The sequence below is a fragment of the Saccostrea cucullata genome, unplaced genomic scaffold (assembly GCF_032062105.1).
Source record: "Saccostrea cucullata isolate Sc308-1 unplaced genomic scaffold, CSIRO_AGI_Scuc_v1 ctg1195, whole genome shotgun sequence".
Classification (NCBI taxonomy): domain Eukaryota; kingdom Metazoa; phylum Mollusca; class Bivalvia; order Ostreida; family Ostreidae; genus Saccostrea; species Saccostrea cuccullata.
The window spans coordinates 85,455-157,543 of NW_026921563.1; the positions used below are offsets into that span (position 1 = coordinate 85,455).

The window sequence follows — 72,089 nt, forward strand, 5'->3', positions numbered from 1 at the left end:
TAAGATCAATGTTCGGAGTCTTGTAAATCCCAATATTAGAGCTTTTTCAGCTGTTTCAAGTAATTTTGTGATGACGCTCAGTCATTAGGGACTATGAGCCCACGCTGAGTGCTGGCGAAAGAAAGAAATTGATATCTTAGATATTTTACCCATGGGGCTAAGATTTCTTTATAAATGGTTATGTGTGAATTCCTGAAACAAAAGCTCTCATTTACAATCAAATCCATAGTAATTAGGCTACAATAAGACGTGCAAAGCGCTGTTGTGAAATTGAGATCATTAAATTAAAGAATAAACGTAAATATATGAACGCAGATCATTCCGTGTAGTTAATGTACTTTGCTGCTTTTGAAAAACATGATTTTAGATTTTAAGGTCAAATTCAATATTGTAGAAATTGAAAGCAAAAAAAAAATAATAATAAAAAAAAAATAATAATAACAATGATAATAAAAATATCATTGTATGCTTTTCAAGCGTTATATTACATCAATTAGTTACATATTTGTGACTTGCCTACCCTACCTTCAAAACACTAAAATACAATTTGCAAATGAAGAAAATGAGTCTCTGATATTTCCATTTTGAAATTGATTATTTAGATATTCACTGACTCTAACCTTACTGCCCAAATACAACTGAATTATGCGGCAATCGGCCCGAATTCTACTCTTCCATTATCACCTAAAGTTATGTCCAATTTCAAACTCTAATATGTTGTTTGGGTCTCAATGGCTGATTTGGTACACAAGAGCATGTTCTGAATATAATCAATTACATTTGACCAAAACAGGCTATTGACAAACTGATGGACATACAGGGCTTACACCTTTCTTGTTTTTGTCATATTCTGTGATAGCTTTTAAGACCTCGGTTGCAAATACTTTAAGTTGAGTTATATTTTGACTGTCATGTTTTGTACCAAATGCTAGGTCAATGTTTTGTGTTTATTTGATAACGGATTTCTCCTTTTATCTGATCATTATAGCAATCTTACGGCAGGTTCGACTATTCGACAGGGAATGCTTTATTACTCAAACTAAGCGCCTGATTCCACATCTGGTGTACTATGGGTCTGTTTTTTGTTTTTTGTCCACTTCACAAATTACATTTTTAAGAGGATCTATGTAATCATTATATATGAAGTCGACCGCTGGTTAAAAAGTCTACCATTTTCTTTGTACTTTTATAAAACTATATATTCTTCAAAGTCAAAAAAATTACAGTTGGTGAAACAGTTACCTTCAAAGAAATTATAACTCAATAAAATTGTTATATTAAATAATGTTGTTATCATATTTTGTTGATGCGTTTGGCTTTCATTAAATGTTGTGCTCATTAGTCAATATTCTGGAAGTCCGAGTTTGCTCTGCTCCAATTTTGCATTGCTCAATGAACTTTTTAGCTTGAATACTGTTCGTTATCTACATATTATCTCGTTTATTGTTTTCTAAAAATGTTTTTATTCTAAACAGAAGATAAAAATAAAAGTGTGAGAAAAGTTTAAATAGGATTACTTTGAATTCAAGAAATTATGGATACAAAATGCAGTGGAATCATTTTACTTGAAGTTAAGTATCTATATACAAATTACTATGCATAGAAACTCCGTGATGACTAAGGGAGACTGAACATAGTTCAACTCCAAAAAAGGTTTTCAATACTGATTGAGTAGTTCGGAAGTAAATTATCTTTTCGCAACGGACTTGGAAGGATAAAATTAAGCTCTTTTGTATGTCGGGGGAGGGGGGTAGTTTGTCCTTTGTGTGAAATGGAAGTAACGTAATTTGCATCAGGCTTAAGGCCATAAAAATAGTTGAGCTCACTTTTGATCTCGGTCTCACTTTTTTACTATTAATTCCTTTGGTAAAAGTGAGACGGAGACCAAAAGTGAGCTCATCTCAGTTTTATGGCCCTGTGCCAAGGATTGAAGCAATGTTGCCTTGTTTTCATAAATATTGTTTGCGAGGGGAGGGGGTCCTCCGCATCGCGGCATCTTTGTTGTAATTAATCATTTAGTGAGACAGCAATAAGGTTTTCATTTTCATAAAGAAAATATTGTGACAGCGGATTATATATATAATGCAAGATATTCCTGACTTTTCAAGAGGAAATTAACGAATTTAAGGCAGATTTACTGAAGAAAACATTCACTAAAAAGAAACTGGGAACATATTTTGAAAGGTGAAAAATTTTACTGCATCTTTAAATTGTTTATCATTCAGGATTACAAGATTGAAATGAAATCATTCTTTAAAAAGGTGTAAAAAGTCATAATTTGTCGTTAAACCAACATAAATAGTCACCAGGGAACAAACTTTTAGAGTGGTTTCATGATTCACATGTATCAGTGTTACAAACTGATACCAAATAAAGAATAGATGGCTTTATATGGTGTGAGGTCTGTGTGATAGAAAATATTATATCATCATCGACATTGTGTTAAATGTTATATACGAGAACCTAGTATTATTACACATATACGAAGAAATATTGAATTTATTAACGGTATTGTACACGTATATTCAAACATATCGTGACGTATATTTGATGTGATTCGTTGTTATTTAAAAAGCTTCTTTTCCTTCTAGATACAGATACATTGTGATGGAACGTTAGCTTGAATGCAGTTATGAATTACAGTCAACATTCAAACATTAGCAACAGAACTGCTATTTTTGGAGGCGGTATGGATGTAGTCTCCCCGGACCTCCCAGAAGAATTACGATTTGCTGCCTACGTTCTCAATGAGTATAGCATCCCCGTGCTTTTTTCGGTGGGAGTGTGCATGAACATAGTTATTATTATCAGCTTTCTGTCCACGGAGTTAAACAGAGTGTCGCCTTGCTTGTACTTTGTGGCTCTGGCATTTGTTGATATCACCTATCTACTGCAAATGATGGTCCCATGGGCCTCAAGGAAGGTCTATAACATATACGCAGTGGCAGGAATTTGTCAGCTGACCTACTATTTCCATTATCTGAGTACCTTTATGGAGTGGTGGTTAATGGTATTAATGATCACAGAAAGGTCGTTGGTACTTCTGAACCGTAAAAAAGCAAAGATGTTATGTAGTCCATTTCGGACAAAGTGTACCATTATTTCTATGTGTGTCTTTTCCGTTGTGTCTCATTTGTATTTAACATGGACCAGTGCCGTGATAAAAATAAAAAATGTTGATTACTGCATCATCATTCCGGAAAACCTGGAGAACATATTCTTACTGAGAAAAATTGATGTTTTCTTTTCATTTATCCTCCCTTCTCTGTGTGTATTTGCTCTATTGACAACATGCATCATCAAACTCTGTGACAATCGAAGAAATGGACACAGACGTCCAACACCTAGTCAGAGTAGCCGACGATCCAACTCTAATCGGCGTCCGAGCAATCTAGAACCGGAAGACAGAGGGATAATTTACCTTAAAAAGTTTTATCCTGGAGTGTTCACGGGAAGTGAGAGATTGACAGTCACGTGCTGTATTTTGGCGGCCATTTTTCTTTTCTTATGTGTGCCTTGTGACTCCCTGAGGACACGACAGACGTTCGAGGAACAGCCGGACTACTTAGACCAGAAGTGGTTAGAGGTTCTCAGTGTCTTCTCCGCCTTTAACTACACCTATAAAGCCTTTCTGTATTTTATCGCCATTAAGGAGTTTCGGCAAACTATTTGGATTCTGTTGAAAAAGATTATTTCACCATGCAGCAATGCAAAATTTTCTCTTAAATTTCAGCTCATGTAAAATCATTGCACAATCAAATCTGGATCTAGACGACTTAGTGTATTTAGCAAGATAATCGCAATCATCACCCATGATATCTCTTACCGTCGGTATTTCTGTGCAACAGACAATTATGTATGAAGCAACCAGAAACTATAACGATTTTGTGTTTTTGTAGTCATTATTTAGCTTCATCATAATCTAGTAAAGAAATAAAAAAATTCAAATGTAAAATTATTCTCCAATAAAGATAAGTCTAGTAATAAAATAAGATATAAAAATTTTCCTTGATATGATAGTGGTGAATGTTTCTTTGCATTTGCGTTAAATAAAATTATAAAGAAGTGTTCTTTAGTTACTTTGATATCAATTTGGAAGACTGAGTCTCTAGTACATTACTACACATAATATCTCATACTAGAAAGCTAAACACATTAAATCGTACCCAAGACATACTTATGTGTAATAATGTCTTATGCATGACTCAGTAAATTCGACATATCAGAGACATACGTGCGACTAAATAGTGAATATATTACCTGAGAGGCTGAGACATATGAAGTGTGTTGTGCATACGTCCTATTTTGTCGTCGTTCTGTGTTTCAAAATGTAAATATGAAAACAAATACAGAATTATCAGTAAAAGATGCGATGATATCATGTTTCAATAGAGATATAAACGGTTTTATTTATTATTCATTTTATTTTATTTACTTGCTCGTAAGTGATAATTTTTAAAGTATACCATTCTTATTTTGGAATATTATTGGGATGTTCTGTAATGTGCAATAAAGTTTTTGAATTTTCTATCGCTCCCTAGATGCGATTTTGGGTAAAAATAAAACTCCTTAATTATGCAAAAGCCTGATTTTGTGAACTCCACTCAATAGTATAACAGGAACCAACACATCTCCCTGAATAAAAAAGGTGCTGTCCTGAAGATACAGAAGGCAAGAATTTGGAACTTTGCAATCAGTTTCCATGCTGGGAACAAATTGCATGGATCAAGACACTTTTCGATGGATTTTTCCGTTACTTACTTTATGACAAGGAGCACACGGTGTGTGTAACCCACGCATAGGGATGCTCAATTCTCCATGGCACTTGATCCCACCTCTGATGTTTTGTAGGCCATTGTTTGCTCTGCTCCTATTTTATATTGTTTAATAGAATTTTGAGCTAGAATACTGTACTAAATATATTTAGGAACATGATTGGGAGTGCCGTGTAGATGTGTAATAAGGTTTCGGCAATGGGGATGGGGGTGGCGGTAAAAGGCAATTTTTCTTCAAAAAGCCGCTTCACCGGAACACTTCTGACAGTGTTGAATGGACCAGAGGTTTTGAAAATTTGATTTTCATTTGGGGTAATGTGGGTCGACAACAAGACCTGTGTCTCTGCATTCTTTATATATTTTTTTCTTTCAGTTGCCGACTCCTCAATGGAATGTGATTGGTTTAGCCTATAAATATGCAACAAAGTTCTAGAAATCGTTCATAAAGTAAGGGTGACTTGTGGTCAAAAAGTCATTTATCTACAAAATCTGGCTCCCAATATTCCTGTTTTTGTAAAAGGCAACCCTCAATATTTTGGATTGTGATTGGTAGAGTCCTGTGCAATAAGATTTCGAAATTTGATTTTCACTATTAGGCAAAACGAGGGTAAAATGTTTCCAAATGGTTTCAGTTACTCTTACATTTTCACAGTACTCTAGTTGGTAAATTTAGAGGCAAACACCGTCCGTACAAATCTTTCTCTCTCCTTTTCTATTCAAAATAGGTCCTTTTTTAATTACTCGGATGAATTATATCCTTGCAATTCCGAACAAGTTTTGGGCGACATCTATGGCACGCCAAATTCACAAAAATGAGATAAACATAGTTTCACAGTCGATAAACTAGGTTTATCGGTTGTAAACTATAGTTTACGGACTGTAAACTATAGTTAACAACGTTAATCTATATTTTACATCCGTAAACCATAGTTAACGCGATAATCTATGTTTCACAACCGTAAACTATACTTAACACTGAAAACAATCATTTGCGATTACAAAACATAGATTATCTGATAAATACAGTTTCACGATTTGTAAACTATAGTTTACAAACCGTTAACTATAGTTAACGATCTGATAAATATAGTTTCAATTTGTGAAACTATGATTAACAACTCTTAACTATAGTTTACGATTGTAAACTATAGTTTACAAACGTGAATCTATGTTTATCAACAAAATCTATTGTTAACGCTTATTACAGACAGATAAACTTAGATTAGCATTCGTAAAGTATAGTTAACAACCGTTAAATATAGTTTTACAAATAAAAACTATAGTTAATGATTTGTAAAATATAGTTTACAGTCGATAAACCTAGTTTATCACTTGTGAAAGTAGGTTTATCTCATTTTTGTGAATTTGGCGTGCCATAGACATCCCCATAATTATAAAATAACAAATAACCTGCTGCGTATCATTTTCGCGGAATACAGTCTTTTCACCCTTTGAGAAGACCTCAATTTAAGAAAGAAATAAATCTTATTTTTTCCTTCAATGCATTCTGATTTTGATGAAAACTTTATCCTACAACTCATTTCATTTGTTTCATTATTTACAGAGAGGAGAAATTGCCTATCTTCTAAAACATATCCTGTCTTCATAGAAGAAGTTGATCTGTCAAGAATATCCGCGTTCCTCAATCTCAGGCAGACAGTATCTGCTGAATAGATAAAATTCAGCGCTGTCAACTTTTACCCACCGTTTGGCTAATTGGCAGTAATTGAGATTTAGAAAAAGAATTTCAAGGAAAACGTGCAAAAGTCTAATGGTATGGCTTGTTAAAACGTGTCACTTGTGGCATAAGTTAAATCAAAGTGTATTATAGAAAACTACTCATATACGAGGGCTGTTCAATTAAGAAATAAACAACAATGTTAAAAAGTTCTCTGGGAAATGAACTTTTAGTTGGTCACGTGATCAAATCCTGCGAAGCCCGAAGGGCTTCTCAGTAGATTTGATCACGTACTAACTAAAAGTTCATTTCCCAGTGAACTTTTTAACATTGTTGTTTATTACTTATATTTACATTTGAAACGAATATATTTCGAGTTAAATTGTATTTATTACACGAACGGGCCAACGTATTGCTATGTAGTGACGCGCAATGACCTAGAAGTTGTTTGGTCAAAATATCACATCGCTCTGTGATCCGGTCGCGCTATGACCTCTGACCCCCAAATGAAATTCACACAGAATTGAACGTATTTTCTCTTCAATAGGTTCATCTAAGAAAGATATTTGCAAATGTAAATATTAAAATAATGTCCTCGGCGCTCGGAGAGAAGCAAAAGACGCTTTTCAGTGATTTAGTCTTAATGATTTAACTTAACATTCTCTTTTAATTAAAACCATGTCCATAACATTTTTTATCCAATTACGGATTGTTTTTAGAACTCATTTTTGGGTATGACCCTTAGTATACTGGAAAAATGGCAGATCCTATGATTTCCTGGACTTGTTTCGTCCTTCTGAAAGGTGTTTTTTCAAGTTTGGAAATAGAAACAAGTCAAAAGGTCAAAGATCTGGCGAATATTGCTAAAGTGAATAAACATTAACTTTCTGTTTATCCCCAAAACTCTCTTACTTTTCAGGGCGAGCGGGTTTGGACGCTGTTATGAAAATATTTTATGTAGTGAATTCCAGGTTCTGGTTTCTTCCTCTAATAAAACTTTCAATTTATTTTGCAAAAAATCAGCTTTCTAGACTCCTCCAGATATTCAACTGTCTCCCCGAATACGAATTTGAACAACAATACCACTAATATTTAAGAAAATGGCATATAAATCTGTCTTTGTGCTCTTGCAATTCTTTGCTCTTGTCAGACCTTCGCTATTTTTGTCAACTACATCTTATGGTAAATTTTGTTTTGAGGGTTTTAAGCAATAGATTAAAGTTTCATGATCTGTTTTTTTTAATTTTGAAATTTTAAACAAACGTGGATAACTAAAATTACTGATACTTTAAAATAATTATTAAGACATTCGTGCACGCTGTCGTTTTCACTCATTTTTCAAAATATAGGGTGACCTTTGAGTACTAAGCTTTTTTACCGTCAAACTTTTCTTTGTGTGAACTACTCCCGATATGATGTCTATCAAATTTTCTATGTGTCTTAAAGCAAACCATACATCATCGAATATTATTTGTTGAAATTTAGCAAACAGTACATAAGTTGTTATAATTTTTGTTGGCAAGGACAATACCCATTTTTGATGCCCAATATATAATTTTTTATCATTGAAATCCACCTGCTCATTTGTCAATAAAACAGGCATTGGTTGCTGTTAATTTCACATATTTCATTGAATTTTTCTTTGGGATTTTTAAAAAAGTTTTACAACAGCTTTAACGAAGCTTTTATTTTCACTCTTGTTTACTGATTCTTTATCATTCATTTTTAATGCAGTGTCTCGAATAGTTTCCACCCTCTCACAATGAAACTATGTGATGAATAGTGGTAACATAAACTGTCATAAATTCATTAAAGATTCACTAATGTGAGAGAATCAAGCTTAATGTCATATGATATCTGTATTGTATGTCATACAGTTCAGGGCATTATTTCTTGAACAGCCCTCGTAGCATAACCCAAATGTCAACGGGGAATGAATGTGCCTATAACTAAACAGAGTTACAATTAACTTGCACATTTTGCACGTTTAAGGTTAATCGTTGTAACCTTTAAAATATTTAATCAAATGTAATTACCAGGTAATGACAATGTATACTATGTAATTTAAAGTTCAAGTTCAGTTTACTATCCAAAATAAACCAAAAATTATACTAAATTTGGAACAGTTTACATTTTTATCAAAATATATGGTTTGAAAGCAATGTATTTTTATTTTTTCCTGGTCAATATAATCTTTTTGACACAGTATGTGGAGTAAATATGAAAATTTATTTTAAAATTTATGTGAAGCCTACATATAGCAAATAAAAACAAAAAATATAACTGGGTAAACATTTACAAATATTGTTTTAAGGACATGTTTATATTTGATGGATGTCTTCTAATGAAATTTATGGAGGTAACAAACAGTATTCAAGCTCAAATTTCCCTTAAACAATACAAATTAGGAGCAGAACAAACAAAAACCCCAAAGCCTCAGAGGTGGGATCAGGTGCCATGCTCCTTGTTTGATCGGGAAATAACGTAAATCAACTTTTGTTCGTATCAACTTTTATTTACGATTCGTCTGTTTGAAATCAGTCCGCAACGATTAATTTTCGCGATTGAGGAACCATTCACAGATACAAAGCAAAATAAATGGTTCGCTGCGATTAATATCCGAGAGTTAAACTAGGTCGCGAAACTCGCGAATATTTCTCCCTCGCAAAGAAAAGTTGGTTAACTGTATTTAGATAAAACATTTATTAAATATAAAAACCTGCTGAAGAGAGAGAGAGAGAGAGAGAGAGAGAGAGAGAGAGAGAGAGAGAGAGAGAGAGAGAAGATCCATGATAAAAATAAACCATATATTGTGAATAAATCAAATTCTTAGTTGCTTTTGGTTATTATTTGAATGAATAGAGTCATTATAACATTTTTTTTTCTTTCCTTAATTCTTCCAAATATCCAGAGCTTTTTAAATGCGTTGATGGTGCTAAATGACTCATGCAAAAATATATATGTACTTCTTCCCAAAATGACATTAAATCACATATACCAGCCCATACCATTTATTATGAACAACATTTTGCTGACGTTTTCCCTAGAGGTAGTGTGGAATTACCATTTTCCATTAAAATGTACGTGTCTGAAGACATTGATAAGTCTCAATACATGTGGAATTACTTGGTGCCTAGAGTTATGCGTTTTCTTCTCTTTCAAGTTAAACGTATCTAGAGCAATTTCGCTGTCCAAAAGACATTGTATTTATCCAGACTCAAAATGGAACAGACATAGGTCTGTGTAAATGAGGGCAACATGCTGAAAACCCTGGAAAAAAGTATTTAGCAGCCTTGCATGAATTGTGTTACATTGCTAATATGCCTCGATATTTTCCTGCCTACACAAAATTAAACACAAAAAAATTTTCTCTTATGTGGAGGGTGACAAGTTATAACGTGTTGGAAGCAAGTGTGTCTCTTTAATACGACGAATGGACCTTTTGACGTCTCCCGAATGAGAACTGCATCACTTTGTTTTCAGTTTTCATCTTTTTGGTATCAACAAACGTAATCATAAGAGTAGCCTACTTAAATTGGGGCAGTATAGGAGTATTTACTCCAGAGTCGCGGGGTAAAGAGTTGATTATTCAGTGCCGGGTTCCAACACCACAATGTGGAGATTTATACCTCGTTGCCATGAAAAAGGTCCCAGGATGATGAAACATCTTAAGCTTAATGTTCATGGTGTATTAGAATTTTGATTTAGTCAAGTAGACAAAAATTACAATATTTTTTATTATTATATGATTGAATAATTTCCATCTCTCTGATTGGCTGAGATCCAACTATGTTAGAAAAGTACTACGTTGTATTGACCTGCACGTGACGTTCCAGGTCAATACAAGGATTTATTTCCTGTACATTGACCTAAAAATAGATTGGAAAATTCTAAAATGAAACAAATTGTTTTGGAAAGCTATTTAAACGACTATGATTTTTTTTTCTCTTGTGAACAAAACATAAGCGAATATATATTTTAGGGTGAGGGTGGTAAGAGGGAATGCAGGGACCCCCCTCCAACACTTACTGAACAACATTTTTTTTTACTTTTTGGCAGTCAGTTTTCCCTGATAATACTATACTTCCTTTCAAAATCTATCCAATAAAAAAGACTGACATTATATATTTTTTTCATGGCAACTAAAATTGATTAAAAAAAAACATTTCAAATTGATACGACTGGTAAGGTTTATTCACATTTTAATTCTGCTTTTCTCTTTTATTTGGCTAGGACTTAATTAAATGCAAACAAGTAATGAGCTGTATCATTTTATCAGTGAATCATATGATAGAACAATTATTGCTTTTTTGAGGTCAAACAATGATTTAGCCATCTTCGAAGTACAATATTCACCTCGCCCTTCGGGCTCGGTGAATATTGTACTCCTCAGATAGCTAAATCATTGTATTGCCCTCAAAAAACAGCAATAATTGTATAATATTGCTTTACAAAAGTGTTGTTATCAGCTAAATTATATATTCTTTCAATAATTAATAAACATTTTACAGGCGATTAAAAAGAAGACGGGGGGATAAGGAGGGCAAAGTGCCTATATATAGATCGACAGATAAGAAGTGAAAAATTATATCTCAATTATATCCAAATTTTATTTGATATTTCACTTAATACATAAGTATACTAAATTAAAAATCTCTACAATTTACAAAAATCCAACAAGAACTGAAAATATATGCCTATGGAAAAGCATACACACACTAAAAAGAACAAAAACGATCATTTTCTCATACTTTAACAATTTTTTTTAATATGAAAGGGTCTTCGCTCCATTTTTTTCAAAAAGATAATTCTAAAAGCTTGCAATGAAATATCTTTTGTTGGTATACAAAAACATGGAGCGAAGACCCACTATACCTTAAAAGTACACGTTTATGACAAAACATTCGCATATTTCCGAGGAATACTTCGAGTGTATTAAGTCAAGGGTAATATCACAAACATGATTTAAATACCCACAATCATCTTGAGCCATATAGCATAGTCTAAGTCTGTTTCATGATCCCGTTACCAGGTCTAACATAACAGCTCTTTACCGGTGAGGTGGCATCTCAGTATGAGAAAAAAAAGGTGGGGATAAAGAACAGTGATCGAGCTCAAACAATCTAAAACATCTATAAACAGTACAAAACTGTAATGAGGGCATGAAACACAGACATGTGGAACATCTATAAACAGTATAAAACTGTAATGAGGGCATGAAACACAGACATGTGGATATCCAAAACATCTATAAACAGTACAAAACTGTAATGAGGGCATGAAACACAGACAGGTGAGGTGGCAATCTAAAACATCTATAAACAGTACAAAACTGTAATGAGGGCATGAAACACAGACATGTGGATATCCAAAACATCTATAAACAGTACAAAACTGTAATGAGGGCATGAAACACAGACATGTGGAACATCTATAAACAGTACAAAACTGTAATGAGGGCATGAAACACAGACGTGTTGAAATCTAAAATATCTATAAAAGTATAAAACTGTAATGAGGGCATGAAACACAGACATGTGGAACATCTATAAACAGTACAAAACTGTAATGAGGGCATGAAACACAGACATGTGGAACATCTATAAACAGTACAAAACTGTAATGAGGGCATGAAACACAGACATGTGGAACATCTAAAACATCTATAAACAGTACAAAACTGTAATGAGGGCATGAAACACAGACATGTGGAACATCTATAAACAGTACAAAACTGTAATGAGGGCATGAAACGCAGACATGTGGCAATCTAAAACATCTATAAACAGTACAAAACTGTAATGAGGGCATGAAACACAGACATGTGGCAATCTAAAACATCTATAAACAGTACAAAACTGTAATGAGGGCATGAAACACAGACAGGTGGCAATCTAAAACATCTATAAACAGTACAAAACTGTAATGAGGGCACGAAACACAGACATGTGGAACATCTAAAACATCTATAAACAGTACAAAACTGTAATGAGGGCATGAAACACAGACATGTGGAACATCTATAATCAGTACAAAACTGTAATGAGGGCATGAAACACAGACATGTGGAACATCTATAAACAGTACAAAACTGTAATGAGGGCATGAAACACAGACATGTGGAAATCTAAAACATCTATAAACAGTACAAAACTGTAATGAGTGCATGAAACACAGACATGTGGCAATCTAAAACATCTATAAACAGTACAAAACTGTAATGAGGGCACGAAACACAGACATGTGGAACATCTATAAACAGTACAAAACTGTAATGAGGGCATGAAACACAGACATGTGGAACATCTATAAACAGTACAAAACTGTAATGAGGGCATGAAACACAGACATGTGGAACATCTATAAACAGTACAAAACTGTAATGAGGGCATGAAACACAGACAGGTGGCAATCTAAAACATCTATAAACAGTACAAAACTGTAATGAGGGCACGAAACACAGACATGTGGAACATCTAAAACATCTATAAACAGTACAAAACTGTAATGAGGGCATGAAACACAGACATGTGGAACATCTATAAACAGTACAAAACTGTAATGAGGGCATGAAACACAGACATGTGGAACATCTATAAACAGTACAAAACTGTAATGAGGGCATGAAACGCAGACATGTGGCAATCTAAAACATCTATAAACAGTACAAAACTGTAATGAGGGCATGAAACACAGACAGGTGGCAATCTAAAACATCTATAAACAGTACAAAACTGTAATGAGGGCATGAAACACAGACAGGTGGCAATCTAAAAACATCTATAAACAGTACAAAACTGTAATGAGGGCACGAAACACAGACATGTGGAACATCTAAAACATCTATAAACAGTACAAAACTGTAATGAGGGCATGAAACACAGACATGTGGCAATCTAAAACATCTATAAACAGTACAAAACTGTAATGAGGGCATGAAACACAGACAGGTGGCAATCTAAAACATCTATAAACAGTACAAAACTGTAATGAGGGTATGAAACACAGACATGTGGAACATCTAAAACATCTATAAACAGTACAAAACTGTAATGAGGGCATGAAACACAGACAGGTGGCAATCTAAAACATCTATAAACAGTACAAAACTGTAATGAGGGCACGAAACACAGACATGTGGAACATCTAAAACATCTATAAACAGTACAAAACTGTAATGAGGGCATGAAACACAGACATGTGGAACATCTATAAACAGTACAAAACTGTAATGAGGGCATGAAACACAGACGTGTTGAAATCTAAAATATCTATAAACAGTATAAAACTGTAATGAGGGCATGAAACACAGACAGGTGAGGTCTATAAACAGTACAAAACTGTAATGAGGGCATGAAACACAGACATGTGGCAATCTAAAACATCTATAAACAGTACAAAACTGTAATGAGGGCATGAAACACAGACAGGTGGCAATCTAAAACATCTATAAACAGTACAAAACTGTAATGAGGGCACGAAACACAGACATGTGGAACATCTAAAACATCTATAAACAGTACAAAACTGTAATGAGGGCATGAAACACAGACAGGTGGCAATCTAAAACATCTATAAACAGTACAAAACTGTAATGAGGGCATGAAACACAGAAATGTGGAAATTTCAATGGTATTATCAAGTTCTTGGGCGGAGTGTGCATCTCCTGTTTACCGATCACACCCGCAGCAGTAAATCAGGTCTTTTTTCGAAAAGCAAAACTTATAACCGTCACCTGGTGGCCAATAAAAAAAGTTACATGCTTTAATGTACGTTGCTGACTTTCAAAAATGATGATTTCTAATTTTTTTTTTTTTTGAAGTTTCTAAAAGTTTATAATCAAACATATGTCATGAGCCTTGTACCGAAGCATATTATTTCCTTTCACATTTCACACATTTACACTGAATAGTAGTCAAGTTCATTATATTACTGCATTAAAACCCTTTCAAAGATACAAAGTGGGTTCCAATAAATGTTCTACCAAGCCTCTCTTCTACTCTTTACTAAAATATTAATGTCATGAAAGGAAAGCCTGCAGGAGTGTTGTGCCACAATATATTTGAGAAGTGGTGTAACTTATATTTGGATACTTAACACCCCAGGAACTTTTGAAATATTTGAAATAAAAGAATATTTACCAAAACCAACAATATAAAAACGAAAGACTTTTCAAGTTACATACAACCATTTCCCACGATAAAATAAGATTCACGCTTTTTGATATCATTCACAGCTGGAACTCTTATATTTGTACTAACCTTGTCACTGGTACACGAACGAATACTCTGAGTTGACATTAAAAAGATGTAGGAGTTTCTGATTGACAATATCAATGTGGAATTTGGAGACGAGTTCTTCAACAATCATTCCCATGCGTACCAATTACGCCATTGTAATTAACAGACCTATTTTTGTATTCAAATGAAGCAGATTTTGTTCACAATCTTAAACGTGAAAAGAAGCAAATACTCGCTGTGGCCCAACTCGACATTCAGATATATCGACCGACGATACTGTAAGCTAAAAGCCGCTATTTGCATTACTATGATATTCGATATGACATCCCGGTTAGCTCGAAATAAAAGATACCAAGGAGGTGGTACATATGTTTCATTATTGTATAATTTTACTTAAAAGACGTTAATAGTAATCTTACAACCAAGATAAACGCAATGAGTTTAACTTTTTTTAATCGTCAACTTCCATTATTTATGCAGCAATAAACCGTCATCATCTGCATATGGTTAATATCTCTCAGTTGATTCAATACGCAAAAGCGTCCTCTACTTATGAACAATTTTTTGAAAGAGGTAAGTTATTGACAAACACGTTGATGAAACAAGAGTTCCAACAGTCTCGTTTAAAGTCATCATTTCGTAAGTTCTATGGTCGATACAATGACATTGTCGGGAAATACAAATCTATCAATAAATTAAATATTGACAGACGATTTTAATTTCATATTAATTGTTAGGCCAGTATTTACACACTGAATCGGATATTTCCGTTATTTCCCGATCATGACAAGTGAGTACACGGCGGGTATGACTGGTCATCAGGGAACGCTCACTTCTCCATGGCACATCTGATACTTTTAGAGCTCGGTGTTAATTTGCTTTGCACCAAAAGTGCTGCTTATTGGACTTTTGTGCTTGGAAACAGTTCATCATCTGCATAAATTTCATTTATACGCCTGTATCTTTTAAAGAATGTATCGATAATATCAATAATATAATATATTCAGATGTTTTCGATAAATCAGGATATATCCAAGACTGTGAGCTATGATTTCTGAAAGCGCAGTACATAAAATTAATAACTGTGACATAATCAAAGTCCAATATTTCTGGAGTTCTGTCGATAAAGCTTGATTGAGTGTTACGATGACTGCGGCATAAAACCCCCAATTACATTATTTTCACATGGAGGACGTATTTTAATGAGAGCTTTTCTTTTTCTTCGGCTGGTAATATCCTATTCTCGTTTTCCCTATGTGCTTCACGCTCACAGAGAGCAGGAGTAATCAGCTATATAAATGCCAGAGTGAAAATAAATCACAGAGCTCAATTCCTGCTAATCCTACGGACGGGCATGTAGCTCCTTCAATTTTCACTGTTAAATTGAGCGACGAGGAAAGAGATCACGAAACACATCATGAAACCGAGTTTCTTGTTAACACGAACATTGTCTATGGGAATAAGGTGCATTTAATTTGTTGTTTAATTTTACAAAACTTTTAAACGTCTGCGAAGCAGGTAACCTCATTAATGTAATTGTTCAGTCTTTTCTTGGCGTATAAATGATGTCATTTGGGTCTTACATGTAATGTAGTACAAAGGTAAATCAAGTAGTTCAATTTAATTATAATTGTACTTTTACCAAAGTACCGACTTCTTGAACTCAAAGATTTCCTCTCTAAGTTTAAAAAAAAACGTCCGTAAAGCAACCTTCAAATTTAGTAGCCTACAACACTCTCTAAAGTTAAGTTCAGTTTAGTCATTTATCCAAAATATTGAAACTTTACGAAAGCCCACTAGAATCTGTGTATGGGGGAAAATGTATTTAAGCAAACTGTAAAGCCGTAAAAACGCTTATGAAAGACATATAAACTCTCACAGAATACAAATTAGGTGTTATATAGCTTTCAAAAAAGAGTTATTACAATACTCTATAATGCAAAGTAAAAGGCATTCTTACGCTTTTCAAAATATGTCATATTTACAAATTTTCAAACCAGGCAAAGCATTCTACATGATAGATTTATAGAAGTGAGGAAGATTTTCTTTAAGGATGTATTTTCAACTAAGTTCCAGTCCAAGTGAAGAACTCTTGGTCGAGGGCATGACTGATTTAATATAGAAATTTGGTAATTAGCTAATAATAATAAAATATAAATAAAATTTAAAGAGTTTGCAATTAGAAATCTTATATTATAGTTTGCAGCTAACTGTAAAGTTTCACGTTACGTCACGATCTAGTTGACAGCTGCGCTCAAGGTAAATTGTACACACCTCCTAACCTCAAGCTTTACGACTGGAACTTTCTTCTTATCCCTGATTGGTTGCTCGTGCAACAGACTATTTCCGTGTCAATGTTGATAATTTGAGTTGACCAATCACATGAATTGTTTACGCTGGATGCATCTGACGAAAAAGATCGTAACGTAACGTAAAACTTTACAGTTAGCTGCAAACTATAATAATGTGTATTTCATGTCCACGTTCTCTAATGTAAGAACCCTGAAAAAAGGGTCATGGATTTTAATATTTTTGATATAGTGTTAATTACACGTTTATAAGAAAGATATGTAATAGTTTGCTTGCATTCTTTCCAAGAAGAGAGAATAAAGTTTTTCAAGTGTGAAATAAATCATTCATCTATTTTACTGTGTAAAACTATAAGCACAACCAAAGGCATAAATCCTCAAGGACTTGGGTACCATGATTTTAAAGAGTACAGGTTTGATTTATCATTATACTCATGCAAACACCTGTATCCTAACAGGAGAATTGAATACGAATTCAAGATATAAAAGCTCTGTGCTGTAAATTTTTGAACTCCCAGCATAGATTTTTATCAACCAGAATAGCATATAAGTCAAATTTACTAAAAATGAAGTAAGAAATATTGCTTTCTTTTAAAAAAAAAAATGAATATTACCTTATGTTTAATTATGAAATGAAGAAAATGTCAAAAATGAATTGAAAATGGTTCGTTAGGCTGAAGATTCTGTGTCAAGTGATGAAACGAAAGGAACGGTAAGGCGTTGAAGAAGAAAATAATAAATATCCTCCAATATCATGAATATGAGAATCTTGATTGTAAGGGAATACATTAGCATTGCCATCAAAAATATAGCCAGGACTACTTCGTCGAGTAATTCCGGAACTGCAAAGTATATCGTTTTGGGTTTAAATTTTATGGCGCGAGTAGCTATTCCGGAGAAAATTTTACAGAACGAAGAAAGACTTTGAAGAGAGAAATATTGAGAGATTATGTCGGAAAAGGTGAGATAGAGTTCTTCATTAAATGGGGGATAAAAACATTTAAGATCATACTATTTAAATATCTGTTTATATTTGCTTACACGGCATACAATGTTTTCAATTTCGATCATTTCTGACTGAATATCAGTGATGACGCTTTAGCTCTTCACCATATTTACGTTTTTTCTACGTCTGTTGATCAGAAATTAGGATAGTCTGGGTTGTTTGCTTTTCTTGAATTAATTTATTTTAATAAATATTTACTGAATACTACATCGTGATTTTTACCAAAAACTCTATTTCAAATAAATGAATGGTTTCTTTACCCATTAAACAGGTTGGGACCAATCGCCCAAATGGCACATCTGGTATATAATGTCTCAGATGGGATATAAAAGTACAAAGTAAAAGATGAAAAAATATTTGGGCTACAAATATCATAATTCTGCATAAGGCCTAGATAAATAAATTATGTGTGTTTGGTTCCCCGACTGACCCTTAACTATATGAGGTGACCTTAAAAATTTTATCCATCAATATCTTTCTGAAAGTTAACAAGTCCAGTTTTCCTATTAGAAATCTAAATTTCAATCACCTCTGTGTATGTGAAATTGCATGTCCTATACACATTGAATAGAAATGTTCTGACATGATTTCCACGTTAAAAATGACTGTGTTCTTGCTTATAAAATGTAAATGAAAAATAATAAATGACGTGTTTTACCTACCTACCCTATTTTTTCTCAGGTTGGAATAGGAAACACACTGTTTATTTATCTAGGCTCAGATACACTGTACTTAAGATAAATTGATCTCCAAGAAATTTAGGGACTTCTGAGAAATCAATTCTCCTATACAGTTGACATAAAGATGAAATTGTCAATAATAAATTATTGATATATATATATATAAGTATATTAATGCTGGATTGCAGATTTGTTTTTTATCCCATGTTTACCCCTTTATCCTGTGGATATGACTCATTGGATAAAATTTTTGATATCCCACAGTTAAGTGCAGTTATGACATCACAATGGTTTTTGCGTTAGCATGATGAAGTAAAATAAAGTGCAGTCCTTTATGAAAATAGTGTAAAACATCAGTTGTGAAGTATTAAATGTTGGATAAAAAGAATCTTCCATGAATTGTAGTTGCCACTGTTGGATATGATTTTTATCCAACAAATTGTGTGTTTTTATATCCCCTCGCCAATTAAGGCTCTGGGATAAAAAACACACAACTCATTGGATAAAAATCATATCCAACTACAAATCATGGGAGATCCTATATTTATTTGTTTTTAAAATTTAAGAAAATCATTTTTTGCACTGTAAAATCACCCATTGGGGAAATTATATCCCAAATCGGTTACTATCTGTAATTTGGGTGACTGATCCAAACCTGATTAGAAATTTATAGGAACAATTACATAAAACATAAATAAATGAAAAAAAGAACAAATTAACAATAAAGATTACTAGAGAGAGTAAGAGATTCAAAAGATAGGTACATGTAACAAAGTTTGAGACAGCAATCATGTAAAAGTTGGACTTTTGAAAAGAAAATAATGGCATCAATGTAGTTCTTCCTCTTGTTTTTTAGCTCTACTGGTCAGAGACCAGAAGAGCTTATGCAATGAGTAATGCGTCCGGCGTCCGTCCGTCTGTCTGTCTGTCCGTCTGTCTGTAAACAATTTTTCAAAACGCTACTCCTCCTACAATTTTAGTCTGATTTCAGTATTACTTGGCACACAAGTAGACTACACTAAGTTACACAGAATAGTGCATCGATTTTTAATTTTGATGAACGGTGTTGCCATGGTTACTAAAAATAGAATTTTCTGTTAAATTCCTTGAAAACACTACTCTTTCTACAGTTTTGGTCTAATTTCAATATACCTTGGCACACAAGTAGACTACACTAAGATACATAAAATAGTGCATGGGTTTTTGATTTTGATGAACGGTGTTGCCATGGTTACTAAAAATAGAATTTTCTGTGAAATTCCTTTAAAACACTACTCCTTCTACAGTTTTGGTCTGATTTCAATATAACTTGGCACACAAGTAGACTACACTAAGATACATAGAACAGTGCATCGGTTTTTGATTTTGGTGAACAGTGTTGCCATGGTTACTAAAAATAGAATTTTCTGTGAAATTCCACTCCTTCTACACTTTTTAATATAACTTGGCACACAAGTAGACTACACTAAGATACATAGAATAGTGCATCGGTTTTTGATTTTGATGAACGGTGTTACCATGGTTACTAAAAATAGAATTTTCTGTGAAATTCCTTTAAAACGCTACTCCTTCTACAGTTTTAGTTTGATTTCAAAATAAGTTGGCACACAAGTAGACTACACAAAGATACATAAAATAGTGCAATGGTATTTGATTTTTGGTTATACTTATACTGAAGTTATAGTCTGTCCCATGACCTGAACATCACCACTTTTTGCGAAATATCTAGAAAATACATTTATACCTTGGCCGTCCAATAAGTAGATTGATTTTTGTTCAGACTTCCTGCATACCCTCAAGGTCAGCCAGTGTATACGTGTACATTTATGTAGGTTGAATGCAATAGATTTTGAGGATTTGTGAATATTTTGTGTGGTAAAGTTACATTAAATTCTGTATAAAGTAAACAAATTCTTATCAATCATTGGGATTATTTTCTTACAGAATGGGGATGAACCTGGCCCATCGACAAGCAAGAGCAAATTTAGTCGGCTTCAAAGGTTTAGAGACTTAGAATTAAAGATGGTAAGATCTTTGGTTTGAGACATGAATGTTATATCAATTTTTTATCTCAAAAATGAATAAAAAGTTAAGATGAAAAAAGTGAACTATGAAGGAAAACAGACACATCTGCGATAATTTGAACTTCTGATGGATTTCAGAATGAAGCAAGGAAGTTAAATCACCAAGAAGTAGTGGAAGAGGATCAGAGAAATAAACTGCCGGCCAACTTTGAACAGAAACGGAAGAGGGTCGAGTGGGAGGAAGAGCAAGAGAAAAAGAGAAAGGTAATCATAAAATTTAAATTGTTATTAAAGCTTCAATTTAGATATGCTTTTAAAGAAAGAAAGATCTATGTACATGCTGATCTATTGATAAAGAACAAATATTACATAAGGAAACATTTCAATATCATTTGTAGCAAAAGATATTTTGTAGTTTCCTAAAGATCAGTATTTACTTTGCTTCTTTTTATGCCCCCTTCCATGAAATGCTCAGGGAATATAGTGTTACCACTTTCCTTCAATCATTCTGTCATAGTTATTTTTCTGGACTTTTCTACTGTGTTTGCAGATAATGACCTGCTTCTTTGAAATGTGTCTATATCTTGAAGACTTATTTATAAGCAAGTTCAGGTTTCACTTTTACTGGTTTGTTTTCATCATAAATCATGAAAGGTATTGTCCTTAAACTTCAAAATTTCTAATTATTACCATTATCTGGCCCCTTTATTGCTTGTATATGATGAATTTTACATGCATACATCAATATTTCTTTATAATTGATGATTTACAGAAAAAAAGTCGTAAATTCTTCTAACATTATGTCAGGTTAAAAATTTCAGCAGTGAACATCTTGAGGTTGTCTTCCTTTGCATGGGATTTAGTAAACCATGTGTGTAGGTGTCACAACAGTATTGAATTCTGCTATAAATTCTTACCAAGAACGTGCAAGTTTGAGTAGATGTAATTTATTTAAAACAAACTTCTAAGAAGTTTTCTTTTCAGATCTTGTTAAACCATTCTTTATAAAGATTTTAGTACAAAAAAAAAACATAGCCATCCAGCAAGGTATGCAAGTTTGTTTCAGTCAAAGTCAAGCAGGTGCTTGAAGATCTAGCCCAGGGCTTAATCACTCCCCACTCTTGACAGTATAAAGAAAAATCTCGCCTGCGACGAATGTCGCGAAGCGAGACATAGCGACCATAGATTCCGTCGTCGTCGTCGTCGTCGTCGGCGTCCAACTTTTGGTTAACCCAAATGTCAAAGTTTTATAAACTGCAATAACTTTCTCAAATTTTATTCAGTCTTCTTGAAATTTGGACACAATATTCAGTATGGATAAAAATTTATATCCCAAGTATGATTTTGAAAAAAAAAATTCAAATTTTTCCGTATTTTTTCCTTAAGTTGGACTTAGTTTTTTCATGATAATTTATGGTGAAGACCTATATTCCAGCAACTATAAGTTATAGGGATATGATAATTAGTCAGTGGATACATCATGGGTAACCACAAACGTCAGTACCAGAATTAGGTCATCTTGACCTACATTTTTCTGCATGAGTGACTTTGGTTAAATTTTTGGTGGAGGTCCATATCTCAGCATCTATAACTTATAATGGCATGATGATTTGTCATTGTACAGGTTATAAGTAACCAACAACATCAGTACCAGAATTAGGTCATTTTGACCTACATTTTTCTGCATGAATGACTTTGGTTAAATTGATAATGGAGGTTCATATTTCAGCAACTATAACTTATAGTGGCATGATAGTTAGTCAGTGGATACATCATGGGTAACCACAAACGCCTGTACCAGAATTAGGTCATCTTGACCTACATTTTTCCGCATGAGTGACTTTGCATAAATTTATGGTGGAGGTCCATATCTCAGCAACTATAACTTATAGTGGCATGATAATTTGTCAGTGGATACATCATGGGTAACCACAAACGCCTGTACCAGAATTAGGTCATCTTGACCTACATTTTTCCGCATGAGTGACTTTGCATAAATTTATGGTGGAGGTCCATATCTCAGCAACTATAACTTATAGTGGCATGATAATTTGTCAGTCTACACATCATGGGTAACCAACAATATCAGTACCATAATTAGGTAATCTTCACCTACATTTTCTGCATGAATGACTTGATACATATACAGTGGATTTGATTTCAAAATGCAAGTTCAAATTATTGCGACTCATAACACGTTGCAATTTTCGCAATAATAAAAACATCACAATAATTTGTGAATTTACAGGGTATATGTATATATATATAAATGCCAATATAATCGCCAAGGGATTAGATATTAAGTCAGCTGTTCCATTTCTTTATTATTGTATTTTTGAGTTATTCCTTCTGAAATGTCAATAAATGCTTCAGTTTATCAGACAATCATTTCTTACTAACCACAGCGACAGCAGGCGAGACACAGGGTTGCGGGCAACCCTTACGTACTTTTTAATAAATCTGGTCAATACAGGAAGTTTACGTGTTGTTTTTCATCTCATAAAAAAATTCAGCTCCAGTCTGGTATCAAAATGCCCAATCGGGAGGGGAGATTCCGGGATTATTTTGTGTCAGCCATAATTTGACGTTACACAGGTGAAATACTGTTAAGACACCTGTATACGTGACATGTACTTAAAAAAGCAGGCTTCATATTTATGTGGCTTTGGAGAATGATGCCCCTCTTCTTGAATACCACTAAGAAATCATTTAATAAAACAATACACAGCATGGAAATGTGTAGCACATATCCACGATTAAGATGATACAATTTATGTACATGTACAGTATTTTTTATCAGGAAGCTGAGGAGGCCGGTGAAGAATTTGACCGAGTCAAGTTATTGGAGGTGGGAGCTGATGAAGCAGAGAGGTGGGAACGAAAGAAGAAAAAGAAAAATCCTGATCAGGGCTTCTCAGGTATTCATTACCATCTCAGGTATTCTCTATCATCTCAGGTATTGTTTACTACATCAGGTATTTGTTTACTATCTCAGTATCTAAGTTTCATTTAGAACTCTGTATAAACATTTTTTTTCTTAATTAGTTTTAAGTTTAACAAAATAGAATGGGTTCATTTTTGAAGGGAATGTGTCATATTTTGCATTTCAGTGAAATAATTTAAAATTTTACATAGTGTTATATCAAACCTAACATTTTTTTTCAGACTATGAATCGGCCACATTCCGTCAGTATCAGAGATTAACAAAGGAAATGAAACCAGACATGAATCAATACAAGGAACAGAGAGATAAAGCGTAAGTTATCAGATTTAAAAGTGTTGATTTCAAAACAAAGGTATAAGTTATCAAATTGATACTGTGAAACACATTAAAAGCAAACACTATTATAAAAAATTGACTCTTACACTGAAACAATTTTCATTTCCCTCGACTTTAAAATATATTGTAAACTCTATGGATAAAAGGAATTATGCTTACATGTTTAACGAAGCAAAATCGTTTGTCCCTGGAACTTGGTTCTAAGTTTAATGTAGGTGAAAGTTATCAAAGTGTAAGTTTACAGATAAAAGGAATAAGTTGTCTATCCAAACAAAAGGCATTAAATGATCAAAAGAAAATGATAACTTATTAAAACAGAGCCTAATTAAGACTTCAACAGTACAAAAAAATTAAATATATATATGAATGAAAGACGTTTGATTCACAGTACATGAAATCGCGAATTTTCGTGGGGGTTAATTTTCGTTCTTTTTGAGGTATGAAAAGACCCACAAATTCATGTCCACAACGAAATGTAAAATGTTACATACATAACTATAAAACAATTCTTCATCCACGAATTCAAATCTCCATGAACCAAGAGTTTTTACTCAAACCATGAAAATTTGACCCCACTAAAATATGTGATTTTATAGTACCGGTAATTAAATTTCTAAATTATTTCCAGATTTTGTGAATTATTATCTTTAAAAAAGGATTCTGACGTTATTGCAGTAAATATTTTTGTTGAAAATCAGTGAAAAAATGGACTCTCTTTAATCATTAAATTCAAATTCATCCAATTGACCTTTATAAATGTTATTGCATGTTTTACAGAGGAGAAGATTTTTATGCCACGCGTAACACATTGGGGCTCAATCAGTGGAAGGACAAACCAGAGAACGTGGATAGAATGGTAGAAGATCTGGAAAAACAGTGAGTATTGAGTAATACAGGATTTTATCAGAGATTTGTCTGCGAGTTATACAAGATTCTATCAGAGATTTGTCAGTGAGTAATACAAGATTTTATCAGAGATTTGTCAGTGAGTAATCCAAGATTTTATCAGAGATTTGTCAGTGAGTAATACAAGATTTTATCAGAGATTTGTCAGTGAGTGATCCAAGATTTTATCAGAGATTTGTCAGTGAGCGATCGAAGATTTTATCAGAGATTTGTCAATGAGTCACATGCAAACGTTTCCCTTTATATAACACTACTGAAAGCAATGTGTATCTATAATCGTATAAATGCAGGTTCCTCAAATGTCATAAATGTTCAAAGTAATTTCTCAGTGACATCATAAAGGGTCGACACGCAATCAATGGATAAAATACATGCTTTTTGGTTTGAAAAAGTAAAACATTTCATGAGTTGAAAGTCATATGTATATAGAAGTAATAAGGTATCATTTTCAACATCAATGAAGATATAAATATGAGATCACATTCCATAGGGCCCAAATGTATTTGATTTTCTTTTTTTTAAAATTATTTTTCATTTTTTAAAATCTTTTTTTATTGTATTTCAGGATAAAAAAGAGAGAAAAATACAGCCGTCGCAGAACCTTTGATGAAGATGCTGACATTGACTATATTAATGAACGTAATATGAAATTTAACAAGAAACTGGAACGTTTCTATGGCACCTACACAGCGGAGATCAAACAGAACTTAGAGAGAGGGACAGCTGTTTAGTGAAATATTGGATACAAGTACATTTAAAGGAGATGCAGAGTTTCTTTACTTCAAAAATTTTGATGGTTATCATGAAAAATATTTGTGATAATGACATGTATTTTACCTGATTCTGTCTGACTATGTGTAAAGATGGTATCATATACATGTAATTTCAAAATAGCTGGGTGTTTTTTTGTTTTAAATATAATTAAAATCATTATGTCACATTTTATTCTAAGAAAGGGTTATTGCAGTAAAGCATCATATTTCATTTTAGTTGTTGTAAATAATGTTTTTTTTAAATTTCATTTCTGCTTGTAAAAAATGGGTTTTTTCTTCATTTTTATTTTTGCTTGTAAATAATGTTTTTCATACATGATTTATTATATTCAAATATGTTTCTCTTTCTAAATGTCATTGTATCAAGTTTCATTCTAAGAGAAACATATTTAATACATGGGTTATACAAAAGGGGGAAAAATCCAAGTTTGTCATTGGATTACCTGTATGATCTGTCTTATTTATCAAATGATTGGAAGAATAAACTTAATTTTTATGCTTTACAAATTCTTAAAAAAGATTCGTGTTTTCACACATGGAGATCACATTGTAGTTTTGAGCAAGGTCTTAGTTTTTAGCTCACCTGAGCCGAAGGCTCAAGTGAGCTTTTCTGATCAAAATTTGTCCGTTGTCTGTCGTTGTCGTAGTCGTCGTCGTTGTCGTCGTCGTTAACTTTTCACATTTTCATCTTCTTCTCAAGAACCACTGGGCCAATTTCAACCAAACTTGGCACAATGTATCCTTGGGTGAAGGGGATTCAAGTTTGTTCAAATGAAGGGCCACGCCCTTTTCCAAGGGGAGATAATCATGAATTTGTTAAAAATTAATGGCATTTTTAAAAAATCTTCTTCTCCAGAACCGCTAGGCCAGGAAAGATGAAACTCATGTTGAAGCATCCTCAGGTAGTGTAGATTCAAGTTTGTTCAAATCATGACCCCCGGGGCAAGGGTGGGGCCAAAATGGCCGACCAAAGTTTTACATAGGAATATATAGGAAAAATCTTTAAAAATCTTCTTCTCCAGAACCACTGGGCCAGGAAAGATGAAACTCATGTGGAATCATCCTCAGGTAGTGTGGATTCAAGTTTGTTCAAATCATGACCCCCGGGGCAAGGGTGGGGCCAAAATGGCCTACCCAAGTTTTACATAGGAATATATAGGAAAAATCTTTAAAAATCTTCTTCTCCAGAACCACTGGGCCAGGAAAGATGAAACTCATGTGGAATCATCCTCAGGTAGTGTAGATTCAAGTTTGTTCAAATCATGACCCCCGGGGCTAGGGTGGGGCCAAAATGGCCGACCCTAGTTTTACATAGGGATATATAGGGAAACCTTTTAAAATCTTCTTTTCAAGTACTTCAAAGCTATGATTAGTGATATTTAAATGGAATCATCCTCAGGTAGTGTAGATTCTAGTTTGTTCAAATGATGAATGCCTGGAGGGGGGGGGGGGTGGAGTAAATTCAAGCCTGATGTGCTCAGGTGAGCGCTGTGGCCCCTGGGCCTCTTGTTACATGTAACTATGGTTGATGAAATTAAATAAACGGGATGTTGAAAAATAATAAAATAATTAAATACCTTATTATAATATAACTATTTTCAACTTGAAAAAATTGATGTGGTTTCCCCTTCTTTGATTAAGACAAATTGAGTAATAGTGAGCAAAGAATAAGGCAAACAATATATCTTCTAGTTTTTCAGGCATCACTGCATTTAATAAATCTGAAAGGGCAATAACTCAATTTTTTTTCTTTTTTCCAAGTTGAGGGAAAAAAATTGATTTATGGATCTTTCCTTAAAGAAAGAGGTTTTTACATATTATATTTGACAGCTGTAATAAAAATGGAACTTCCTGTAAATGTACTTACCTTGTCATTGGTCATTTGCAAATTTTCTTTGTTAAGAAACAGTCTGATTGTAGTCATCATTGTACACACAAGTACTGTGAAGTTGATATTTAAGAGATGGATGCTTTAGTTTCTAAATGACAACATCGCTGTTGTTTTTTTAGAGGTCTTCCAACAATCTACTGGAATTTCTATGGATTCCAATTTCGCCCAGTTATTAGCATATCTATTTTTGTAATCATATGAATCAGAATTTGTTCAAAATCTTTTAAGTGAAAAGAAGAAAACACTTGCTATGGCCTTGAGCTCGACATTTAGATACCCGGTATATCGATGACGTATTTATCAATTAACAATAGATATTTCTATTCTTATGTCATCACGATATAACCTGGTGAGCTTGAGATAAAAGATATCACAGAGTTTGACACATCTGTTTCATATTTGGATATTTTACTTGAAAAAGATGTTAATGGTAATCCAACAACCAAGCTCTGTGATAAACGCGATGGCTTTAACTTTTCTATCATCTACTTCCCTTACTTATGCAGTAAAATACCTTCATCACCTGCATACGGAGTTTATATATCTAAGTTGATTCGATACGCAAAAGAACGCTTTATACGTATGTACAATATCTAAATCAAGATAAATTATTAACAAACAAATTGGTGAAACAAGAATATCAAAGTCGAGGTCAAAAGGTCATTATTGTTGGTGTCATAAGAAATACTCCTGTGAAACATGAAAGACCTAGTGCTTTAACAGTTAGCACTGTTAAAAAATATTGCCAAGGTTAAAGAATTTATACTTAAAGGATGCCCCTCAATTTAATTGCATATACGTCATGTACATATACATTTTGAAAACATAAATCAATTATTTACAAACGAAATTACTGAAAAGCATCAAAACGTCCGCAAAAGATTTATGATAACGTTTCAAGTATAAATGTAAATATGTCTATCACATTATAATCATATTCAAATGTATCGGTAGATAGAAGATGCTGAAATTATTGATCTATCATTTCCATCATGTGTAGCTTAGGTGGACTAAAACATTTGAACAATATAGTTTTGTGTCAATGTCTTCTCAAATGTCTGAGTTGTACGGAAGCCCAATTGTGCAAACCAAAAATAAATAAATAAAAACGAAATTATTAAATAAAGAAAAAAGAAATTATTAAATAAAGAAAAACAAAATTATTAAATAAAGAAAAACGAAATTAATATTTAAAGAGAAATGAAATTATTAAATAAAGAAAAACCAAATTAATATATAAAGAGAAACGAAATTATTAAATAAAGAAAAACGAAATTATTAAATAAAGAAAAACGAAATTATTAAATAAAGAAAAACGAAATTAATATATAAAGAGAAACGAAGTTAATATATAAAGAAAAACGAAATTATTAAATAAAGAGAAACGAAATTATCAAATAAAGAAAAACCAAATTATTAAATATATCATTTGGTTTTTCTTTATTTAATAATTTGGTTTTTCTTTATTTAATAATTTGTTTCTCTTTATATATTAATTTCGTTTTTCAAGTAGAAATACGGAATTTACAGATGTGCATGATAAGGGCCTTAACCCATAAATCATTAGCGCACGCGTCTGTTAGACTTGATTTTGTTTGCCTTTGCACTCACCGACTCCCACATCGAATACACAACCATTACAATAATGTTTCAAAGAAAGTGCACGTGACTCTCATCAGCCACGTACCTCAAATCTATGGAACGCCAAATTAACATATACTCAAATATTTGTACCTATCTTCAAATAATTGTACCTATCTTCAATTGAATTGTACCTATCTTCAAATGAATTGTACCTATCTTTAAATCAATTGTACCTATCTTCAAATGAATTAAAGATAGGTACAGTTCAATTATACCTATCTTTAATTCATTTGAAGATAGGTACAACTGATTAGAAGATAGGTATAAATGCAATGAATTGAAGATAGGTATAATTGATTTAAAGATAGGTACAATTGAATTGAACCTATCTTTAATTACTAAGATATTGGCAATAACAACTACTCCCTTTATCATACGTCATTTCCGATACATCACAGCTGTCGCGAAAGTTTATCGGAATCTTCATCTGGCTGCAATACAAGATAAACTTACATGATGTACATGTGTATTTTTATAAGTATATGATGCTTTTTGCACATTTTGAATTAACCTTTATTTCTCCTTTCATCCTTGTTGTCGTCGCTCTGTAGGTTCTGTGCGTTTCCCTCCATACTCAATATTGTCTCCAAGGGAGCGTTCATTATTTACCAACAACATAAAACGAATTGAACCTAGGTATAATTGAATTGTACCTATATTCTAATCCTTTGTGGATATGTCTTAATTGAACCTATCTTCAAATCAATTGTACCTATCTTTAAATCAATTATACCTATCTTCAAATGAATTAGAGATAGGTATAATTCAATTGAACCTATCTTTAATTGAATTGAAGATAGGTGTAATTTCATTAAAGACAGGTACATGTATAATTCATTTATACCTAGGTTTAATTATTTAGAGATAGGTATAATTATTTATACCTATCTTCAATTCAATTGTACCTATCTTTAATACAATTGTACCTATCTTTAATTCAGTTGTACCTATCTTCAATTCATTTGAAGATAGGTACAATTATTTGAAGATAGGTGCAATTATTTGAAGATAGGTACAAATATTTGAATATATGTTAATTTGGCATTCCATACAAATCACTTGACTCGACACTAATCTAGTGTTTCGGCGGTGTGATATATACGAGGTTTAAGATTTTGATATTTTAATTAGCTGCAAATCCGCCATCATCAGGAGCCTATTTGCACATCTGTTATACAGATTATTAAATTAGTTAGAAGACTAGAGGAGCATATAACTCAGATTTTTAATGACACAATAGGTTATTCTTGGAGGATTGTATTGCAATCCTTATAGATTTCTTAGAATATGCCGGTACTTTAATAATTTTATACATCGGTTTTATTAGCGAATATCGCATACAGAATGGGGATTCTGACTTAGACCCCATCGCATATTCAGTTATTTCTTTGTACATGAATGGTTAACATTTAGTATCTTATAGTAATATGCTTAGATTTGTGTTTTTATCATGCATTAACATGATTAATGTGAACTTTAACCAGTCTGATAATTTGGCCAGTAATTCGGTGAGATGTTGACTTTAACAATTGATTTAATAACATTAGCTTTCTTAAACCCTCTGCTCGAAAGGTCTAATGATCAGCAAATAATGAATCTTGACACGCAAATAATGACTTTGGAAATGAAATATTAAAGAGATTATCCTAATAAATTGCACAAATATTTAAGATAAACATGAAGGTTAAGATTCCGTTGTTATGTACTGTTGAATTTTTAACATTTAGGAAATCCCCATGGCTTTACAGTACATGCATTAGAAAATGCCGTAAAATAATACGTTACCGATCGGACTTTTTGGGTTTGTTTAATATTGTAAAAAAAATGTTTAAAGAGAACAAGTGAAAAAAATTAAACAAGTCAAAGTGGTTACAATAAGTAGATTCTAATGATTGCTCACTGTATAAGAAATAAAGCAAAACACTTCTGATTTCCTGGTCTTAATAAATGTCAAATTCTCAATCTGTACTATTTATAAGTCAGTGGTACTTTATGACTACTATAGAACTTGATTTCCCATATTCTAAATGAGAAACTCTCAATCTGTATTTATAAGTCAGTGATATTTGTAAACAAACAATGCACACACTTGCATAAAACAAATCCCTCAAAGTAATCAAATAATTTTTCTCTTTATAGTTTCAACAACCTAAGATTTATGGGTACACAGAGAGGACGCTAGGTTAAGTTCGTGGGAATTCAGTAATACGATACGGCATACTCTAAAACCTGGCCTGGCCTGGCCTGGCCTCTAAGTTGGCATGGCCTCTATCTTGGCCTCTAATTTGGCTTCAAGCCAAATTTTGGCCTGGCCTCAAAAGTTGGCCTGGCCTCAGATTTGGCCTCTAAAAAATTTTTGGCCTCAATTTTGGCCTCACTCAAAAATTAATTTCTTTTTCAAAATTTGATTGATTTGATTGATTTTTTATTGGTTTCATTTTTTCAAAGATTTAGCAGGTAAATAATATATTTCTGTTGATATGTAGATGTGAACATTAAAATAATAATACACTACCACCAATCTGCTTTATTTTATTGATTTTCTATTGATCAGTTGCAATTCTGAAGACTTTTCATAGTAGGATTGATGATTTTAAAGTAAAATATTTTGAAACATCAATTTAAATTATCAAGACAGCAAAGAAATCCAGATGGGTAGTAATTACCGAAGACTTAAAAAGAATTTTAATTTGCTATTTAAAGTATCACTTGTTACAAGTCTTATAAACCCTTTCTTCAGAATAAAAAAATCTTTTTGATAATGTGGACTACTTTTACAAACTGATAGAAAAACTGTCAATATTATGATATGCAAGTAATTGGCCACATTTTATATGATAGGGTTCTAATAGTCTGGTTGATAGGATGCAAATGTTTTACAGCACAAATGTTAATAACCTATCATCAAACTCAACTTTTGTTTTGATAATTGTAGATAGTGAAAGTTGTAGCAGGAAATTCTTTACAAATCATTGATGACTTAACAGCCTATGACATATACATTTCATTGCTGATTAACTTCAACCTTATCTCCTGTCAAGAACCATGCTGCAGAATTTTTTGTCATTAGATATCCAATTACAGTGTTACCGCACAGGAACAGAAAGTTATAAATAATCTGATAATGTTATTCATATTAGTTTTTTAAATACCAACTGTTCTGAGATTAAAGTAAATATGAGTTTTTAACAGAGTAATCAAATCAGTATAATATAAATATTTTGGTATCTGCATTGGTATATGGTAGTTTATTTATTTAAAAATTCTTTGGTGCCTGTATTCATATATCACATTTAAGATGATGCAGGCATAACAGTAACACAACACTCTACAGTGTGTGAAAGGTGAGGATTCATCACTTAACAAGTGGGAATTTTTCAAAGCTATTAACGACATTTGACATTATTTAGAGATTTTTTCAACGTGTACAATTTGGAAAACACAAAATAAATTCTGATACTTTTTTTTCTAAATAATTAAGCAAGAGTGTCGGTAGTGTCAGTATGAAATACCTGTTATCAAATCATAAAATGAAATAAGTGTACACTCATCGATTGATAATCAATAAAATAAATCATATTGGTGGTAGTACATGATTATTTTTAATGTTAGCATTTACATATCAACAGAAATATATTATTTACCTGCTTAATCTTTGAAAAAATGAAACCAATAAAAAATCAATCAAATCAATCAAATTTTGAAAAAGAAATTAATTTTTGAGTGAGGCCAAAATTGAGGCCAAAAATTTTACAGAGGTCAAATCTGAGGCCAGGCCAAAATTTGGCTTGAAGCCAAATTAGAGGCCAAGATAGAGGCCAGGCCAACTTAGAGGCCAGGCCAGGCCAGGTTTTAGAGTATACGATACTCAAGGTCTTGACCTTCTCGCGATTCACGAGCTTTATTGGAATGTCATTAATTTTATGCAAACAGAAACAGCCATCCTCGCTAAGTCCAGGCTTACAGACTCCAACAATAATGTGCGGATATGGAACAGCAACAAATTCCCGTAAACAAAATTGAATAGATTATGAATTGTTTACGGAAATGGGAATTTTAGGCTGTGTGCACATATTTTTTATACGTTTGTTAATTTGATATTTATATCTTCTTTAATTTTTCATTTCCACCACACATTTGTAATGTCGAGATAAGGCTTAAAGAGTTACGAGGTGATGCTTTATAACATGTGCGCTTTATGGAATGATTCATGGGTTCAGGCCCTTACCATGCACATCTATAAATTCCGTAATTTTTTTCAGTTTTCTACTTGAAAAACGAAATTAATATATCAAGAAAAACGAAATTATTAAAAGTAAGAAACGAAATTATTAAATAAAGAAAAACCAAATTATTAAATAAAGAAAAACCAAATTATTAGATATATCATTTCGTTTTTCTTTATTTAATAATTTGGTTTTTTTTATTTAATAATTTCGTTTCTCTTTATATATTAATTTGGTTTTTCTTTATTTAATAATTTCGTTTCTCTTTATTTGATAATTTCGTTTTTCTTTATATATCAACTTCGTTTCTCTTAATACATTAATTTCGTTTTTCTTTATTTAATAATTTCGTTTTTCTTAATAAATTAATTTGGTTTTTCTTTATTTAATAATTTCGTTTCTCTTTATTTAATAATTTCGTTTTTCTTTATATATTAATTTTTTTCTTTATATATTAATTTCGTTTTTCTTTATTTAATAATTTCGTTTTTCTTTATTTAATAATTTCGTTTTTCTTTATTTATTTTTGGTTTGCACTATTGGGCTTCCGTAGAGTTGTAACCGCCAACACTGGTACATGTATGATACAAAATACGCATTTCTGTGAGTGTCTCTATTACTATTGTTGGACATACAAAAGTGCAAGTTCAATTACCGGAATACAGTTATATACATAAGGATGGAGAACCGGACGGAAGTCTACTCTTGTTCGCAATAAGATAACATCCAGGACATTTGTTCCTTTTAATTATCTATCACTGTAAGTCAGTTGAACGTGTTAAATTCCAGCTTTGCAATCTGCTATGTACCTCTTATAAAATGTATGATTTTGTAAAATCAATACAACCTTGAAATGACTGATATTTGTGGCATTTTTATTTTTCATATGTAGACATGCATGATGGGTTGTTGTGCAAACGTGTGCATTATTATTATTAATAATATACATATATAATATATAAACTCATAAAACTGTATTTGTAACATTAACACGCAGGCACGTAGCAACAGGGGGGGGGGGGGGGGGCATTTTTTTCCCAACATTACCTTTACTATTGAAAATGTCCATTGAAAAGTTGGCCACTACCCCCCACCCCCCTCCCCGAAATATGTTTTTCGAGTTTTGGCAATTTCCCCTTTTTTTAACAAAATAAATTTTCTCTGGCTGCCCCCCCCCCATTTTCAAAAACGATGCTACGCGCCTGACACGAGACAGCAAGAGTCTGTGCTAGAGGATAAACAGAGTTCCACTTCTGCCTTATGTATAATAAACAGACATAAAATCTATATTATATAAATAAAATGGACGTTGAAACATGTGTATCATAACGCAAAAGATAGAATTTGAAACAATTCAATGTAAAAATCATGGCCTGGTGATTTCTTTAAAATACCGACCTAATGATCATGATCATTTGATTGCATAAATGGACTCATATGTACTGGAAATGTAACTCAGAGATTTTCATATCAAGTATTTGGTCATCTACAACTGCGTAATCAAAATAATTAGTCAAGTATTTTAAACAAAAATTATCTGAAGATTATATCAAAAAGATGCAGGAGTTTTTGTATCTTACGTCTATATAATGACCTGATTTGAAAAAAAAACAACTAATTAGCCACACATTGAACGTTGACTGACAATATCAAACAGTCTGTTATGCAATTATTTTTTTGCTGATTAATCTATAGATTAATGGTAATCTGTTTAATTTACAGCGACTCAAGATAATTGGGACAGGTCCACAGGTCGGGGAATGATCTCTCTTCTAAGGCACCTGATCCCACCCTGATTGATTCTATTCCTATCGCTTTGCTCTGTAACATTTAATATTACTTAAAGCAGGATTACTGTTTGTTACCTTGACATTTGATAAAGGAAGCTATCTAAAGAACTAGGTTCATTTTATGGCGAAAATGGCCCTATTAATATATATACTAATTTACTGTCTAACCCTCCATGTTCCGTTTCAAACATCAAAATAAAGTAGAGTCTTCAATTTGCATTTTCTATTTTTAATGTTTCCTAAAAGTCCAAGTATTAAAACGTTGCTTTATGAAATTGAAATGGTATTAAATTTACCAAAAAGGAATAATTTTACTACTTTAAGCCGCATTAAAGCTTTATGAAATTGCAATTTTCTAGAAGGGTATAGAAAATTGGTTAATTTGCGTACTTCAAGCAGCGTCACGGCTTTATGAAATTGCAATGTTCTTGAATTTTACAGAAAATGTGTTAATTTTTGTACTTTCAGCAAAGAAAAAACTCTGAGCGTACTCCTTGATCCAAAAACTAAAACATATTTTTAATCCTCATAGATTGCATATTTTAGAGCAGACTTTGTGCTCTATATGAAATACTGAAAAAATCACTCAATTTGGGCCGTTTTTGCAGCTTTTTTTTGATACTCAGTATAAAGCAATTCAGACGACTCAGTGCATGGCTTGCAAAACAATTTCGTCATTTTGAATATGTTTGCAGTCACCAATGTTCTAAATGATGTTTAATCTTAAACGAACATTTAACCATTTCACTTTCAGAAATCCACGGGGCCAAAAAGGTCCTAGATGAACCTTTTTAAGGACGTTCGATCCTAAGTTTTTGAGCGGATTTTGGCCCTGTCCTTTATTTATAAAATTCTGCATCATTTTTGAGTTCTAACATTAAATCGATATCTGAATTCAACAATACAAATTGAACTTCATTCAATGAAAAAACCGCGATTAAATTCCATTCAAGTATAATTAAGCTAGGAACTATATTTTCTGTTTTCTGGCGGAAGGCTTTTTTTTAGGTGAAAATGATCTGTTTTTTCCCTTCTGAACCATCGCAGTACTGTTAATTTTAGATTCCTATTTTTCCATGCTGGATGCACACAAAGCTGGTTTTTTTTTTTTTTTTTTTTTTTTTTTTTGCAGTGAAATGTGGTATGCTGGTTCTGAAATATCTATTAAATGATTTTTTATAAATTCTTTCAACGAAGTGTGACAAATATAGTATATATATTCTGAAAACCCGGGAAAAAATTGAGCCAATTTTAAAGTAGAATTGACACTTTTTTCAGTAATATTTGAAAATTTACAACATATATCCCCACTTTTGATGTTCTTTTCTGAATATTTAGGATAATTTTGACCTTTTTGCTTAAATTCAGAAAAAGTTTAAGACTTTAACAAATTTTTTTGCTTATTAAATTTTCAATGCCAAAAAATCAAATTTTATTAGTGCAGAAAGGTAAAAAAATTGATTATGCGAAGCAGTTTGAAATTTTTTCTTAGTCACAATTGAAAGTGCCTTTTTAACTTATAGTTCATTTTGTTTCATACTTTCAGTGGATAAAAATATAGGAGGGAAAACTTCGAAGATGTTATTTTTAATTAAGACACAAATTTCAGTGCAAAAAGGTCATATTAAATGTACTGTAACACCAAAAGAAGCATATTGACCCACATTTTTTGATTTGAATTTTAATCAAGCTATGTATGTAGAAATTAAAAATAAACTTTAAAAAAAAATTAAGACTTTAAATATAGGATTCAACGTCGTTAAAACCGTTTTATTGACCGATCAATGTATTGTATGTAATGAGGAACGATCACTGTGGTCTGATGCAGGTATTATTCCATATCCAAGAATGAATATCAGGAATTGGCGGATCCTGTTTCTTTTCGTGTAACCTAGCACACATTAAACATAAAGCCTTCCCCCAGTTAAATCTGATGCCCCAGTACTTATCTCTCTCTTGTAGATACTGAGAATAAAGCGTTTCGTTTGACCCAATTCGGTGGAGGTCCTTAGCTAATTCTGAAGGCGAAGAATAATCCAATATGTTAATAAATGTTCCTTTGGGGATATATTCGAGAACGTTTTGAGGTCCATTGATGATAGGTATCATGGTAAGATTATGAAAGAAAAAGTTGAATAATTTTTCCGATGTGTAATCTTTGCATATTGAGTTCTCAACCGCAAGGTAGAACTTATATTCCTCCGCGAACCTCATGTGGCACTCTGTTATTAGACCTGTTGGCCTACCACATTTTAGCTTTCCACATTTTCCATAGATATCAACATCAATATATTTCTGAAGCTTTTGTATGTAGTCTTCCCGTTTTGAAGGCGTTTTACAATGACTAACTGCCCATGCAATGGCTTTTTTCTTTTTTCGAAATATTTCTGAGTAGTTTCTTTGAAGAGGAATTTCTCTTTTACCAACTTTTCCATAAAAAACAGTGATATCCGAATCCCTTCGATATGTCATTGTCCAGTTGAATTTATCCTTCCATTGTTGAGGTACAGAATATCGAAATGGAGGCTCGATTGAAAAAAATGACCAAATTTGTCCTTCTTTCTTTATCGGCACCTGTGCAGGTAGATCCTGACCAAAGAAAATGATGCTCTTTGAAGTATCGTAGTACTTGTTTTTAGTGTACACAAAACATTCATGTTTTAACTGTGGACAAGTTGTAGAATTCAAAGTTCTATATATATGTTCATTTTTTATCCAAGGCGCTTTGTTATGAAACGTAATGTTGTACCTAGGTTTGCCTTCATCTGTTGTTTTAGCATTCAGTTTGGTCCACACTTCCTTCATCATTTTAATTGCATTACTTTCTCGAAAACTGAAAGTTACTTCTGGGTAATACCGGATGTTGTAATATGCATAGAAAAGAAGGAGACACAAAGGTAAACCTAGTATTACTCCCCTACTCCTTGCATAACGATCTTTTTGTCCCATCTCTGTTTTTCACTCACAAACTGTGGCTACATAAACTAAGAGGAAAAAAACAGCTCACTAGTAAATATAACCTTGTGACTTTTTCATTCAGTAAAACTATATATCAAAATAAATACACTGAAGTTTTAGCAATCCTAAGTTAAAATAATAAGCATTTTCACGTCAACTTAATATCTTAAAATTAATGATTTTTGTCCCCCACCCCCTTTCGCGAAATCTCATTCGTCTGTCCGTCTGTCCGTCAGTCTGTCTAGCTGTCCGTCTGTCCGTCCGTAACAAAAACTTTAATCCTGCTCATAACTTTTGATGAAGAAGAGCTTTGATTTTCATATTTCACATTTGTATTCCTTGTGACAAGACCTTTCTTTGGATACCACCAAATTTGACCTTTTGATCTTGACCTTGGAGTTTGACCCACTTTTACACAAAAATTCCGAACTTTTACTTTGGCCATAACTTTTGAATGATAAATACTAGGACTTTCACATTTCACATATGTATTTGTTGTGGCCAAGTCTTTTATAGGACACCAACAATCTTGACCTATTGAGCTTTACCTTGACCTTGGAGATTTCTGTACTTGTGAAAAACTTTAATCTTGGCCATACCTTTTGAACGGTAAGGGATAGGGCTTTCATACTTCACAAATGTAATTCTTGTGAGAAGACCTTTCATAGGATACAAAGAACTTTGACACTTTGACCTTGACCTTGGAGTTTAACTTACTTTTTAAAAGCAAACCTTGACTATAACTTTTAAAGGGTTAGGGTTAAGGCTTTCACATTTCACATATTTAATCCTTGTGACAGGACCTTTCATTGGATGTCAAGAATGACCTTGACCTTGGAGTTTAACCTACTTTTAATAAAAATATTTTAGGTAATAATATTTTATTCAATTTGCAAAAGAAAAGTTTAATCTTCGCTATGTTGCCATACAAGGTCATCAGTGTTTCACAAACACATCTTAATTGTTCCTTATCTTGAGAAGAGATATGGCTTTCACATTTGACATGTGCATTACCTGTGACAAGATGTTTCCAAGCATGCTATGATTTGTGACCCATTGACCTTGACCTCCACGACTGACCTTATATTTTTATCAAATAATTAACAAATAAAAGTAAAATGACCCAAATACTATCTAATCGTTTATTTATTGACTTGGCCTTTCAAAAGTTTGCTTTGTTCACAATTATAATAAATCATTTCAATCAATGTGGCACACAACCTCAACACCTTCTGACACTAGTCTTTATAATTAAAGTTTTGTTTAAGGATTATTCATTATTAAAAAAGATCATACTTGAGGTAGTTTTTGACTATAGGAAATATTCAGAATATATTTGCTTATATGCCTTATATATTTAGGTGTAAGAGATTTAAAAGACCAGATCTTTCTTTCCTCATCACAACTACACAACTTTAAATAGAAATGATAAACTGCTCTTGAAAACTAGCAGGGACTGCATTTTTGCTGAAGGTACGTAAATCGTGGCTAAGGAATTAAGGAATGCAACTTATAATTTACAGACAATGAAGATAGGCGTATTTGGCGGGTGATCTGCAGGAATCATTCTACGAAACATATGGTTTAAATGACCATGATTTGGTTGGCTGACCTTAGCTGGTCAGATTTTTAAAACAGTCAAGGTTTTCTTTTTCATTTAGTTTGAAATACCTTGTGAGATTGTAACATTTACGACCGTTTTTCTTGGGAGGTACAATAACACAGTAATGCATCACAAACAATATGTGTTTCTGAAACACTGATGCCCCCGTATGGCAACATAGCGAACATTAAACTTCTTAAATGCAAATTAAATAATATATTGGTACCAAAATTAGGGTATTCTCACTGGAAATACAATTGTAAAATATGAAAGTAGGCCACGGTTAAAGTTTTTTCATAAGTACAGAAATCTCCAAGGTCAATGTCAAAAGGTCAAGGTAATTGGTATCCAATGAAAGGTATTTCCACAAATAATACACATGTAAAGAATGAAAGCCCTAGCCCTAGTCGTTCAAAAGTTATGGCCAAGGATAAAGATTTTGAAAAGTAGGTAAAACTCAAAGGTCAAGGTCAAAGGGTCAAAGTTCTTGGTATCCAATGGAGCGTTTTTTTTCAGAAGAATTACATATGTGAAGTATGAGAGCACTAGCCCTTGGCGTTCAAAAGTTATGGTCAAGTTTAAGTTTTTTTTTATAAGTATGGAAATCTCCAAGATCTAAAAGTTAAGGTAATTGGTCATTTAAAAAGCAGGTCAAACTCCAAGGTCAAAGTTCTTGATATCAAATAAAACTATTATAAAAGGTCTTCTCTGAAGAAGTAGATATGTTAAGTATGAAAGCACTAGCTCTCACCGTTCAAAAGTAATGAACAAGTTTCTTCGTAAGTACAGAAATTTCCAAGATCAAGGTAAAAAGGTCAAGAATGTTGGTATCCAATGAAAGGTCTTTTCCACACAAAAAACATATATGGAGTATAATTGTCCTGGTATCTGCTGTTCAAAAGATATGGCCATAACAAAAGTTTGGCAATTTTCTGTAAAAGTGGGTCAACCTCCAAGGTCAAAAGGTCAAATTTGGTGATACCCAAAGAAAGATCTAGTCACAAGGAATACACATGTAAAATATGAAAATCATAGCTCCACTAAATCAAAAGTAATGGGCAGATTAATGTTTTTGCGGACAAACAGACAAATAAACTGAGAGACAGACAGACGGGTGGACACGACAAACACAATATACCCCCGAAATTTCATTTACGGGGGCATTAAAATAACGCCCCAAGCGATGCTCGAACCAAAAAAATTCACTTCTAGTGCACTTAACAGGTAGAACTCTTACATGTACTTACAAAATTCTGCACATACAGTTGATTTTAAAAAGACAAAGAAACACCACATTTACACAGCTGGAATTTTTTTTTTTGGAAAAAAAGTTGATTTTTTATGGTCCCTGAGTCTTCTCCCCATTTTTTGAAATCGTATTTTCGTTTCTTTCAATTAAAAATACACACAAATAACCTTTTAAAACCGTGTGGAGAAAACCCAGAGATAATTTTTTTTTGAAAAAAATCGTGTTTAAAAATATACCGTGTTGTAGAAAAAGTCTGATCTAGGCAATTTTCAAGTTATATCTTTAGAAAATCAAAACTCACTTTCTGGAAAATATTTTCCTTTCCCATTTCACAGGAACCCGAAAAACAAACAAATGTTAAAATTTCATATGACACGTCGATAAAATTTCAGTTTTCAAATATGCCCAGATTCCTACCGAATGCCAATCAAATGCGCCCTCGTTCTTTTTTTATGTTTAAAGATGCAAATATAATTGATGCAATATAATTTTATTTCTGAAGTCACGGCGCTTAAAAGAATTATATTTTTTCCTTTATTCGCTTTGCTGAATCAAAATATCCTTTTGTGTTTAATTGTTGTAGCATATTAAAGTATTCTAATAAGTGATGCAAATTATTTCTTTTACGTAATGTATAATTGGTTAATCGGAACACTGCATGGATATTCTATGTCGACCGTAATTTGATTTGCTAAGCAATATTCAAAAGCCGGTATAAAGAAGAATAATAGACCTGTGTATCATCTCCCAGGGGTGTTTGTTGACTTCTAAAATAAGCCCCAATTTATCATTTCGAGTAATATAAATTTCACACAAATGTACCAGGGGTCATCAAAAAGTTAGCGAACTCTCTATATTTACAAAACTACAATTCAGATCAGAATGAAATTTGGCACATGTATAGTCATGCACATGTTCTAAAAATAGCATATGAAAAGCGTTGATTTTTTTTTTTTGGCATCATTGGGACGTCACAATGTGAAATATGTTGGTGATTTGTGACGAAAAATGGTTGCCACAGTCTTACTCGAGCAACGAACAGCTATAACGTTTAACGTATAACTTGAGAATTACTTTGAAGTATCTTATAATAATTTGTACAAGGTTTATGACGACAGTAGACATTCCTTACGACAGAAGACATTCCATACATTCAATCAAAATTTGGATTGACTGTTAAAGTGAAGAAAGGAAGATGATTAAAAATGACGTTTGTTTTGTAGCCCAGATACTAAAAGGAAAAAGACACGCATAAGAGCATAATATGCAAAACTTTTCTGACTTCGTGTCCGAAAATTCTGAAAATCGGTCAGATGTGTCTTTTGGTTAGTAAAATCGCTGATCAAAACTACTTAGCAACGAAATGTATGGCGTCACGTAGGGGGGGGGGGTGATAAAAATCCAAAAACATGTGAATGTTGATCATGTCAATTTTGTGATCACATCTTGTAGTGCCACACGATACAATAGAGTAATAAACATTGTTTTTGCATATTTGCAGTATTCATAAATTTCTTGGAATCATGGTCTGGCTGACGGAAGTTACTTCGGTCTAGTAATTGAATTGCATAAGTAAATAAAAAGGCAACAACATGCTGCTGTGCAGTTTGTTTTTAACTTTTCAACCAAAAAAAAAACTCCAAGACAAGCCTGACATAATCTCTAAAAATAAAACGATTTTAAGTTGTCATAGAGTAACTTAAAAGGTTTCCAACAAACCATGACTGTGACGTTGGCGCGTAACAACGTCACATCAAGATGGGGCTTTTCATTATGCTACCTCGCTTATCTTGGATTCTGTAAATTCTATCCTAAATCGAAAATTTGTAGGATTAATTGGGTGGGAGGATTTGTTGGCTTTAGAATGTTATGTAGCTACTCTCAACCATTAAGACTACCGTCAGAAGGCTTGAATTATAATGATAAAGATAAATGCTCTGTTGAACCCAATTAACAGGAAAATCAAGGCTGTTACTGATGCGCAAGAGAGAGGATGAGAATTTTTATTATAATTTTGGGGGTATCGACGACATATCAATTTGAATAACTCAGGAATTATCAGTCAAAATCACACAAGATTTTGGTAACTTGTTGAATAAAGTTGAATTAAAATGTTTGATAAGAATACTAGAAAACATATTGGAAATAATAGTTTTAATTTAATTCAAAAGTTTACTATGCGTTTCTTTTCATTTCAGTATAGTATTTAAGAGGCCCCTTTGGTTATACAGCGTTCATTCCAGCTTTATTACCCACATGGAAACATGTCTGAATCTATTTTAGCTCACATGAGCCGAAGGCTCTATTAAGCTTTTCTGATCAAAATGTATCCGTTGTGTGTCGTCGTTGTCATTGCCGTTGTTGTTGTTGTCGTGGTTATTGTAAACATTTCACATTTTCATCTTCTCAAGAACCACTGGATTAATTTCAATCAAACTTGCCACAAAGTATCCTTAGGTGAAGGGAAGACGGATATGGAAATAACGAACAGCATTCGATATAAAAGTCCATAGAATAATACAAAATAAGAGCAGAGCAAACACAGACCTCCGAAACATCAGAGGTGGGATCAGGTGCCATGGAGAAATGAGCATCCCCTGCCGACCGGTGACACCCGCCGTGTACTCCTTGTCATGATCGGGAAATAACGGAAAAATCCGTCGTTAATTTAATGTATAAATAATGGACTTACAATTAGTATGAAAAAGCGTCAGTAGGCATTTGAGTTGATGATAAATTGTATTTGCTGACAAGGTCATTGTATCGACCACAGAACTTACGAAGTGATGACTTTCAACGAGACTGCCGATTTTCTTGTTTCATCAACTTGCTTGTCAATAATTTACCTCGTTTTAGATATGTTTCATACGTAGAACATGCTCTTGCGTATCGAATCAACTGAGATATATACACTCCGCATGCAGGTGAATGTAGGTATATTGCTTCATAAGTAAGGGAAGTTGACAATAGAAAAGTTAAAGTCATCACATTTATCATATAACATGGTTGTTAGATTACCATTAACGTCTTTTTCAAGTGAAATATCCAAGTATGAAACAGATGTGTCAGACTTTTTGGTATCTTTTATCTCAAGCTCTCAAGGATATATCGTATCGACGTAGGAGTGGAAATTACCATTGTTAATTGATAATACATCCTCGATATATCTAAATGTCGATTTGAAAGCCACAGCAAGTGTTTTCCTCTTTTCACGCATAAGATTTTGCACAAATTCTGCTTCATATGAATACAAAAATAGGTCTGCTAATAACGGAGTGCAATTGGCACCCATGGGAATTCCAATAGATTGTTGGAAGACCTGGTCTCCAAAAACCACATAGATATTGTCAATCAGAAACTCAAGCATCTTTTTGATGCCAACCTCAGGGTACTTTTGTGTGCAATCAGGATCTGTTTTAACAAAATAATTTTGCAATTAAATGACCAATGACTAGGTAAGTAAATTTACGATTTCCATTTTATTGAAAAAGCAGCTGTCAATACGAGGGCTGTTCAATAAATAATGTCCTGAACTCTATGACATACAATACAGATATCATATGACATTAAAATTGGCTTTCTCTCATAATTGAATCTTTAATGAATTTATAACAGTTCATGTGACCACTTTTCATCACATAGTTTCATTGTGAGAAGCTGGGAAACAAGGGCTTTTCGAGACACTGCATTATAAATGAATGGTAAAGAATCGGTAAACTAGAGCGAAAATAAAAGCTTAAACAAAGCTGCTGTAAAACTTGTTAAAAATCCCAAAGAAATTTTCACTGAAATATGTGACATTTACAGAAACCAATACCTGATTTATAGACAAATGAGCAGGTGGATTTCAATGATAAAAAATCATAAAATGGGCATCAAAAATGGGTACCGTCCTTGCCAACAAAAAGTTATAACACTTATGTACTGTTTGCCAAATTTCAACAAAAAATACTTGATGATGTAGGATTGACTTAAAGACAAATGGCAAATCTGATAGACATTACATCGGGGGTAGTTTACACTGTTTTTAAGAAATATTTGACGGTAAAAAAGCTTACTACTCAAAGGTTACCCTATATTTTGAAAAATGAGTGAAAACGACAGCGTGTATGAATGTCTTAACAATTATTTTAAAATATCAATAATTGGTTTTTGGATATTCAAACAGATAGTGGAACTTGAATCTGTTGCTTAAAATCCTCAAAACAAAATTTACCATAAGATGTACTTGACAAAGACAGAGGTGTGGCGAGAGCAAGGAACTGCAAGAGCACAAAGACAGATTCATATGCAATGTTCTTAAATATTAGTGGTTTGGTTGTTCAAATTCGTATTCGGGTAGACAGCTTAATTTCTGTATGAGGCTAGAAAACAATTTTTTTGCAAATAAATCGAAAGGTTTATTAGAGGAAGGACCCAGAATCAGGGATTCACTACATTAAATTTCTTCATGACAGCGTCTAAACCCACACGCCTTGAAGAGTAAAAGGGTTTTCGGGATACACAGATAGTTAATATTTTTTCACATTAACAATATTCGCTAGATCTTGGACCTTTTGACTTATTTCTATTTCCAAACTTGAAAAAAAAACACCTTTGATAAGGAAGAAACAAGTCCAGGAAATCATTGGATCTGCCATTTTCCAGTATACTAAGGGTCATACCCAAAAATGAGTTCTAAAATCAATAAGAAATTGGATAAAAAAGGTTACGGACATGTGTTGTAATTAAAAGAGATTAATAAGTAAAATAATGAAGACAAAATCATTGAAAGGCGTCTTTTGTTTCTTTCCGAGCACCGAGGACAATATTTATTGAACAGCCCTCGTAACATCAAAAAGTCTGGACTTTAATTTACCGTGGAGAATGGTTGTATATAAAGTTAAAAACTCGAAAGTTTTCAAGCTATTTATTTTGGTAAAATCTTGTGATTTCAAATTGTCCAAAAGTTCTTCGGAATTTTTGAGTATCCACATCTGATTCACACCACTTTTTGAATATATTGTTGCGCAGTACTCTTGAAGTTTTTCCTTTACTACTATCAATATCTTAGTGAGGATCAACGAAAGAGGCTCGGGTAAACATTAAATGTATCTTTGTTGGTAAGGATTCTTATGAAGTTTCGGAATCCATCTCCAAGGGGAGATAATTACGAATTTAACAAAAAAAATAAGGCACCATTGCAAAATCATCTTCTCAAAAACAAATGGGCCAGGAAATTTGAAACTCATGTGAATCATTATCAGATAGTGTAAATTGAAGTTTCTTTAATTCATGAGCTCTGGGAGTAAAGTACTGGTGGGACCACAATGGACGATCAATGTCATAGGAAAGTCTTCAAAAATGTTCTCAAGAACAGCAAGGCCATCATTGGACGTATTTATATAAAAGCATCCTCCGGTGGTGAAGATTCAAGTCTATACAAATCATGACCCCCCGGGGGTAGGTTGGGGCCAAAATGGACGATCAAATTTTTACATAGGAATATATAGGAAAAATCATCTCCACAACAGCAAGGCCATGATTTGTCATATACATATGGAAGCATCTGCAGGGGATGTAGATTCAAGTAAGTTCAGATCATGATCCCCGGGGGGGGGGGGGGCAGAATTGGCGATCAAATCTTTACATAGTAGTATTTTAGGAAAATCTTCTCAAGAATAGGAAAGCTATATTTGGTCTTATTTATATGGAAGCATACTCAGATAGTACAGATTCAGGTTTGTTCTAATCATGAACCCCAGGGGTAGGGAAGATTCACATTGTGAAAATTCAAAACTGTAACGAAAAGTCACAGTTAGTAGAAAATTGTAAGCATCCTTTGTTAGTGTAGATTCAGTTTTGTTCAAATCACTCTTCCTCTCCCCTTTAGGGGTAGGTTGGAGCCACTTATGCGTTTAAGCTTTTCAATACTAAACTGATTTTTTTTCAGCCAATACTCAGGTGAGCGACGTGGACCCTGATCCTTTTATTATCTGCAGGACGAATATTTCGTTTATAACTTAAAATATGGCATGGCATTGACTCAAGGTCACATCCTCTTGCAAGCGCGTTTCATGAAATATGCCTACGTGACAAGTCTGTGTGTTTTTAACGCCACTAACTCACACAAAAACACTCATTAATTGTTTGTACGAGGGCTGTTCAATAAATAATGTCCTCGGTGCTCGGAAAGAAACGAAAGACGCTTTTCAAGGGTTTAGTTTTAATTATTTCACTTAATATTCTCTATTCTTTAAAACACACGTCCATGAGATTTTGATCCAACGTCTAGTTTTTTTTTCAGAACTCAATTTTAATTTGAGTATGGCCCTTCGTATACAGGAATATGACAGATCCTATGATTTCCTGGACTTGTTTTTTTTTTCTTTCTGAAAGGTGTTTTTTCATGTTTGGAAAATTAAACATGTCAAAGGGGGAAGGATCTGGAGAATATTGTTGCTTTGACTAAACATTAACTTCCTGTTTATCCCCAAAACTCCTTTACTCCTTAGGGCGTGTGGGTTTGGACGCTGTCATGAATTTAATGTATTGGATTCCTGATTCTAGTTCCTTCCTCTCATAAACCTTTCGATTTTGTGGCAAAAAGTTTGCTTTCTAGACTCCTCCAGAAATTGAACTTCCTCCCTGAATACGAATTTGATCAACAAGACCACTAATGTTTAAGAAAATGGCGTATAAATCTCTCTTTGAGCTTATGCAATTCTTTGCTCTTCTCAGACCTTTGCTGTTTTTGTCAAGTACATCTTATTGTAAATTTGGTTTTGGGGGTTTTAAGGAATATATTTAAGTTTCACTATTTGTTTGAATTTCAGACAAATGTTGATAACTATAATTTCTGAATTTTTTCAATGATTGTTTAGATATTCCTACACGCTGTCGTTTTCACTCATGTTTCAAAAGATAGAGTGACCTTTGAGTAGTTGGCTTTTTTACTGTCAAACTTTTCTTTAAAACTGTTTAAAATACCCCAAAATGATGTCTATCAAATTTCAAAGTCAATGAAACATCTTCAGTGATTATTTGTTGAGTTTTGGCAAACAGTACATTGGTTCTTATAATTTCTTGTCGCCGAGGACGGTACCCATTTTTGATATCCTTTATATCATTTTTGTTCATTGATATCCACCTGCTCATGTGTTTATAAAACAGAAATTGGTCGCTGTACATTGCAATTTCACATATTTGAGTAGATATTTCTTTAGGATTTTTAACAAGTTTTACAGCAGCTATAATAAAGCGTTTAATTGCAGTCTTGTTTACTAATTCTTTACCATTCATTTTTAATGCAATGTCTCGAATAGCTCTTGTTTTCCAGCTTCTCAAGAAAAAAAACTATGTGATGAAAAGTGGTCACATCAACTGTTATAAATTCATTAAATATTCAATAATGAGAGAAGATCAATCTTAACGTCACATGATGTCCATATTTTACGTCATATTCATGACATTATTTATTGAACAGCCCTCGTACACTGCCCGGACTTGTACAACTGTTGGAAGTTATTTTAGTATGTTACTCTCCTGCATTAGAGGTGCACAGTTACATTTTGTCGCTACTACTATCAGATATAGCAAGATACCATCGAATACGGCGGACAAGTTCTTTTTCCGAATGTTTTCAGCTGTAAACTACAACACTAATAACTTTTGTGAGGGTATCCTTTGACGTATACTAGTATTTCACTAAAGAGTCTAACCACCAAGATTTAATATGAACGGTTTAACTTTAACTTTTCAATCGTTAACATCCCTTATATGTGTAGAAATATATCCTAATAACCTGAATAGTTCAGGTGATTTGATAAACAAGAGAATTCTCTACGTAAGAACAAGTTCTAAAATGATTAATAAGCAAGTTGATGAAAATTAATTTCATTAATTAGACTTAGAAGAGATGAAAACATGGAGATAACGAACAATACTCAAAATCAAAAGGCCATAAAACAATACAAAAAAGGAGGAGAAGCAAACACGGACCTCCGAAACTCGTAGTTGGGATCAGGAGCCATGGAGAAGTGAGCATCTAATGCCGACCGGTCACACCCGCCGTGTGCTCCGTGCCATGATCGGGAAAAACCGAAAAATACGCTGTCAATTCAGTGCACAAACACTGGACTAACAATTAGTATGAAAAACGTCAGTCAGCATTTGACTCAATGATAAATTGTATTTGCTGACAATGTCATTGTATCGACCATAGAACTTACAAAAATATGACATTCAACGATGCTGCTGATATTCTTGTTTCATCAACTTGTTTGTTAACAATTTACCTCGTTTTTTTTTTAAATTATACATGCGTATCGAATCAACTGGGACATAAAAACTCCATATATAGGTGATGAAGGTATATTGCAATACAACTAAGGGAAGCTGACGAGAGAAAAGTTAAAGTCATCACGTTTATTATAGAGCTTGGTTGCTAGATTATCATTGACGTCTTTTTCAAATTGAATATCAAAATATGAAACAGATGTATCAGGCTCTGTTGTATTTTTTATCTTAAGCTCACCAGGATATATCGTATCTACATAGGAATGGAAATTACCATTGTTAATTGACAATACATCGTGGATATATCTAATTGTCGAGTTGAAGGCCACAGTAGGTGTGTTCTTCTTTTCACTGATAAGATTTTCCACAAATTCTGCTTCATATGAATACAAAAATAGGTCTGCTAATAAAGGGGCGAAATTTGCACCCATGGGAATTCCAATAGATTGTTAGATGACTGGAAGACCTGGTCTCCAAAAGCAACAAAGATATAGTCAATTAGAAACTCAAGCATCTTTTTGATGTCATATTCAGAGTACTTGTGTGTACAATCAGAATGTTCTTTAAAAAAATAATTTTGCAAAGGACCAATGACAAAGTAAGTAAAGAGCAAGAGCCACTTTGGGCCTTATTTGGCCCTGAGAATTTCTGAAAAATCAAAACCCCTCAGTTTAGGTTGCAAATACAGTTTTTATCACTTGGAGTGTTGTTGACCACGTATCTGTTAATTGTGACGTAATTATTCATCTAGTCAATGCATTATGACGTCATAAAATGCGTCATTTTACTCATATCCTGTAAATTCCTTTGAAAATGACTTAAAATTGATGCATTTTTTCAATATTTCACATAGAGCATAACCCCTGATCCAAAATATACAAATACATAATGAAAGCTCTGTTTCTGAGGATCAAAAAACATGTTTTATTTTTTGGATCGTGGGCTGTGCTCATATTTTAATTTTTTGCTAAAGGTAGTCAAATACGCATGTTTTCTGCAAATTTCAAGCACATTGCAATTTCTCAAACCTGTTTTCCAATAATTTCAAAACGAAATTGTAAAGTGAAAGCACTAAGTGTCTACTTTATTTTGATATATGAAATGGGAAAGAGGGTGATAGTTAAATAATTGATATAAGTACAGGGCCATTTTATGCATAAGATGGCTCTTGACCTTTATGAGTTCCACTTTTATTGAAAAAGCAGCTGTCAGTGATATTAAAAAGGCTGAACTTTAGTTATCGGGAGGAATAGTTGTGTATAAATTTGGAAAGTCGTACATTTTTAAAGCTGTTGGTTTTGGTAAATTCTTGTGATTTCAGATTGTCTAAAAGTTTCTTGCAATTTTTAAGTATCCTCTTCTAATTTTTACCACTTTTTGAATATATTGTTCCACAGTATTCTTGAAGTCTCTTCTTCACTACTATTGATATCTTAATGAGGAGTAAAAAAGAGGCTTGGTTGAACATTTACTGGATAAAAGTGATTCCAATTTAATTAAGGGTTTGGAAAAATAACTACGAATAAAACAAATCTTTAAACAGTGCACGGACCCCCGGAAATTACGGAAGTAGGATCAGATGCCTCACAGGAATGAACATCCTCTGTCGACCGGTCAAGTCCGTATAGATCTGGTAGACGTAATATTCAACCAAACTTAGAAATTCCTCCATCAACACTTCAAAGCGATTTATTGAATTATTGTATGTACAGTTGTGATATTGAACACTCTTTAGAAATAAATCCACATATATCAGAAAAAAAGTAGATAAATAAATTTTCTAATTGGCAAACGAATCTTTCATGACGGTTTGATGCACGTATCGTTCCATATCCAAGAATGAATATCAGAAATAGGTGCAGTCTGTCTACTATCTTGTAGTCTAGCACACATTGGACATAAAACTCCCTCCCAGGAAAACCTGTCACCCTGATATTTGTCCTTTTCTCGTAGATATTGAGAGTAAAGTGTTTCGTTTGATCCAATCCTGCGGAGATCCTTCGCTAATTCTGAAGGCGAAGAATAATCAAGAATGTTTATATATGTTCCATCTGGGATATACTCATGAACATTTTGAGGTCCATTAACAATGGGTATCATTGTCAGGTTATGATTGAAAAAGTTGAACAACTTTTCAGTTGTATAATCTTTACATACTGAGTTCTCAACAGCAAGGTAGAACTTGTATTCTTCCGCGAATTTTTTGTGACAATCGGTAACCCTGGCCGAACTTCTGCCACATTTGAGCTTCCCGCATGGTCCATATACATCAACATTAATATATTCCTTAAGTTTTTTGATGTAGTCTTCCCGTTTTGAAGACGTTTTACAATTACTGACTGCCCAGGCAACAGTCTCCTTCTTTTTTCGAAATATTTCTGAGTAATTTCGTGTCAGAGGAACCTGTCTTTTACCTACCTTTCCATAAAAGTAAGAGAAATCAGAATCCCTTCTATATGTCAATGTCCAATTGAATTTATCCTTCCATTGTTGGGGTACAGAATACAGAAATGGAGACTCAATTGAAAAGAATGTCCACATTTGTCCCTTTCGTCTGTTTGGAACTTGTGCGGGTAGGTTTTCTCCATAGAAGATAACACTCTTTGAAGAATTATAGTAGCTGTTCTTAAGGTACACAGAACATTTGTGTTTCAATGCATGATGTGGACATTTAGAGGAATCCAAAGTTTTAAATTCCATTGACATCCAAGAGGGCATGTTATAAAATACAATATTGTACCTAGATTTGACATCTGTTTGTTTTACAGCACTTTTTGAATTGCTAGACTTTTGATTAGCCGCTTTGCTTGTACTATCTCTTTCTGGTACGATGAACTTTAATTCCGGGCGGCTCGTCTTGAAATCGTATGATTGGTTTAGATCAATAAACCAGATGTGGTAAAATGCATACTGAAGAAGGAAGCACAAGGCTAGTACCGGTATCACGATTCTACATTTATCTTTTCTCATCTCTGCTTTTCATTCACGGTCAGTGTAACCACATCAACTGTCAAAAAGAAAAATCATATCAGTTTACAATTTTTAAGCATAAAAAATTAATGTTTTACATTCTATTTCATAAATAAAAATTAAAACACCGAGAGTTGACCCCAAAAAAATAAAATAAAATAAAATATAAACATCATATCATTCCTATAATACGAAGATTATTATAACACTATTTTTGCTGACATTGGCAAAAAGTTAAACTACTAAAGTCAAACGGCTTGATGTAAACCTATTGGGTTTGAGACAATTATTTTTAACAAGAAAATAAAAATAAGCTAATTAAAATGTACTCATGATAGAATGCACTGACCTATAATCCTATTGGCAAGTAGAAGTATAATACCTTTCCGTAAAAGTAAACAAACCCGTTAATCGGATTAAGGACACTGTAATCAACCAGGATGTTTATCTATCTTCGGACATCAATACAGGAACAGTAACGGAACATTGCAAAAACTTACTTTAACATTATATTAAATTTTGCACAATACCAGGACACTGAACTGAAGCTTATGTTTATATTATAATTTATTTTATAAAGTTCTAGGATTTTGACCAAATTTATTGTATAACTTGTTTACTTGAATCTGATTTGTTTGTTTCATATGTAAATGAGTATCATGTATTGTACATTATAAAATGACTAAAAAGTCTAACTTTACCAGGGCTCTAGCTCACTCTCTCGCTCTCATCTGGGCCGCACTTCTCAGAGCGGGGCTCTTCGGAGCTACGTTCTAGGAGGGATCGCGAGGCACTATACGATCACAAGCCATTTATGTATTGTACATTATTTAATACGATCTACGGCGATCTGGGGAGATTCTTTGCTCTTAACCACTATACGATCATTGTTTGTATTCTTTGATAATTTCATAACTGTTAAATAAATTCTTAGAAAAGACTATTTTCCTTCTCATTGGTTCACAAAACCAAATTTGGTGCCGTGACCAGGATGTGCGAGGTACTGGAAAATATCAAACTTGGAAGGGAAACATGGGAAGACAGGAGAAAATGGTGATGAAGTTAACGTCAGGTTCGTTGTCGCATTTTTATGGAATTTGAAAATTGACTGAATTTGTTTCGAAGTTTCTAACCAAATTCAGATAATATTGCAATACGTATCAAAGAAACATTGGATTTTATCGTGGACTGCATTTGAAGCATATTTTTTTTTCTATGACGTTGGTACATTGTATGATACCAAGGGCGGAGGAAACGTCTGATCCAGTGTCTTTGGGTCCGTCATATGTGTTTGTACTGATCCTGAATTAATTCGCTTAGAGAATGCGATTGTGAAGAGGATAGTACCATGTTTATGTTTTTAGTATACTACTGTGGAAATCACAAGAAGTCGTGGAAATTAAGAATACGACAGGTGATAACAGTCAATTAGACGATGTTTACAAATGAAGACGACGCTGGGAACTAATGATGTAATTGATTGCTGTTGCAGTATTTTACGAATTTATCATTGCTTTTGTTAATTACAATTTCAGATCTACGAGAGAATAAACTGTGAGACTGAACTTAAATAAGACGAACAAGGTATACTTATGACTTTTTATAATCACCAGAAGTGTTTCCATTCCATGAACTGATAATGCGTAACAACTTGCATCACCATCATCCTGCTTAAGCCAAGAAACCGAAAAGTACACATCCAATATGAGTGAAATAAAAGTGAACTTTCGTATATCCATAATTTAATATTACTATAACTGTATAATCCACCATATTCGTGATTAATCCATTTGATACTATATAGCAGTAAAACAAATTTGTACAAGAAGAAAAGAACCTTGAAACACCTTTTATATCCAATGACCATGATGAACACATTCTGATTACTCATGTAACTGTTCGTGAGTGTTCCCGATTTTGCGAAGGATTTACATAATCTGTTTCCTACCACAGTCATATGAACCAAGTGAAAATAATTTTCTTGTTTTAGTTTAGAAATTTCCTGCTGAATTTTCTTATTACATGAGGACGAATGTAAACCTATTGGGTTTGAGACAATTATTTTAAAAAGAAAATAAAAATAAGCTAATTAAAATGTACTCATGATAGAGTGTACTGACCTATAATCCTTTTGGCAAGTAGAAGTATAATACCTTTCCGTAAAAGTAAACAAACCCGTTAATCGGATTAAGGACAATGTAATCAACCAGGATGTTTATCTATCTTCGGACATTAATACAGGAACAGTAACGGAACATTGCAAAAACTTGCTTTAACATTATATTAAATTTTGCACAATACCAGGACACTGAACTGAAGCTTATGTTTATATTATAATTTATTTTATAAAGTTCTAGGATTTTGACCAAATTTATTGTATAACTTGTTTACTTGAATCTGATTTGTTTGTTTCATATGTAAATGAGTATCATGTATTGTACATTATAAAATGACAGTCTAACTTTACCAGGGCTCTAGCTCACTCTCTCGCTCTCATCTGGGCCGCACTTCTCAGAGCGGGGCTATTCGGAGCTACGTTCTAGGAGGGATCGCGAGGCACTTTACGATCACAAGCCATTTATGCATTGTACATTATTTAATACGATCTACGGCGATCTGGGGAGATTCTTTGCTCTTAACCACTATACGATCATTGTTTGTATTCTTTGATAATGTCATAACTGTTAAATATACGAAAGCCCAGAAGGCTCATTCGAGATTCAAGTTTCGAAATACGAGATTCAAAATTCGAGATTCGAAATTCGAGTTTCGAGATTCAAGATTCAGATTAACCAATCAAAAGGCTCATTCGAGATTCGAGGTTCGAAATACGAGATTCGAAATTCGAGTTTCGAGATTCAAAATCCAGATCAACCAATCAAATGCGGGTTCAACATTAATTACTCCCCTTTATTATGTTTAATCTATCAATAAATCGTTTAATATATTTATAACAAATGAGTCATTTGAATAAATTACAATGCAAGAAAGAGTGTTATATATATTAGAAAGAAAGTTAAATAATCATTTGATTTTTGGTCAGCAAGATATACTTCAATTTATATTATGACTTCTTAAATATTAAATAGAATACATAATCAGGAATATATATATTTTTGCATTGTCTACTATATATAAAGGATTGTTGACATAATAATAAAGTTATAAATAGTGACTAAAGATTAACAAAATCCTTGTAGCCTTGATAAATAAAAACCGAGTATATTTTAGTCTTTGACCATAACGCTATGGTCAGAGACTAAAATATAAAACCATAACGCTATAGTTCTGCAGCTAATTTAGACTAATCTACTGTTTGATATCAGATAAAATGAATGCTGCATTTATTCTAATTCATATTTGCAATCTGTATTGTATATATAATTGTTAATTAGTTCAAGAAATCAAAGCCTTAGATGAAGATAAGTAATTGAAAACTTTATTTTAATGTATTCCCTCTATTAGGAAAACGAGCGCGTTTTTTTTTATCAAGCCTACCTTGCCTTTCAAATTTTAAAGTAACATTTTCAGTGTCGGGAAAAATTGGCAGGTGTTTCCGGTAGGGGTGGGGATTTTGTTAATCTTTAAACACTATTTATAACTGTATTATTATGTCAGCAACCCTTTATATACAGTAGACAATGCAAAAATATATATATTTCTGATATATGTATTCTATTAAATATCTAAGAAGTCATAATATAAACTGAAGTATACCTTGCTGATAAAATATCCAATGATTATTTAACTTTCCTTCTAATATATATAACACTCTTTCTTGTATTGTAATTCAATCAAATGACTCATTTGTTATAAATATATTAAACGATTTATTGATAGATAAAACATAATAAAGGGAAGTAATCAAATGTTGAACCCGCATTTGATTAGTTAATCTGGATTTTGAATCTCGAAACTCGAATTTCGAATCTCGTATTTCGAACCTCGAATCTCGAATGAGCCTTTTGATTGGTTAATCTGGATCTTGAATCTCGAAACTCGAATTTCGAATCTCGAATTTTGAATCTCGTATTTCGAAACTTGAATCTCGAATGAGCCTTCGTATGGGCTTTCGTATAAATAAATTCTTAGAAAAGACTATTTTCCTTCTCATTGGTTCACATTGATTTCGCTCTGGACATTGTTAAGTCCACATTTGTCATCGTCGGGAAAAACTCAAGATTGGTTTGTTCTGTTCCTTTCTCCAACACCTGTTAGCTCCCTCGTTCTCATAAATAAATCAATAGACCTGTGAGGTTTGGCTAAAGGAATCTGTATTACCTACCCCCCAACCACAAACCCCAACACAACCCACAACCCCCCCCCCCCCCAAAAAAAAAAGAATTAATAAAATGGAAAGAAATTACACCTTTTACGGGGCGCAATTATATAGTCGAGGTAGAGAATTTAATTTCATGCATCGTTTTAGAAAAGAGAATTTCCATACCCTACGATGAATTTGATTGGATTGTAAATTTTCATAGTAGGAATGAAAACCAGCTGACTTGCAAGGGTGGTGTAGAAAGGAAAAAGTGGGATTACGACAATTCCTTATCGTATGCAATATTTAAAGGTCTCAAAAATCTTTGAATGAGAGTACTGTACTTGAGTTAAAGTTCATTAAATATATTTTATTACATAATTGTAACTTGCGAAGAATCTTATCACGTCGAGTTGACAGGCGCAGATAATCAGACTAAAGACTTAAGACGCCAAGCGTCGAGTCTGATCTAATTATTCACGCTCGTAAACGAGCATGATACGGCATTCGGATCAAGTGACTGTTTATGATAAATTTATTTTATACACCACCTAAAACTAGCAAAATATAGTTTTTAGCTCACCTGAGCCGAAGGCTCAAGTGAGCTTTTCTGATCACATTTTGTCCGGCGTCCGTCTGTCCGTCTGTCTGTAAACTTTTCACATTTTCGACTTCTTCTCAAGAACCGCTGGGCCAATTTCAACCAAACTTGCCACAAAGTATCCTTGGGTAAAGGGGGTTCAAGTTTGTTCAAATGAAGGGCCACGCCCTCATTCAAGGGGAGATAATTGGGAATTAATGAAAATTTGGTGGCATATTTTAAAAATCTTCTTCTCAAGAACCACTGTGCCAGGAAAGATGAAACTTATGGGGCAACATCCTCAGGTAGTGTAGATTCAAATTTGTTCAAATCATGACCCCCGGGGGTAGGGCGGGGCCATAATGGCCGACCAAAGTTTTACATAGAAATATATAGGAAAATTCTTTAAAAATCTTCTTCTCAAGAATGACAAAGCCATAATTCATCATATTTATATGGGAGCATGCTCAGGTAGCGTAGATTCAAGTTTGTTCAAATCATGACACCCGGGGGTAGGGCGGGGCCAAAATGGCCGACCAAAGTTTTACATAGAAATATATAGGAAAATTCTTTAAAAATCTTCTTCTCAAGAATGACAAAGCCATAATTCATCATATTTATATGGAAGCCTGCTCAGGTAGTGTAGATTCAAGTTTGTTCAAATCATGACCCCCCGGGGTAGGGTGGGGCCAAATGGCCGACCAAAGTTTTACATAGAAATATATAGGAAAATTCTTTAAACATCTTCTTCTCAAGAATGACAAAGCCATAATTCATCATATTCATATGGAAGCATGTTCAGGTAGTGTTTATTCAAGTTTGTTCAAATCATGACCCCCGGGGGTAGAGCGGGGCCAAAATGGCCGACCAAAGTTTTACATAGAAATATATAGGAAAATTCTTTAAACATCTTCTTCTCAAGAATGACAAAGCCATAATTTATCATATTTATATGGAAGCCTGCTCAGGTAGAGTAGATTCAAGTTTGTTCAAATCATGACCCCCGGGGGTAGGGCGGGGCCAAAATGGCCGACCAAAGTTTTACATAGAAATATATTGGAAAATTCTTTAAAATCATTTTCTAAAAAAATAGCAAATCCATGATTGGTCTTGGGACTACTTTTGAATTTAAACTTTACAATAAAAAGCCATTTTCTACTTTTTCCTACCCTAAGTGCTCAGGTGAGCGATGTGGCCCATGGGCCTCTTGTTAAAAAAACATAAGCATGTTTAACAGCCCTCAGTGATGTTATCCTTGATTTGATATAAGATAGAAAGTGCTCTATTTGGAGTTTTATGAAGAGACTTACTTTTACATTTGACAGCTGACATTTTAGTGATTGGAATTTGTCTCTGTTCAAATTGTAAAAGTCAGTCGTCGATTGTAAATGCAAGTCTCTTCATAAAACTCCTTTAATGTTTTCAAAGATCTTCTTGTGAACTAAAGAACCTACTTTTTTGATTGCATAGCAACAACAACTATTTTAATTACATAGCAACTACAGCTATTTGGGATATTTAAACACCAAAAATTTGGAGAGACCCTTTAATTTTAATATTATAGTCATGTATTTAAAATTCTTTCTTTTAAAAATCACTTAAAATAAAATTCAATATTTTATTCTTTGGATAAAGTTGATAACTTTGTACCAATGTATTCTCTAAAACCAGTTTGACCAGATGGATTGAGGAATAAAAAGATTTAATTATAAATGATTTTAAATAAAATGTAAGATAGAAACCGAGAAAAATATTTAAAGGACAAGATACGGCAAGACCCAATTTTGGCCCTGGATTTTGAATCTCTTTCAGATTGATGCAAAAGTTAATCCATAGAAACCTGTTGTCATCCCTGCCATAAAATGAGTATTGGTTCTAAATTTGAAATACAGAGAGGTCATAGAGAGGTCAGAAAAATAGGTCAATTTTCGCAATGATTTTACAGTACATGTATATTTCGTTTCGGAAAGCATAGAGCACAAGCTTCCCTATCTATCAAATTTATATATTTTATCAACTAGCATCATATGCAGTTTATGTGTAAAAATCTCAGAGCAAACTTGAGTTCTATGTTTTGTGAAGAGAAAAGTATCTCAAATATGAAGAAATTCTACCAGAATTGAAAAAATTCGATAAAATGTCCTACTTCTGCACCCTTTAGTGGCTTCCATGTAAGATTTGAATCCGAATTAGTTCTCGTTTAAAGCAAGCATCATTTTAAGTTCTTAACTACAAACTATCACAATTTTACCAGTGTTCTGATTTTTACATAAAAAAGGGGCCAGATTTTCACCAATTTGTCGATAAGTTCCTGCTTTAATGTCAGTTTTCCTGGGTTAAAGAATTTTGAGAGAACAACTCACTCCTCAAAACCGAAACTAATCATATCAACTTAATACATGTCTTAAGTCTTTGGTTTTATTTCGGGAAAAAAACATAAATATCGCTACTATAGAAAAATGACATTTGAAATTACATAGATCTGACTGAAACATAATTATACATTTGTCTTCAAATACAAAAATTTTGAAAAAAAAAATATGCATTAAATAATACACCAAATAATACAGAAATCTTCAGTTTGATTAAATGAACACTTGCTTAAATTCACAAAAAGAGAGAATGCCTTATTCTAAGTTAATTAATGCAATTGTTGCATTCAGCCATTTTCGCTCTTCAGGTATAAAGTGAAATTCAAAACGTTGTAAATAGTGTTACAAATGCAGGCACGTAGCAACAGGGGGTCCGGGGGGGCTGGCTCCCCCACTTTTTTTCCAAACAATACTTTTAGGATTGGAAATGTTCATGGAAAGCCCCCCCCCCTACCCCCCGACTTTAAACTACATGAAATAGATATCAGAGAAAGGTAGTACTGAATGCAGAAAAATTCGTGGTGAAAGAGGTTGAAATTGTAATAAGTTGGCCTCTACCCCCCCCCCCCCAATTTTGGACAATTGGTTTTTTTTTTATTGCTTGTCAACTATTTTAGGTAAGTCAAAAAATATTTCTCTGGCTGCCCCCCCCCCCCCCACTTTCAAGAACGATGCTACATGTACATAGCTGTAATGATTCGTATTAATACTTGCTATATACATATTTACCCAATGAACCTACTTGAAGACGGATTTAATTAAGCAAAAACATACCTATACTCCAATGAAGAAAAGCAGCCATCCAGAGGATTACGATGAAGAGAAAAACTCATAATTCACGAAACCATAATATTGTTAATTCAACAACACAGATTTTTTTCTTCTAATTTTTGCACGACGGCAATATGAAATAATAAATATCATCTGGTCAAATAATCAATTACTAACTGTGTAAGACAAGAACCAAACCTGAGAAAAAATATAAAGCAACTGGAGAATTATCAAACAGTGTGGCAGTCCCCGATGGTGAACTCTAAAGGTTTATTCAGGAATACGAAAATTACACTGAAAACAGAAATGTTTTAAAACTAGATACTTGATTGGATTGTAAATTTGATTATTGTATAGCATGCATTACCGGTAGTTAATATTATATAGGACACACGATACAATTCAACCTACAATGCGGTTTTGTTAACAACATACAACAGAAATAGTCAAATGCACCCAAAGCTCAGAACATATTGCTAAGTGCGATGAGCATGATAAAGAAAAGAAATTAAGATTTTACAGTTTATCAAAATACATATCAAAGTCAAAATTACCCGTATCCAAGAGGACTATAATTATACAAGACTGTTTAATCCAAAACTTCATCGTAAACAAAAGATAAACATGTATACTTATTACATTTTTAACTGTGAAATATTGTAATTTATTTATTTAATAAATGATATTCTGTCACAATGTGAAGGAATATTAAAATGTTGTTTCGAAAGTGTGACAAGTATCAGAAGTGCTGTAAAACTCTAGATTTCCAATCTCATATTGGAGACTGTGGTCAAATAACTTACCCCTTTGCTTGTTATTAGAGAGAGGGGGAGAAAGACAGTCAGACAGAGTATGTTAACTATTTTGACAGGTATAAAACTGCTAAAATTTCTCCAAATATGCCAATAAAATAATTTTTAATCTCACAACACTATGACATGACATCTCAACCGCTCAACTATGACATCATTAAGCCTATGGCACGGCGTGTTTTACAAAAAGACAAAGGCATAGGGAAAACCAATGTTGTGTAGAAAACAGAGAATTCAATCAATTTTTTGTTGTCAAATATGGAATATTGCATTTAATATCCTCTATGTATACACATATCTTTTTATTATTCAGAGATAGTTCCCATTCTAATACAATTTATGTATTTTGGTTGATGTTTGTCTTGCTGAGTTTTGGTACATGAAATACGTCATGGAGTGCTGTGATTTACATTGTTTTTTATGACGTCAAAATGAAAAGCTTTCACTTAATTAATGCTCGTTTTGCTGCCTCAAACTCAGGGCATTAGCCAATCTAAATGCATTTTACAAAATAATTGCATTAAAATTCATTATTGTCTGAAGGACTTATATGGCTGAATGCACCAAAAGTTGGCATTCCATATGGTGGGAATTCATTGAAGAAATGTATTTAATTTTGAAAGATGCATGAGGTAATGAACTAAGACGCTTCACGCTGGCATATTTCATGAAGCGCGTTCATGATAAATATGCCGGCTGAAAGCGTTGTAGTTCATGTATGCCTTATGAATCTTCGAAAATTAAATTCATTTCTTATTTTTACATTATTTTTCTGATAAGGTTCCACTATTCAACTGTCATTTTTAAAGCAAAACAGTTTGCACTATAGTTTGGACGTCAAGTATGGTGTTATGTCGAAACAATTGAGATATTCATGTTCATTCATTTTAGTTCATGAGAAAATTAAAAATGCTCTAATTTGCAAAGAATCTAAAGGAAACATTTGGAAATGTGAATAATTCAGTACGAATTCACTGTCACCTTCCTTTTTATCCGTGCGTCTGTTCGTACCAAATTCACATAGGGACAAGGAATTACAAGTAAGCAATACTTGTTTGATTAGGACGTATCGTCTAAAGGGTTAAGTTGTCCTGTGAACAAACCCTCCAGCATTCATATGGTCAACGTGATAAAGCTCACATTGTTTTAACTGAAGATTAAAGCTTTTATTTTCTAAAAAATCTTTAGGAATGAATTACCTGGTAAAATATAATAGCAAAACCCTAGATCAACATTTTTAATTGTCTTAAATAAAAAAAAAAATAGAAGTTGTCTCAAGAAAGTTTTTTTTAAGTTAACAGCATCAAAGCATCATATATTTTTAGAAATTTTCAAAAATAATATTGAGCCTCAAAATTACGTGTTCTCAATGATTACCAAATTATGTGGTTTGACCAAGTGAAGTTGTTTAAACAAGAGGCCCATGGGCCTTATAGGTCACCTGAGTATCATGAAACAACTTTCCAAAAATTGTATTTGGTTCGTGTTTTAAACCAGATGCCATGAAATTCACAATTTTGAAAGAGGCACCATTGCTTATCATAATTCTACACTTAGAATGCTTACTCTAGTTACTTAATACCCAGAGTTAGATCAGAGTAAAAAAGAGAAAATGCATTTTCACTTTATAACCAGTCGTGCACCCCACCCCACAGGAACCACTGACCCTTGGGCCACATACGAGAAGTGATCAAAAAATTCGCGAACTAATTGAATAACTTCCATAAAAGAAAAAAATATTTGTTTTCAGCGTTGATTATATTTTTAATTTGTTCTCTCCAATTTTAATGCACATCTCCAACCGTTCTGATCAAATCAAGTGATATAGGCGGTTACGTGACCTCCTCCGTAGCGTTCTGTCACAAAAGCTGAAAGATTTTTCTGAGTTTTATATTTCTTTCCATGTAAGTTATTTTTATTAACAAAAACAGTTCATTTGTCAAAAATGGTAAATTCTCGGCAACAGAATGGGTGGATAAGAATATCTTTTCCAAAAATAGGCATGGCGACCATCAAAACCCAAATCTTCTGTCTCGGGAGATACGTTTATTCAAGGTGGATAGAGAATGGGTGCCTCCTTTTTATCATATCTAATATGCTTAAAATCATAAGTAAACGATATCTTAGGAAGTTAATAGTTATATTATTGTTGAAATATTCAACTATTTTTCAAAGTGTAAATTGGAGGTCTTGGATAGCACATTGCTTAATAAAAAACACATCTCTTTTCAAACTTGCTTTCACTGGGCAAAATAACAAGCGTCATTTTTAACCATCTGCCTTCTTTCACTAAAACAATCAATCAAACATTGATTGAATTTATAGGAAGTCATTTGTCTTAATAAACTATGTGCAAATTATTATACGCTATTTCAAAGGGATTTCTAAGATATGCCATAAACTATGCAGTCGTTTGTTGAACGAGTAAAACCGAGAAAACCATTTTTTGTCACAAGTGACGTACAAAGTGACGTCATTTTCACATTGTGAAGTCACAAACAAGGAGCAAAACTTTATTCAGCATATGCTATTTATAGAACTTGTTTATGCTATTTGTGTTCCATTTTTTTTTATCTAATCTGAATTGTGGTTTTGTAGATATAGAGATAGTTCGCGAACATTTTTATCACCCCTCGTATTTAAAAATTTTGGAAATTTTATCATAAATTTTCTTTCATCATATATGGTTGATTAATACGACAGAGCAGATTTCAAAGCATTTATTTATATCTTTAGACTATGTACTGTTAACCCCTCCCCACCTACCGATACCCCTGACCCAGAGAACATGAAATTAGTCATTTTGCTAGATTCACCTTTCTTCATCATAAATATATGTACTAAGATCATTGGCATAATACCTAGGAGCAATGGAAAAGATTTTCAAAGAATTCATGCATTTTCACTATACATAATCATTAGAGTCATGAAATGCACAGATTTGGAAGAGGCATCCTTCCTCATCATATCTATGTACATGTACATAGTTCACTGGTTTAATACCCAGGAGCAGAGAAGAAGATTTTTGAAGAAACAATGTATTTTCACTATATAATCAATAAAGCCTCTAAGAAAGTCCTAACATCAATACACTTGTCAATATGACACATTTCTTACAACGTGCCCTAACATCACAACCCCTAACCCAGGGGCCACAAATTTCACAATTTTGGAAGAAACACTCTTGCTCATCATAACTATATACTTACTTAGTTTGTTTAAAACCCAGGAGCAAAGAAGAAGATTTTTGAAGAATTCATGCATTTTCAATATGTAATCAAAAGAGTTCACTCTTTACACCAAAACCCCTGACCAGGGGCCATGAAATTCACAAATTTGGAAGAGGCATCTTTCCTCATCATAACTATGTACAGTTAATTCTCGATAAACCGCCACCTTTTGTAATTTAGAAATCATGGCGGTATAACGAATTTGGCGATGAATTGAATTTTCCATCTTTTAGGAAATAAGACATAGAGTTATCGTTCTTAGAAATGCGATTTAGCGTTTCTATTCTTATTATCACATGTACATGTATATATAAACATATTTCTATATTTGAAAATACTTTAAGTAATTTAATTTAATGTACAATTTTGCTAAAACAAAATATTCAGTTATGAAATTAAGACAAGTACATGTGTATGCATGTAAATCTGCACGTTTGATATGGAAAAAAAAATGCTGGGTCGATCGCCTATAGTACGCAAAATAAGTTCTTGAATAAATTCAATGTTTATGAAATCATTGTTAATGAAACGTTCACAATTTCTGACTTATAATTATTTTTTAAGCAAACCTTGCAATGTTTTTAAAAGCAGAGATCATCAAAATATTTATCGTTATCGGCGTACTTTGCAACGATCACTTTCGTGGCGAATTGTTGATTTATAAATGATTTTATTAAACAGAAAACAAAATTATTCTAACAGTTCATGTTAAAATTATGGTTTATTTAATTTACTTAATTGCACCTTGACTGGCTTTGCATGCTTAACAACAGGGGTAGCGTCAACCAATTAGCCGCGCTTCACTGCACCTGTGGCGGTATTATCGAGATAATTGACACTTAAAAATGGACGTTTGTTGTGAAAACAGGGTGGCGGATGAATAACTTCCATAAAAGAAAAAAAATTTGTTTTCAGCGTTGATTATATTTTTAATTTGCGGTATTGATATAGGCGGTTACGTGACCTCCTCCGTAGCGTTCTGTCACATGCGAATTTGGCGTTATAAAGAGAATCTTATATAGCAGGAAAAACGTTCTTGGGAAATCATGGCGGTATTGCGAAAATGGCGATGAATCGAATGGCGATAATTCGAGAATTGACTGTACATAGTTTATTGGTTTAATACCCAGGAGCAGAGAAGAAGATTTTTGAAGAAACAATGTATTTTCACTATATAATCAATAAAGCCTCGCCCTAACATCACAACTCCCAACCCAGGGGCCACAAATTTCACAATTTTGGAAGAAACACTCTTGCTCATCATAACTATATACTTACTTAGTTTGTTTAAAACCCAGGAGCAAAGAAGAAGATTTTTGAAGAATTCATGCATTTTCAATATGTAATCAAAAGAGTTCACTCTTTACACCAAAACCCCTGACCAGGGGCCATGAAATTCACAAATTTGGAAGAGGCATCTTTCCTCATCATAACTATGTACATAGTTTATTGGTTTAATACCCAGGAGCAGAGAAGAAGATTTTTGAAGAAACAATGTATTTTCACTATATAATCAATAGAGGCCCGCTCTAACACCATAACCCCTGACCCTGGGGTCATGAAATTCACAATTTTGGGGGATGCACTCTTGTTATTCCAGGAGCAGAGAAGATGATTTTCAAAGAAATAATGCACTTTTACTATATGATCTATATAGCCCCGCCTTAACACCAGAACCCCTGACCCTGGGGCCATGCAGTTTACAATTTTGGAGGATGCACTCTTGTTAATCATAACTATGTACTTAGTTAGCTTGTTTAATACCCAGGAGCAGAGAAGAAGATTTTCAAAGAAATAATGCACTTTTACTATATGATCTATATAGCCCCGCCCTAAAACCATAACCCCTGACCCAGGGGACATGAAATTCACAATTTTTAAAGAGGCACTCTTGTTAATTATAACTATGTACTTAGTTAGCTTGTTTAATACCCAGAGGCAGAGAAGAAGATTTTCAGATAAATAATGCACTTTACTATATGATCTATATAGCCCCGCCCTAACACCAGAACCCCTGACCCAGGGGCCATGAAATTCACAATTTTTGGAGAGGCACTCTTGGTCATCATAACTATGTTCTTAGTTTGTTTAATACCCAGGAGCAGAGAAGAAGATTTACAAAGAAATAATGCACTTTTACTATATATATTTATAGCCCCGCCTTAACACCAGAACCCTTGACCCTAGGGCCATGCAATTTACAATTTTGGAGGATGCACTCTTGTTAATTATAACTATGTACATAGTTTATTGGTTTAATACCCAGAAGCAGAGAAGAAGATTTTTGAAGAAACAATGTATTTTCACTATATAATCAATAGAGGCCCGCTCTAACACCATAACCCCTGACCCTGGGGCCATGAAATTCACAATTTTGGGGGATGCACTCTTGTTATTCCAGGAGCAGAGAAGATGATTTTCAAAGAAATAATGCACTTTTACTATATATATGTTCTTAGTTAGTTAATTTAATACCCAGGAGCAGAGAAGAAAATTTTCAAATAAGTAATGCACTTTTACTATATGATCTATATAGCCCCGCCCTAACATCAGAACCCCTGACCCAGGGGCCATGAATTTCACAATTTTGGTAGAGGACTCAATGCTTATTACAGTCATGCCAACAGTTTGACTGTTTGATGTTCAGGAGTAAAGAAGAAGATTGCATTAATTTTAGTGGTTTTGGCCCCAGCCCTCAGGACCCAGGGGGCGGGGACCATGAAATTCACAATTTTTGTTTCCCTTTATTCATAGATGCTATATACCAAATTTGGTTGAAATTGGTTCAGTAGTTCCAGAGAAGAGGTTAAAAATGTTCAAAAATTTACGGACGACGAACGACGTACGACGACGGACGGAAACGGATGGCAATAGGTCAGCTGAGTTTACTCAGGTGACCTAATAAACAGATATCATTTCCTTCTTTATAAAAAAAAAATGCATCAAAATAAATGCATTAACACAACATCCATTATTATGAAATACTACAAAACATTAACTTGAGAGGCCTTTAATTCAAATGTATTTTTATAAAATTATTCGAACAGCAAAAATAACTTGCATTATTACATTAGATAAGTCATATTAATGTTTCATTAATACTATGTAAACATTCCAAACAAAGACCATGACAAACATTTTTTTCATACATTCATGAGTAGATTTTTTGGCAATATTTTTTTTTTCGTCGACCACGAAAAACCTCTTTATTCAATTTTTTTAAAAGCAAAGACAGATCAAAGAAAGTCTATAAAAACACAACTTTACATCACCATCATACATTAAAAAAATGCAATTCGTGTATTTTCTACCTGTTCCAGTTTGGCAATGATGCGGAAATACTGGAGCAACCAGAATTACAAATGCATTGTTCGTTTCACAGCATTTCTTTCCATAGACCTTACACATGCTGTGGGATTAACATCACAGTATGGATGGCAGGTACACTGATGTGACATTACAATACAGAGATAGACACATAAATGCAGGGATTTAGAGACCCCGTTGAATAATGCATGAGGTCAATGCATTTCACAAAATCATGGAGTGTAAATCTTACAAAGATTTCAATTAAATTGCCGAGGTTATTTTTCAGCATATGTGCTGATTCATCATTATGATAATTTATGGAGATCTCTTAACATGCTATGGAAACCAAGGAGGCACTGTCCAAAATTTACCAACCTATAGTTTTTATATATATAGGACACTATATTGATAAAATGAAAGTCGATGATAGTGCGTAGCCAAGCATTTTTGGTCCTCAGAACTTGGATTCCTCCGCGAACCTCATGTGGCACTATGTTATTAGACCTGTTGGTCTACCACATTTTAGTTTCGCATATTTTCATAGATATCAACATCAATATATTTCTGAAGCTTTTTTATGTAGTCTTCCCGTTTTGAAGGCGTTTTACAATGACTGACTGCCCATGCAATGCCTTTTTTCTTTTTTCGGAATATTTCTGAGGAATTTCTCTTTTACCAACTTTTCCATAAAAACAGTGATATCCGAATCTCTTCGATATGTCATTGTCCAATTGAATTTATCCTTCCATTGTTGAGGTACCGAATAACGAAATGGGTGCTCGATTGAAAAAAAATGACCAAATTGTCCTCCTTTTTATTTCGGCACTTGTGCAGGTAGATCCTGACAAAAGAAAATAACGCTCTTTGAAGTATCGTAGTACTTGTTTTTAGTGTACATAAAACATTCATGTTTTAGCTGGACAAGTAGTGGAATTCAAAGTACTATATATATATTCCTTTTTTTATCCAAGATGGTTTGTTATGAAACGTAATGTTGTACCTAGGTTTGCCTTCATCTGTTGTTTTAGCATTAAATTTGGTCTACATTTGCTTCATCATTTTAATTGCATTACTTTCTCGAAAGCAAGGGGGCATTAAATCTCATTCGTCTGTCCGTCTAGCTGTCCGTCTGTTCGTCCGTCACAAAAATTTTAATCCTGCTCATAAGTTTTGATGAAGTGGAGCTATGATTTTCATATTTCACATGTGTATTCCTTGTGTCAAGACCTTTCTTTGGGTACCACCAAATTTGACCTTTTGATCTTGACCTTGGAGTTTACCCACTTTTATACAAAAATTCCGAACTTTTCCTTTGGTCATAACTTTTTAATGGTAGATACTAGGACTTTCATATTTCACATAATAATGTGGGAAAGCCTTTTATGGGACACCAACAACCTTGACCTATTGACCTTGACCTTGGAGATTTCTGTACTTGTGAAAAAAATTTAATCTTGGCCATAACTTTTGAACGTAAGGGTAGGAATTTCATACTTCACAAATGTAATTCTTGCGAGAAGACCTTTCATACAAAGAACTTCGACCCTTCGACCTTGACCTTGGAGTTTAACTTACTTTTATAAAGCAAACCTTGACCATAACTTTTAAAGGGTTATGGCTAAGTCTTTCTTGTTTCACATATTTAATCCTTGTGTCAGGACCTTTTATTGGATATCAAGAATGAATTTGACCTTGGAGTTTGACCTACTTTTAATAATAAAAACTTTGGGTAATAATATCTTAATCAATTTGCATTAAAGAACTGTTTAATCTTCGCTATGTTGCCAAACAGGGTCATCAGTGTTTCACAAACACATCTTAATTATTCCTTATCTTGAAAAGAGATATATGGCTTTCATATTTGATATGTGAATTACCTGTGACGATATTTCCAAGCATCCTATGATTTGTGACCCATTGACCTTGACCTTCACGACTGACCTTTTATTTTTTATCAAATAATTAACAAATAACAGTAAAATGACCGAAATACTATCTAACAGTTCATTTATTGACTTGGACTATCAAAAGTTTGCTTTGTTCACAATTATATTTCAATCAATGTGACACACAACCTCAACATTTTATGACACTAGTCTTTGTAATTAAAGTTTTGGTTAAGGATTATTCATTATTAAAAAAAGATCATAGTTAAGGTAGTTTCTGACTATATGAAGTATTCAAAGTATATTTGCTAATATGCCTTATATATTTATGAGAAATTAAGAGATATAAAAGACCAGATCTTTCCTTCCTTATCACAATTGCACAACTTTAAATAGAAATGGTAAACTGCTCTTGAAAACTTGCAGGGACTATATTTTTGCTGAAGGTATGTAAATCGTGGCTAAGGAATTAAGGAATGCAACTTATAATTTGCAAATAATGAAGATGGGCGTATTTGACGAGTGATTTTCAGGAATCATTCTACGAAACATATGGTTTAAATGTCCATGATTTGGTTGGCTGACCTTAGCTTGTCAGATTTTAAAAACAGTCAAGATTTTCTTTTTCATTTAGCTTGAAATACCTTGTGAGATTGTAACATTTACGACCGTTTTTCTTGCGTGGAACAATAACACAGTAATGCATCACAAACAAGATGTGTTTCTGAAACACTGATGTCCCCATATGGCAACATAGCGAACATGAAACTTCTTAAATGCAAATTAAATAATATATTAGTACAAAAATTAGGGTATTCTCACTGGAAATACAATTGTGAAATATGAATGTAGGAAGCGGTTAAAGTTTTTTCATAAGTACGGAAATCTCCAAGGTCAATGTCAAAAGGTCAAGGGAATTGGTATCCAATGAAAGGTCTTTCCACAAATAATACATATGTAAAGTATGGAAGTCGTAGCCTTAACCGTTCAGAAGTTATGGCCAAGGTCAAAACTTTTAAAAAGTAGGTCAAACTCTAAAGTGAAAGGGTCAAAGGTCTTGCTAACAAATGAAAGGTCTAGTCACCAGGATCAAATATGTAAAGTTTGAAAGCACTAGCCCTGACACTTCAAAAGTTATGGTCAAGATTTGCTTTTTAAAAGTAAGTTAAACTCCAAGGTCAAGGTCAATGGTATTCAATAAAGTGTTTTTTCGCAAGGATTATATATGTAAAGTATGAAAGCCCTATCCATTACCGTTCAAAAGTTATAGCCAAGATTAAAGTTTTTTTCTAAAGTAGAAAAATTTCACACTGAACAAATGAACAACAGTAATACGGCACAACTTAATGCAGAAAATGACAAAGTAAGCCACATAAATGAATCGATTTTTTAAATTTAAAAAAAAAATATAATGACTATTCTGAATATTAATATACATTATATAAATAAGCGTTTTCAATTACAGTTCTCTAAAATATCAAGAGGATATAATCTAATTCTTTTCACCTAGGCTGGCGCAGTGGTTAGAGCGTCTGCTCTAGAGCCGCAAAGTAAGTTGATCCTTACGTCGAGGGTTCGAATCCCACTGTGGGACGTGGAAACCGGTCCTTTGAGTAAGACCGTTTAAACTGAGGTCCCGTGTCGCAGATAAAAAGAAGGCATCAGCCTATACTAAATATCCATATTGGACAAAGGATGTTCCTAAGACAAAGGACTTGGGGTTGTGATGGTCACCACACTATTTCTGGGGGGAAAATATCCTTATCCAACCATCTTATTTCCGAGACTGTTCTTGTTTTAAAAATCACTTGCATGTACGAAATATGACTCGGTAAAATATTTTAGCGTCTTTGAACAGGATGCTTCAAAACATGTCACGTGACCCCTTGGATCACGCATGGAGAGAACGGTTGCAGACATGCATTAAAATCAGAGAGTGCTACTTTTAAAAAATAATGAACACTGAAACCTAATTTTATTTATTAAGTTTTTTTAGTTATTTAATTTGTTCGCGAACGTTTTGATCATCCATCGTATAGTAACTTTCAAAAAATACACTGAAAGGAAAAAGAAACGCATAAGAACATAATATGCGAAACATTTTTGACTACGTGGCCGAAAATTATGAAAATCAGTCAAATGTGTATTTTGGTTACTTTGCACTAAAATCGTTGGTCAAAACTACTCAACAATGAAATGTATGGCATCATGTAGGGGAAGTGATAAAAATCCAAAAACATGTGCATGTTGATGATGACAAATTTTGTAGTGCCAAACGATGCATTATAGTTATAAACATTGTTTTTGCACATTTACAGTCAGTATAAATTTCTTGGAATCATGGTATGGCTGACGGAAGTTACACTGGGTCTAGTAATTGAATTGCATAAGTGAATAAAAAGGCAACAGCATGCTGCTGTGCAGATGGTTTTGAACTTTTCAACCAAACAAGTTTTATTTCGGTTGTCAGAGAGTAACTTAAAATATTTCCAACCAACCATTACGGTGACGTTGGCGCGTAACAATGTCACATCAAGATAGGTCTTTTCCTTATGCTACCTCGGTTATTTTTAAGGTATTATCACTGAA

The 72,089-nt window shown here is 33.3% G+C and overlaps 4 protein-coding genes and 1 long non-coding RNA gene across 5 annotated transcripts; 2 read left to right on the forward strand and 3 right to left on the reverse strand.

Annotated features, from left to right (window-relative positions):
• The first annotated feature begins 2,616 nt into the window (after positions 1-2,616).
• LOC134260325 (uncharacterized) lies at positions 2,617-4,066 on the forward strand. The gene has a single exon (XM_062742890.1). The coding sequence runs from the start codon at positions 2,633-2,635 to the stop codon at positions 3,740-3,742; it is 1,110 nt and encodes a 369-aa protein (XP_062598874.1). The 5' UTR covers positions 2,617-2,632; the 3' UTR covers positions 3,743-4,066.
• A 13,775-nt stretch (positions 4,067-17,841) lies between these two features.
• Positions 17,842-26,178, forward strand: LOC134260334 (pre-mRNA-splicing factor SYF2-like). Its single transcript, XM_062742899.1, has 7 exons — positions 17,842-17,963; positions 20,633-20,713; positions 20,851-20,976; positions 23,513-23,630; positions 23,878-23,968; positions 24,770-24,868; positions 25,464-26,178. Exons 1-7 carry the CDS (start codon positions 17,952-17,954, stop codon positions 25,627-25,629), a joined length of 693 nt encoding a protein of 230 aa, XP_062598883.1. The 5' UTR covers positions 17,842-17,951; the 3' UTR covers positions 25,630-26,178.
• Positions 26,179-26,242: 64 nt separating this feature from the next.
• On the reverse strand, positions 26,243-26,544 carry LOC134260335 (uncharacterized). The gene is made up of 2 exons (XR_009990527.1): positions 26,398-26,544; positions 26,243-26,365 (listed from the first exon to the last, which is right to left on the reverse strand). It is a non-coding gene; the product is annotated as an uncharacterized LOC134260335 (long non-coding RNA).
• A 10,451-nt stretch (positions 26,545-36,995) lies between these two features.
• LOC134260326 (4-galactosyl-N-acetylglucosaminide 3-alpha-L-fucosyltransferase 9-like) lies at positions 36,996-41,498 on the reverse strand. The gene is made up of 2 exons (XM_062742891.1): positions 41,334-41,498; positions 36,996-38,206 (listed from the first exon to the last, which is right to left on the reverse strand). Exon 2 carries the CDS (start codon positions 38,169-38,171, stop codon positions 37,032-37,034), a length of 1,140 nt encoding a protein of 379 aa, XP_062598875.1. The 5' UTR covers positions 38,172-38,206; positions 41,334-41,498; the 3' UTR covers positions 36,996-37,031.
• A 9,267-nt stretch (positions 41,499-50,765) lies between these two features.
• Positions 50,766-52,310, reverse strand: LOC134260327 (4-galactosyl-N-acetylglucosaminide 3-alpha-L-fucosyltransferase 9-like). Its single transcript, XM_062742892.1, has one exon. The coding sequence runs from the start codon at positions 52,277-52,279 to the stop codon at positions 51,110-51,112; it is 1,170 nt and encodes a 389-aa protein (XP_062598876.1). The 5' UTR covers positions 52,280-52,310; the 3' UTR covers positions 50,766-51,109.
• Between the last annotated feature and the right edge of the window lie 19,779 nt (positions 52,311-72,089).

Coding starts and splice junctions, on each gene's coding strand:
- LOC134260325 (XM_062742890.1), top strand. CDS start 2,633: ATGAATTACAGTCAACATTCAAACATTAGCAACAGAACTGCTATTTTT.
- LOC134260334 (XM_062742899.1), top strand. Junction 23,969..24,769: donor AAGGAACAGAGAGATAAAGC/GTAAGTTATCAG, acceptor CATGTTTTACAG/AGGAGAAGATTTTTATGCCA. Junction 24,869..25,463: donor GTAGAAGATCTGGAAAAACA/GTGAGTATTGAG, acceptor ATTGTATTTCAG/GATAAAAAAGAGAGAAAAAT.
- LOC134260326 (XM_062742891.1), bottom strand. CDS start 38,171: ATGGGACAAAAAGATCGTTATGCAAGGAGTAGGGGAGTAATACTAGGT.
- LOC134260327 (XM_062742892.1), bottom strand. CDS start 52,279: ATGAGAAAAGATAAATGTAGAATCGTGATACCGGTACTAGCCTTGTGC.